General features: G+C 38.6%; 3 non-coding genes across 3 annotated transcripts; all 3 read right to left on the bottom strand.

Moving 5' to 3' along the window:
• Window positions 1–24,875: 24,875 nt before the first annotated feature.
• On the bottom strand, window positions 24,876–24,979 carry LOC112718663 (small nucleolar RNA R71). Its single transcript, XR_003160994.1, has one exon. It is a non-coding gene; the product is annotated as a small nucleolar RNA R71 (small nucleolar RNA).
• A 23,235-nt stretch (window positions 24,980–48,214) lies between these two features.
• On the bottom strand, window positions 48,215–48,318 carry LOC112718661 (small nucleolar RNA R71). The gene has a single exon (XR_003160992.1). It is a non-coding gene; the product is annotated as a small nucleolar RNA R71 (small nucleolar RNA).
• Window positions 48,319–57,063: 8,745 nt separating this feature from the next.
• LOC112718660 (small nucleolar RNA R71) lies at window positions 57,064–57,167 on the bottom strand. Its single transcript, XR_003160991.1, has one exon. It is a non-coding gene; the product is annotated as a small nucleolar RNA R71 (small nucleolar RNA).
• Between the last annotated feature and the right edge of the window lie 14,922 nt (window positions 57,168–72,089).

The raw sequence follows: 72,089 nt of genomic DNA, 5'->3' as shown, positions 1-72,089 counted from the left end.
CCCTTCCCTTTTTCACTTAGTGTGCGTACGCACACATGCTTGTGCGTACGCACAAGTGCTGTTTTGGGCAAAATTTTTATTGCACTTTTCTTTGAGCCCTAACACACTTCCACCCCCTTTCACCTCTCTCTTCTCTTACTTTTTTCATGTTTCTTTACTTGTTTTACTTAGTTTTCATTGCATCTCATTTTCATTTTAGTAGTTATGTTATTTTTGGTTTACTTGCCTGTTAATTGAATAAGTTGCAAGTGTTGCTTTACATTGATTGGGTTGCTTTTTATTTGAATATCATCAATGCACTTATGCTTTGCCTCAATTTACTAGTAACTAGTGGGTTTGATAACTCATGTTTTGACTTTACCACTAGGATAAATTCTTATAAGTGCATATTGAATTAAGGGAGTTGAGTTGAAATTACTTGTTCATCATGATTTTCCATATCAAATTCATCACATGTCTGGTACTTGTTCCTTGTTAATGCCTTGTATTTGTTTGAGTGATTCAACTTAGTTCTTATCAAGCTTGTCACTTTTTGTAACAAGTACCTTTACCATGTGACTTTTTCTTTATGTTTCATGATGAATAAGGGGTTTTCTTTTTATTAATGGATTGGTTGTTATTTATTGTGCTATTTTATATCAATTTTGTGCTTTCACTTTCACAATTTCAATATCCAATACCTCAAACACTCAATTCACTTTTGTGGTTACCTAGGTTTGTTTGTGTCTTATCTCTTGTTATTCTTTAATTGCAACCTAGGCCATCTAATTGAGGAACACATGCTATTACTTTTGATTATGTGGATGCCATTTTAACCGGCCATTGTGCGTGTTCCAACCGCGCGCATAATTGGAATAACACATGGCTAATTTTTTTTATCATACCACACCTCTATATAAACTTCCTCAATTAGATGCTTGTTAGTCTCCCCCTTTACCCTTTTGTGCTACTTGCCCTATGATTCCTAATTATACCTTATTCACTCTTTTTGAGGATGAGACATAACGGCAAGGAGTCGGGAGAGGAGGAGGACACCAAGGATGGAGATGTCGAGAATGCATTGAACTTAACAATTTCCATGCAACCCAAACCCCACATCCGCCAACTGAAGGTGGATCTCTTGAGAGACATTGCCCCCGGATTGTGTTCGTGCACGGAGGACCGTGCAACGCTTAAGTGTTGGGGGAGGATTCACCATTTTTGGGGTGTAAACTTTCTTTTCCCAAACACTTTGCATTTTCATTTTTTGTTTTCTTTTATTATGTTTCTTGTAGATATTTGTTAGTATTTTTTATTATTGTATCTTTACTCTAGTTAATATATATATATATATATATATATATATATATATATATATATATATATATTGCATTTTCTTGGTATATATAGTATAGATATTAGTTGTGATTGGATGTTGTGAATAGCATGTGCCTAGTTCAATTTTGTCCTAATTGTTCATGTTAATTTTTGGTTGTTGAAGATTTAGAATAGAACTAGGAATTTTTGAAAAAATTTGCATCCATCACATCATACATATAGGAAATAATCTTGGTTGAAAACAACAAGAATTTTTCAAGAATTTTGTTTCAAGGGCATTCTATTGATTTGATTTGGAAAATTGTTTTTAAAACTTTCTTGAATGACTTTTATGGAACATAGAAGAGAGATAGAACAAAGCAACCTTGTGAGTGTTGAGCCTTAATGAGTGATTACACATTATAACCACAAATTTTGTTCATTGTGTGCTATGCTCCTTCTATGATTGTAATCTTGGTTTTGCTTGATTCTTTATTTCCAATGTTTGATGTTATGGATGCATTTAGTATGATTGAGGCAATTTTTGAATTAAACTCACTCACCCATATGGACCTACCCTCGCATCTACATTTGTTAACCCGTTTTTTGCTTTTAATTCCTTTGTTCTAATGGTTAGCACATCACAACCCTAAGCGAAGAACCATAAATTACCTTGAATCGTATCTTTGATTAGTTTAGGTTGAAGAGTGTGTTTTATTTAAGTGTGGGGGGGGGACTTTTAGGAAATATTGGTAGTGAATGAAAAAAGTTTGTATTGGGTATGCATTGAAAAAGAAAAAAAAAATAATTTTTTTTGGGAAATGGGTGCACATTTATGTATCAATTTGCTTTAACCATATGCATTTTTCTAGAAAAAGAAAAAAAATAAAAAACAAAATGAAAAAATAATAATAGTAATAAAATGGGACAAAAGTCATCCTAAAGAAAAAAAATGATGAATAAGAAGTGCATATGTGGATTTGAATGAAAAAGATGCATGAATGTGTATAAAAAGTGTGATTATGGGAAGTTAGGTTGCATATTCTGTTATTTGGTTGAGTTGGACACTTGAGCTAGTCAAAGATCAAATTCCTTAGTCTACTTAGCCATATTTATCCCACCTTAACCCTAACCCCATTACAACCCTCTAAAGACCTCATGATACTTGCACTCACGCATAACATATTTGTTGATTGTTAGATGAAAAGCAAAACCTTAAAAGCATGATTAGGAGGAGACTTGAGTGATTAGACCCTAAAACACCAAGCGTTGAGAGTGTATACACACCTAGTGAGGGTTCGATCACTCAACTCTATGTTTCCATACTTCTTATCATGTATTCTTCTAAGTTGCTTCATTTTGACGAGTAAATCAATTCTTTAGATTTTGAGTGCATTGGATTATTTCCTCGCATAGCCCTATATGTCTATATACTTGCTTGGAAATTTGATTGTTTGTTTTCACAAATTTAATAGGATACTATAGTATATATAGTTATATATAATATATACATACTTGCATGCATATAGATAGTTGCATTCAATAAATTGTTTCCTTTTGATCATTCTCCTTGTTTGGTTTAGCATGAGAACATGCTATCATTTAAGTGTGGGGGAATTGATGAGTCCATATTTGACAATATATTTATCTTGAATTGGATGGATTTCATCACATAAACTCACACTTATTCACGAAAATAGCATACTTTTGTGTTTGATCCCTAAATTGAACCTAAATGTGAAAACATGCATTTTTGTGCTTAAATTGAGCAATTTAATTACACTTTTATTCCATTTGATGCTGTGATATGTTTATTGAGTGATTTCAGGTCCTAGAGACAAGAATGGTTTGGTAGAAGTGAAAGAAAGCAAGCAAAAAGGGAGAAAACATGAAGAAAACAAAGGAGAAAAGCATCTTAGCTTGTGCCCACACAACATCCGTGTCTACGCACAGAATGAAAAATCAGGACCTGTGCCTATGCACAGGGGTCAAAAGCAGCACCTGTGCCTATGGACAGGGGTCAAAATACATGAAACAAGTTGAATGGATATAGAAAAGAAGTGGAAGAAATGGCCAATTGTTTTGAAAGAAGAAGCGAAAAGGGAGAAAGAAGAAAAATTTGGGTATTTATAAGACACAAAGGGGAAAAAGGGTAAATCTATGCCCCTCATTAATGTCGTGTGCAATTTCCAAGAAAACTGTAAACATAACGTACGACGTGACATAAAGGGACACAACATTTTGAATTTTTTGAAAACACGTTGAGTATCCGACACAAAGTTGGTATACCGGATGTTGAAAACTGAACTTAGAAATGCTTGAGCCCAACCTCATAAAAGCTCGAGCTCAAGCAGGGCACTGTTCATATCCTGACCCAAAATAAAGCCAGACCTAAAAAGGTTAAAAGCCCACCCAATAAGGGTGGCCTCATCTACTTCTACCTAACCTTATAGAGATCGGACATGATGACGGTAGTTCATCTTTATTGAGCTAAATAAGTAACTAACTCGTAAGATATCTCCTACTTATCTAAAAGGGAGATCTCAACAATTTTCAAGAAAAAAAAAATAGTTATCCACTATCAAAGGTGGAACTACACTAAAAGGTAGTTACTTATTCTACTATAAATACACTATACATTCAGGTAAATTTAGAACTCAATCTACAAAAAACTTACTTAAAACCTTTACTAACTTAAGCATCAAAGTCTTTTGCAGGTACCAACCTCACCTCTTCACAATGAACTCAGAGGGCGGCAGCTCGGTTCCAATACAAGTCGGTCGCTGTCACAGAAGAAGCTTGAACCTCACGTTCAGGTCCACATACAACCCAGTTTTAAGTAACTCTCATAATACTAGTTATTTTTTTCATCTTTTTAAAAAAGAATTTTTTCGGTGGGCAAATTTTTTTTTACATTTGGATAGACTTTTTAAAAAGAATTTTTAAGTATTAAAAATATTTTTTACTTCTATTTTTTTTAAAAGCAAGATATTGTTAGGTTTAAAAAAAAAGCAAATAATTTATTTCATTAATAAAAATATTTTTTTTAAAGACGTATCCAAATAAATTTTAAATTAAATAAAAATACTTTATTTATAAAAAAAACTTTTTTACTAAAAAAAATCAATCCAAACCAACACTAAATCTAAATTTAAAAAGGGGACAATTAGAGGCTAATTTTTTTTGTTATGGAAGTAGAAGTGGTGATATACCTTAACATTGTCATTTTTGGTATTTTTTAAAATTCTGAAAAGTACACAAATCAGAGGATTCAATTTCTGTACTTCAAATTTTTTAATTTGTTTTTAACACAAATCAAACGGTCCTATTTGTGTACCTCTCACAAATCGGACGGTCTGATTTCTGTTTCACTAGTTAAACGATTCCACATTTAAGTATAACATTTCAACAATCCACATTTTAAAAAAATACAACTACCACTCCAATATTAAAAATAAAAAGTTACAATTAGAATACGTTTTGAAATAAAAATAAAAATAAAATAGGTAGAAATAACAGTAGAACAGTCAACAGTGTGAACATTTAGCACATTTATAACGTGTTTAAAATGAAGTACGGTAGTGTGAAGATTTACATTTTTGTGACATGCTATTTTAATGACCCAATTATTCAACATTCATATACAACCACGTTTTGTTAGTTCAAGTGTCCAACCAAACTTGGATATTTTTTTTCATAAATAAAATAAAAGAAATCCAAAATTACAAATATTTTTTAAAGTAAATTTGATTACATTTGTGTCCTGTTTTTCTTTTAATATATATGTAAATCTTAGTTGAGATATTTTTCATAAATAAAATAAAGAAGCATATATCGTGGTTGTTTAAATCATGGATGGTTAGCCAATATTTATGAGAAACAAACAAAGCTTAAAATCATGATTTTTATCCACGATTTCTAAACACAAACATCTACATAAATCATAGTTGTGACCCACGATTTAAGAATTTATTAAACCTGTACATCATGGTTTTGTTCGACGATTATATATATTTTTGAATATGAAAAATAGAGAAAAAATCGTAGTTTTGAAGAGATTTTTTATGATATACTTATTTGTATTAAGATATCGTTATTTATTATTTAAAGAGTAAATATCTTTTCTGTCTTTAATAATGTTTGAAATAAATTCTAAAATTGTTTTTAATATTTAATTATCTTATTTAAGTTTTTAATATTTTAAAATCATTTTAACATTGTCCTATCGTTAGTGATATGTTAATAGAATTAATGGTGGGACATAATTAAAACGATTTTAAAACGTTATGGACTTAAATAGGATAAAAATGTTAGAGATAAAAACGATACATTACTCTTAGAAAAATTACCAAAAATTAATTTATTTAGATTGAAAATAATGTGATTAAAAATAATTGATGTGATTAAAAATAAATAATTTTCTATCATAAAATTGATATTGTTGAAGGATAAAATTAAAATTTATTTTAAAATTAAAAATAAAATTTAATTAAATTAAACATTAAATTAAAGAAGTTCGGTAAATTAGAGACAATATATAATTTATACTTTATTGTATATGTACTATGTTATTTTTCTCTTTTTTCATAAGTTCATGTAGTAGCCATTCTACAAGTATTTGATGATGAGTAAAAATCTTAAAGAATAAAAGTGAAAAAAAATAAATTTACTTAAAATAAAAGTAATGTGATTAAGAGTAATTTACTTAGATATATTTTGTAACACCCTACCCTTCAAAGCCTTATACTTAAGTCATAAATCAATGGGGGTTTGGTACTACGACACAAAGTTGAGATATAAATACTTATGTATAGAAGAAGATATTAAGCTAGAAGCTTGTAAAGGAATTTAAACCCCGAATAAAAAGACAATGGCCAATCGTTCACACTCAATAATATACGTAAGCGCGTCGGAAAAGGTAGATAGTCAAAAGCTTAAAGGAATAATAAGAGTAAAGAGACATATATAAGTATATATAGATATCTACTAGTTCCGGCCCGTGAAGATTAAGCCGGCTAGAGTTACAACAGTAAAACAGTTAATATACATAACCTATCTCTCCACATATACATCATAAACCTTTATAGACAAGTATTTAAAATAAATAAATAAATACATCACATAAATTTTTCCAAATGGAGGAGAGATTCTAAAATCAAAACAAAAGCAAAAGGTCTTCTTTGTTATCTTTTAGATAGAACTTTCGCTCACTGAGGAGCACTGGAACCTGCATCTAAAAAAGAAAAATAAATATGGGTGAGAACTCAAACCACTATATTCTCAGTAGGCTAAAAGTGCCAAATTGATACAATATAAGGTAATAGGAATTCTCTAAGCAATCTTAATCTCTAACATGTCATTGATCCAAGCCTAGGATTCTCACTAAACCAGAAAATGGCAACTTGCTTAAAGGATTCTAATCTATCCATTTATTCTTAGTTTTTCACAAACCTGCAATCACCACAAGAAACAAGTATAACCCTCAGTGTTACCATATCATAAGGGATCTCTCAGTTGTTCAAACACATACAAAACAATACAAAGAATACACAAATAGAGAGAATAGATAAAGTAATTAGATCAAGTAGCAAATATATGTACAATTAATCAATAAGGCAAGCTAAAAACAAGATTCACACTCAATTAATACACACAAATACAAATGATGCATGTCTGCCCTACGGCCAATAAGCTCATTTGTCAGTTATACAATCAAAATCTGACATATCCGGTAGCGAATCTTGAACTGTCCCTCGGTGCGTGCATCCTCAAGAGGTATTCACTTTCCTTGGAGGAACCATATGAAAAGGTCTAAGTATCCGGCCACATCTTGCGATGGAGGGTCAATAAAGTCTCAAATCTCAACCCGGAACAAGTGGGGCGAACCACTACATCTACCGAGGGAGTTCCAATCTCAACCTGGAGCAAGTGTGAACCACATCCTTACATCCACCTAGGGAGGTATCATTCTCAACCCATAACAAGTGGGGTGAACTACACCCTTGCATCTATCCAGAGAGCTCAAATATCAATTCGGAGCAAGTGGGACAAAGTCACAACCCTTGCATATACTCAGGCAACTCAAATATGAATCAATCTCATTTCCCTCCTCCAATAATATCACTTTGGTGCACGAAATTGTGATCAATACTTTTCACAACTCAATTAATCCCCGGTGATGAACCCAAAAACTTGGTGTTCAATACCATGGCATAAACACAACTTCGCACAACTAACCAGCAAGTGTACTGGGTCGTCCAAGTAATAAACCTTACGCGAGTAAAGGTCGATCTCACAGAGATTGTTGGTATGAAGCAAGTTATGGTCACCTTGTAAGTCTTAGTCAGGCAAACTCAATTAGGTATGGGTGATATACGAATAAAACATAAAGATAAAGATAGAGATACTTATGTAATTCATTGGTAGGAATTTCAGATAAGCGTATGAAGATGCTGTGTCCCTTCCGTCTCTCTGCTTTCCTACTGTCTTCATCCAATCCTTCTTACTCCTTTCCATGGCAAGCTGTATGCAAGGGTTTCACTGTTGTCAGTGGCTACCTCCCATCCTCTCAGTGGAAATGTTCAACGCACCCTGTCACGGCACGGCTATCCATCTGTCGGTTCTCAATCAGGCCGGAATAGAATCCAGTGATTCTTTTGCATCTGTCACTAACGCCCCGCCCTCAGGAGTTTGAAGCTCGTCACAGTCATTCAATCATTGAATCCTACTCAGAATACCACAGACAAAGTTTAGACCTTCCGGATTCTCTTGAATGCCGCCATCAGTTCTAGCTTATACCACGAAGATTCCGGTTAAAGAATCCAAGAGATATCCACCCAATCTAAGGTAGAACGGAGGTGGTTGTCAGGCACACGTTCATAGGTGAGAATGATGATGAGTGTCACGGATCATCACATTCATCAAGTTGAAGAACAAGTGATATCTTAGAACAAGAACAAGCGGAATTGAATAGAAGAACAATAGTAATTGCATTAATACTCGAGGTACAGCAGAGCTCCACACCTTAATCTATGGTGTGTAGAAACTCCACTGTTGAGAATACATAAGAACAAGGTCTAGGCATGGCCGAATGGCCAGCCTCCCAATGATCAAAAGATCTAAAGATCAAAAGATTCCAAAGATCAGAAGATGAAAATACAATAGTAAAAGGTCCTATATATAGAAAACTAGTAGCCTAGGGTTTACAGAGATGAGTAAATGACATAAAAATCCACTTCCAGGCCCACTTGGTGTGTGCTTGGGCTGAGCATTGAAGCATTTTCGTGTAGAGACTCTTCTTGGAGTTAAACGCCAGCTTTGGTGCCAGTTTGGGCGTTTAACTCCCATTCTTGTGCCAGTTCCGGCGTTTAACGCTGGGAATTCTGAGGGTGACTTTGAACGCCGGTTTGGGCCATCAAATCTTGGGCAAAGTATGGACTATCATATATTGCTGGAAAGCCCAGGATGTCTACTTTCCAACGCCATTGAGAGCGCGCCAATTGGGCTTCTGTAGCTCTAGAAAATCCACTTCGAGTGCAGGGAGGTCAGAATCCAACAGCATCTGCAGTCCTTTTTAGTCTCTGAATCAGATTTTTGCTCAGGTCCCTCAATTTCAGCCAGAAAATACCTGAAATCACAGAAAAACACACAAACTCATAGTAAAGTCCAGAAAAGTGAATTTTAACTAAAAACTAATAAAAAATATACTAAAAACGACTAGATCATACTAAAAACATACTAAAAACAATGCCAAAAAGCGTACAAATTATCCGCTCATCACAACACCAAACTTAAATTGTTGCTTGTCCTCAAGCAACTGAAAATCAAATAAGATAAAAAGAAGAGAATATGCAATGAATTCCAAAAACATCTATGAAGATCAGTATTAATTAGATGAGCGGGGCTTTTAGCTTTTTGCCTCTGAATAGTTTTGGCATCTCACTCTATCCTTTGAAATTCAGAATGATTGGCTTCTTTAGGAACTCAGAATCCAGATAGTGTCATTGATTCTCCTAGTTAGGTATGATGATTCTTGAACACAGCTACTTATTGAGTCTTGGCCGTGGCCCAAAGCACTCTGTCTTCCAGTATTACCACCGGATACATACATGCCACAGACACATAATTGGGTGAACCTTTTCAGATTGTGATTCAGCTTTGCTAGAGTCCCCAATTAGAGGTGTCCAGGGTTCTTAAGCACACTCTTTTTTCCTTGGATCACAACTTTATTTCTTTCTTTTTTCTTTCTTTTTCTTTCTTTTTCTCTTTCTTTTTTTTTCTCTCTTTTTTTTCGAAATTCTCTTTTTTTTTTGTATTCACTGCTTTTTCTTGCTTCAAGAATCATTTGTATGATTTTTCAGATCCTCAGTAACATGTCTCCTTTTTCATCATTCTTTCAAGAGCCAACATTCATGAACCACAAATTCAAGATATATATGCACTGTTTAAGCATACATTCAGAAAACAAAAGTATTGCCACCACATCAAAATAATTAAACTGTTATAAAATTCAAAATTCATGCAATTCTTCTCTTTTTCAATTAAGAACATTTTTTCATTTAAGAAAGGTGATGGATTCATAGGACATTCATAACTTTAAGGCATAGACACTAAGATACTAATGATCACAAGACACAAACATAGATAAACATAAGCATGATTTTCGAAAAACAGAAAATAAAGAACAAGGAAATTAAAGAACGGGTCCACCTTAGTGATAGCGGCTTGTTCTTCCTCTTGAAGATCCTATGGAGTGCTTGAGCTCCTCAATGTCTCTTCCTTGTCTTTGTTGCTCCTCTCTCATGATTCTTTGATCTTCTCTAATTTCATGGAGGAGAATGGAATGTTCTTGGTGCTCCAGCCTTAGTTGTCCCATATTGGAACTCAATTCTCCTAGGGAGGTGTTTAGTTGCTCCCAATAGTTTTGTGGAGGAAAGTGCATCCCTTGAGGCATCTCAGGGATTTGATGATGAGAGGGGTCTCTTGTTTGCTCCATCCTCTTCTTAGTGATGGGCTTGTCCTCATCAATGGGGATGTCTCCCTCTATGTCAACTCCAACTGAATAACAGAGGTGACCAATGAGATGAGAAAAGGCTAACCTTGCCAAGGTAGAGGACTTGTCCGCCACCTTATAAAGTTCTTGGGATATAACCTCATGAACTTCTATTTCTTCTCCAATCATGATGCTATGAATCATGATAGCCCGGTCTATAGTAACTTCGGACCGGTTGCTAGTGGGAATGATTGAGCGTTGGATAAACTCCAACCATTCCCTAGCCACGGGTTTGAGGTCATGCCTTCTCAATTGAACCGGCTTTCCTCTTGAATCTCTCTTCTATTGGGCGCCCTCTTCACAGATGTCTAAGAGGACTTGGTCCAATCTTTGATCAAAGTTGACCCTTCTAGTGTAAGGATGTTCATCTCCTTGCATCATGGGCAAGTTGAATGCCAACCTTACATTCTCCGGACTAAAATCCAAGTATTTCCCCCGAACCATGGTAAGCCAATTCTTTGGGTCCGGGTTCACACTTTGATCATGGTTCTTGGTGATCCATGCATTGGCATAGAACTCTTGAACCATTAAGATTCCGACTTGTTGAATGGGGTTGGTTTGGGTGGGAAAGTGGTTTGAATTTGAATGGTGGGGTAGGTGGGGTTTTATGAAGGATGGATGTGAGTGGTGAAGAGAAAGATGGGATTTGATAGGGGAAGGGTTTTTTGGGGAAGAGGTGTTGAGGTGATTGGTGAATGGGTGAAGAAGAGAGAGAGTGGTGGGGTAGGTGGGGATCCTGTGGGGTCTACAGATCCTGAGGTGTCAAGAAAAAGTCATCCCTACACCAAGTGGTGAGCAAAATTGCTCTTTGTGCCATTTCTGGCGTTAAACGCCGGGCTGGTGCCCCTTTCTGGCATTTAACGCCAACTTCTTGCCCTTTACTGGCGTTTAACGCCAGTCTGGTGCCCCTTTCTGGCGTTAAACGCCCAGAATGGTGCCAGACTGGGCGTTAAACGCCCATCTGCTAGCCTTACTGGCGTTTAAACGCCAGCAGGATCTTCCTCCAGGGTGTGCTGTTTTTCTTTCTATTTTTCATTCTGTTTTTGCTTTTTCAATTGATTTTGTGACTTCTCATGATCATCAACCTACAGAAAACATAAAATAACAAAGGAAAATAGATAAAATATAACATTGGGTTGCCTCCCAACAAGCGCTTCTTTAATGTCAGTAGCTTGACAGAGGGCTCTCATGGAGCCTCAGAGATGCTCAGAGCAATGTTGGAACCTCCCAACACCAAACTTAGAGTTTGAATGTGGGGGTTCAACACCAAACTTAGAAGTTGGTTGTGGCCTCCCAACACCAAACTTAGAGTTTGACTGTGGGGGCTCTGTTTGGCTCTGTTTTGAGAGAAGCTCTTCATGCTTCCTCTCCATGGTGACAGAGGGATATCCTTGAGCCTTAAACACAAAGGATTCTTCATTCACTTGAATGATCAATTCTCCTCTATCAACATCAATCACAGCCTTTACTGTGGCTAGGAAGGGTCTGCCAAGGATGATGGATTCATCCATGCACTTCCCAGTCTCTAGGACTATAAAATCAGCAGGGATGTAATGGTCTTCAACTTTTACCAGAACATCCTCTACAAGTCCATAAGCTTGTTTTCTTGAGTTGTCTGCCATCTCTAGTGAGATTTTTGCAGCTTGCACCTCAAAGATCCCTAGCTTCTCCATTACAGAGAGAGGCATGAGGTTTACACTTGACCCTAAGTCACACAAGGCCTTCTTGAAGGTCATGGTGCCTATGGTACAAGGTATTGAAAACTTCCCAGGATCCTGTCTCTTTTGAGGTAATTTCTGCCTAGACAAGTCATCCAGTTCTTTGGTGAGCAAAGGGGGTTCATCCTCCCAAGTCTCATTTCCAAATAACTTGTCATTTAGCTTCATGATTGCTCCAAGGTATTTAGCAACTTGCTCTTCAGTGACATACTCATCCTCTTCAGAGGAAGAATACTCATCAGAGCTCATGAATGGCAGAAGTAAGTCCAATGGAATCTCTATGGTCTCATTTTGAGCCTCAGATTCCCATGGTTCCTCATTAGGGAACTCATTGGAGGTCAGTGGATGTCAATTGAGGTCTTCCTCAGTGGCGTTCACTGCCTCTCCCTCCTCTCCTAATTCGGCCATGTTGATGGCTTTGCACTCTCCTTTTGGATTTTCTTCTGTATTGCTTGGAAGAGTACTAAGAGGGAGTTCAGTAATTTTCTTGCTCAGCTGACCCACTTGTGCCTCCAAATTTCTAATGGAGGACCTTATTTCAGTCATGAAACTTTGAGTGGTTTTGATTAGATCAGAGACCATGGTTGCTAAGTCAGAGGTGTTCTACTTAGAACTCTCTGTCTGTTGCTGAGAAGATGATGGAAAAGGCTTGCCACTGCTAAACCTATTTCTTCCACCATTATTGTTGTTGAAACCTTGTTGAGGTCTCTGTTGATCCTTCCATGAGAAATTTGGATGATTTCTCCATGAAGGATTATAGGTGTTTCCATAGGGTTCTCCCATGTAATTCACCTCTTCCATTGAAGTGTTCTCAGGATCATAAGCTTCTTCTTCAGATGAAGCTTCCTTAGTACTGCTTGGTGCATTTTGCATTCCAGACAGACTTTGAGAAATCATATTGACTTGCTGGGTCAATATTTTGTTCTGAGCCAATATGGCATTCAGGGTATCAATCTCAAGAACTCCTTTCTTCTGATTAGCCCCATTATTCACAGGATTCCTTTCAGAAGTGTACATGAATTGGTTATTTGCAACCATTTCAATCAGCTCTTGAGCTTCTGTAGGCATCTTCTTCAGATGAAGAGATCCTCCAGCAGAGCTATCCAAAGACATCTTGGATAGTTCAGAGAGACCATCATAGAAAATACCTATGATGCTCCATTCAGAAAGCATGTCAGAGGGACACTTTCTGATTAATTGTTTGTATCTTTCCCAAGCTTCATAGAGGGATTCTCCTTCCTTCTGTCTAAAGGTTTGGACTTCCACTCTAAGCTTACTCAATTTTTGAGGTGGAAAGAACTTTGCCAAGAAGGCATTGACTAGCTTTTCCCAAGAGTTCAGGCTTTCTTTAGGTTGTGAGTCCAACCATGTCCTAGCTCTGTCTCTTACAGCAAAAGGGAATAGCATAAGTCTATAGACCTCAGGGTCAACCCCATTAGTCTTGACAGTGTCACAGATTTGCAAGAATTCAGCTAAAAACTGATGAGAATCTTCCAATGGAAGTCCATGGAACTTGCAATTCTGTTGCATTAGAGAAACCAATTGAGGCTTAAGCTCAAAGTTGTTTGCTCCAATGGCAGGGATAGAGATGCTTCTCCCATAGAAGTCGGGAGTAGGTGCAGTAAAGTCACCCAGCACCTTCCTTGCATTGTTGGCATTGTTGTTGTTTTCGGCTGCCATGGGTTCTTCTTCTTTGAAGATTTCTGTTAGGTCCTCTACAGAGAATTGTGCCTTAGCTTCTCTTAGCTTTCGCTTCAAGGTCCTTTCAGGTTCAGGATCAGCCTCAACAAGAATGCTTTTGTCTTTACTTCTGCTCATATGAAAGAGAAGAAAACAAGAAAATATAGAATCCTCTATGTCACAGTATAGAGATTCCTTGAGGTGTCAGAGGAAAAGAAAAATAGAAGGCAGAAGTAGAAAATTCGAACTTATCAAGAGAGATGGAGTTCGAATTGTGCATTAAAAAATAGTGTTAGTCCATAAATAGAAGGATGTGAGAAGAGGGGAAGTAATTTTCGAAAATATTAAAAAGATTTTAAAAACATTTTGAAAAACTTTAATTGATTTTCGAAAATAAGAGTGGAAAAGAAATCAAGTGATTTTTGAAAAGGATTTTGAAATTAGAAATCAAAAAGATTTGATTGAAAACTATTTTGAAAAAGATGTGGTTAAGAAGATATGATTGGTTTTAAAAAGATGTGATTGAGAAGATATGATTTGAAAAACATTTTAAAAAGATATGATTTTAAAAATTAATGACTTGGCTTACAAGAAAAGATATGATTCAAACATTAAACCTTCCTCAACAAAAAAGGCAACCTTCTTGAATTGTTGAATCAAATCATTAATTGATAGCAAGTATCCTTAAAAATAGAAAGAAATTGATTTTGAAAAAGATTTGATTGAAAAGATATGATTTGAAAAAGATTTGATTTTGAAAAATTTTGAAAACCTGAAAAAAAATCTGAATTAAAAACAGAATCATCCCTCCTGTGCCATCCTGGCGTTAAACACCCAGAATGGTGCACATTCTGGCGTTTAACGCCCAAAACTCTACCCTTTTGGGCGTTAAACGCCCAGCCAGGCACCTTGGCTGGCGTTTAAACGCCAGTTTGCCCTTCTTCACTGGGCGTTTTGAACGCCCAGCTTTTTCTGTGTAATTCCTCTGCAGTATGTTCTGAATCTTCAATTCTCTGTATTATTGACTTGATAAGACACAAATTAAAAATATTTTTGGATTTTTAATAATGAGGAATAATCAGAATGCAACTAAAATCAAATAACAATGCATGCAAGACACCAAACTTAGCAGTTTGTATACTACTCACACTAACAAAATGAGAATGCACATGAGAAACACAAAACATTCAAGTTAAGAGAAATTAAAGATCAGAGTAATGAAATCATCAAGAATTACTTGAAGATCCTTAAGACACATGCATGAATGCAAGAAGAACAAAAACATGCAATTGACACCAAACTTAACATGAGACTCTAGACTCAAACAAGAAATTTTTGGATTTTATGATTTTGTAATTTTTTTGGTTTTTTCGAAAATTAAGTGGAAAAGAAAATAAAGATATCAAAATTCTTAATAAGAATTCCAGGAATCATGCAATGTTAGTCTAAGACTCCGGTCCAGGAATTAGACATGGCTTCATAGCCAGCCAAGCTTTCAAAGAAAGCTCCGGTCCAAAATACTAGACATGGCCAATGGCCAGCCAAGCCTCAGCAGATCACTGCTCCAACAGCAAAATTGATAGAAATCAACAAGCTCTTGTGATGATAAGTTGAAACCTCGGTCCAATAAAATTAGACATGGCTTCACAGCCAGCCAGACTTCAATAGATAATCATGAAACTCTAGAATTCATTCTTAAGAATTCTGAAAAAAAATACCTAATCTAAGCAACAAGATGAACCGTCAGTTGTCCAAACTCAACAATCCCCGGCAACGGCGCCAAAAACTTGGTGCACGAAATTGTGATCAATACTTCTCACAACTCAATTAATCCCCGGTGATGAACCCAAAAACTTGGTGTTCAATACCATGGCATAAACACAACTTCGCACAACTAACCAGCAAGTGTACTGGGTCGTCCAAGTAATAAACCTTACGCGAGTAAGGGTCGATCCCACAGAGATTGTTGGTATGAAGCAAGCTATGGTCACCTTGTAAGTCTTAGTCAGGCAAACTCAATTAGGTATGGGTGATATATGAATAAAACATAAAGATAAAGATAGAGATACTTATGTAATTCATTGGTAGGAATTTCAGATAAGCGTATGAAGATGCTGTGTCCCTTCCGTCTCTCTGCTTTCCTACTGTCTTCATCCAATCCTTCTTACTCCTTTCCATGGCAAGCTGTATGCAAGGGTTTCACCGTTGTCAGTGGCTACCTCCCATCCTCTCAGTGGAAATGTTCAACGCACCCTGTCACGGCACGGCTATCCATCTGTCGGTTCTCAATTAGGCCGGAATAGAATCCAGTGATTCTTTTGCGTCTGTCACTAACGCCCCGCCCTCAGGAGTTTGAAGCTCGTCACAGTCATTCAATCATTGAATCCTACTCAGAATACCACAGACAAGGTTTAGACCTTCCGGATTCTCTTGAATACCGCCATCAGTTCTAGCTTATACCACGAAGATTCCGGATAAAGAATCCAAGAGATATCCACCCAATCTAAGGTAGAACGGGGGTGGTTGTCAGGCACACTGATGACAAGTCATCATATACCCATTTTTCAAGCTAATTTCATTTGTTTTGTTAGTCTTTATGCACTTTCTTGCATCTTAAGTAAGTGATTTGGAGTGAAAATGTACAACATCTTTAAATCAAGCAACCACCATGAAATTAATGTTAATTCATGAGGTTTAAGCTAATTTTAATTGAATTTTAATTGATTTATAAGCCTTATGAATTTAGTGATACTTGGAGTGGTTGTTTTGGTTTATTTTATGTGAAGAAAAGAATAAAAGAGAAAAGCGTGGCCTAAAGAAAGCGTGACCCAAGGAGAAGGAAGCGTGGTCAAAGGAAGTAAAAGTGTGCCGCATGCAATGGGGGAGGCAAGCATTGCCCTCCACAAGGGCACACTGCCCTCTAGGAGGGCAACATAAGGGAACAAGGCGAAGAAGGCAACTCTGCCCTGCCCACTACAAGGGCAGAGCACAAATTTGTGCCTTGGAATCAAGAAGAAGAAATGTTGCCCTGCCCTCCACAAGGGCAGTATCGGGCTCACCAAGGAAGAAAATCAAAGGAAAAATGCCTATGATGCTTGCCACAAGAGTTGAACACGGGACCATGAGGAAGCAAGGAACTAAGTTCCATTACCGTGCCAAGAAACCAAGGAAAATGAATGAGCGTGTGTTTCTGCCCGGATTCGAACGCGGGACTTCATTTTGGAAACACTGCCCTGCCCTCCGCGAGGGCAGGGCAGCATTTTGTTGGTGCATGAATCTGGTGCACCACGGGACATTTCTGGCGCACCAAATCACTATCCTGGCAGCACCAGCGCGCACCACAGCACGATCCTGGCAGCACCAATTTTTCCTGCCCTGCCCTCCGCGAGGGCAGGGCAGCATCCTGTGCACCAAGGCACCATTCTGGCGCACCATGGCATGATTCTGGCAGCATCAGCACGCACCGTGGCACATTTCTGTCGCACCAATTTTTCCTGCCCTGCCCTCCGCGAGGGCAGGGCAGCGTTCTGCGCACCAAGACCGCACCAGCCCGCACCAAGCCGCACCACACACCAAATCCTGCCCTGCCCTCCGCAAGGGCAGGGCAGCCTCCTGGGAGCTATTATTTTTCGGCCGAAAATTCAATTAAAATTCCAATTTAATTCATTTCTTCACCAAATCAAAAGCCCATCCAAATCCCAAAATCCAAGAATAGAAAGTGTATAAATAGGAGCTAGTTTGATGTAATTAGGACCTTTTGCTTTGCTTTTGAATTTTGCACTTTCTTTGAGCTTTGAATTTTATTTTTGCACTTTGGAACTTCTCTTGGTGTCTTCACTGAGATTTCAGAGAATTAGGGAGGAGAATTGATCTTTCTTCTTCCTCGTTCTTGCTTGGGTCTTTTTAATTTCCTTGTTTTGATTCTTGGGTGTTAAGAATTGAGGAAATTCTGTCTCAATCTCCACTCAAGAACTCTTTAGTTTCTTTTCTGCATGATTGAATCAATTTACATTCTCTTTACTGCGTCTTCTTCAATTCCTTGTCAATTGCTTTGTGAACTTGGATCTGGGAAGGCAAATAGAGATCTAGGCTCTGCTACCTAGTCTCTTGAGACCTGAGACCCCATTTTCCTTTGTGGTTCTTCTGTGAACCCTGCTGCAATTTACTTTCAATTTCTGTTTGAATTCTCATTGCTTCCAATTCAATTTCTGCTCTATTAATTGTGGTAATTCAATTTATCTTTGTTTAGATTCTGCAATCCCAATCCTCAAAGCCCTTTTACATTCAAGCACTTTACATTCCTTGCCATTTAAGTTACTGCAATTTACGTTTCTTGCACTTTAAGTTTCAGTCATTTAATTTCTTGTCCTTTAAGATTCAGTCTATTTTACTTTCCTGTTCTTTAATTTACTGCAATTTTCCCTCTCCCTTTACATTCCAAGCAATTTATCTTCTGTTAAATACAACCCACTCAACCAAAACTTGATTCGCTTGACTAAATCAACCACTAAACTAAAATTGCTCAATCCTTCAATCCCTGTGGGATCGACCTCACTCATGTGAGTTATTATTACTTGATGCGACCCGGTACACTTGCCGGTGAGTTTTGTGTTGGATCATTTTCCACACATCAAGTTCTTGGCGCCGTTGCCGGGGATTGAAATAGATTGACAATGATTAAGTGAAGTGGAGGTCTAGATCAAGCACTTTTTCTTTATTTTTTTTTACTAACATACTAACTGTTTGAGAAATTGCCTCTATTAACTCGCTAACAATTTATCTCAATTAACTGCAATCAATTCTCAAGCGTGCTGTTGTTTGGTCATCTTGATTGTTTGCGTACGAGTTTCTACAGACAAAGGGTATCATGACATGAAGCCACCACTCATTACACTCATCAAGAACAATTGTTCTTATGATGGAAATCCATCGGAGGATCCTCAGCAGCACATATCTACTTTCCTGAGAACTTGTAATGCGGTCAAAACTGATGGTCCAGATCATGACACTTACAAGATCCTGTTATTCCCTTTCTCATTAAAGGGTGAAGCTGCACAATGGTTTGAAACTTTTCCCCAAGGAAGTATCACTAGTTGGGATAATTTGGTCACCAAATTTCTGGCCAAATTCACCTCATCCAGACAGATCATCCAGCTGAAAGAGGAGGAACATCTATTCACACAAGGGGATGAAGAACCACTCTTCAAGGCTTGGGAAAGATACAAGAAAGCGACTGATAAAGTGGGCTTCCGAGCTTTCTATGAAGGATTGACCCTAGAAACAAGACAAGCAGTGGACTACTTCTCAGATGGCCTACTCAAAGCAACAACAACTGCCCAAGGAATTGCAGACTTCAATGACAAAGGATTCAACAACCAACATCCATTTGGAAAACCACAGAATGCAATCTCAGAAAAAGAAGTGACAAATATTGAAGGGGTGAATGTGTTCAAGGAACTAAACAGACAAATGCACCATCAACCACAGCAAAACATGGAGCTGTCTGCTACAGTGAATGCCAAATTTCCACCATGGAGACCTCATTCTTATCTGAGAATGAGGGAGTCTCAACATCAAGAACAAGGAAGTTTCCACTAGGGCAACTCCATGACCACAAACAATCAACATTCCCCACTCACTAATACCACTCAAAGCCAATACTCACAACACAGACACTCCCAGACTCATCTCAACTGGAGAAGGAACGAGTACCAAAATCACAGACCAAGGGACTTCAATTATAACAACCCCAACTTCACAAACCAACAAAAACACCATTACAGCAATAACAACCATTACATGCCACCATCACACCCGCTCTTCCAACCTTTAACACCTCATAACCAACCAATCTCACAAGACTCTCAGAGAATCACAGACTTGGAGATCCTAATAGAGAGAATGATGAAACACCAAAGGGAAACAACAAGGAACCAAACAATGTTAATCAAAGGAATTGAGGAGCAGATAGCTCAACTGGCGAAGTACTTTGCAGAAATGGGTGAGAAGAAACCAAGTACTTTCCTCAAAACTATTGAAGACAAACCAACCAACAACGAAGATGCTACAAAGAAGGAAGGATGGAAAAGGATCATAGAAGACAATGAGAAAATACTGGACAAAGGAAGTACCAGCCAAGAAAAACACAACAAGGAATTCTTTCAAGGAGAGACAGAGGATAGAACTAAAGAAGAGCAGAAAATCCTCACTGGAAAATTTTCACTAGGGGATCGAGTGATGATCAATATTCAAACCATGAAGGTATCCCCACAGTTGTCTAATCACTACATTGTGACTAAGATCCTTCCACAAGAATTTATAGAGGTCATCAAAGAGGAAACCGGAAGGAAGTTCTCAGTGAAGAAAGACAAGCTAAGGCACTGTGATTTTCAACCTCCATGATCAGCAAAAAAATAAAAGATGTCAAGCTAGTGACAATAAAAGAGCGCTTGTTGGGAGGCAACCCAACCTGAGGTAGTTTTCTTTCATAGCTTTTTCAATAAAAATGTTGAATAATTGGTATGGATTGCAAGGAGCTAAGTTTGGTGTTGCACACCAAAATAATTTAAGGGAGAATGAAAGATTCTAAGTTTGGTGTTCCACCAAAAATATCATTTAAAAAAAAAAACACATTCTCACCTCTTGCATGATGCTAGCTCTGAGCAACCAAACACATTATTCAACTGTTTAATTGCTTTCTAGCTTTAATTTCATTAACCTTTAGCAAGGACACAAGGTTTCAAATATGGGTAACTTGTTGCATGTGAGACAGTGGCAAACAATTAAGTTTGGTGTTCACACACCAAAACAGTTCCAGGAGCCACACTATGCATACTAACCAAGTAATTAAGGGCTTGAGAAGCAAGCAACTTTGAGAATTATGCAGGACATGAGTCAACAATTGAAGACATTATGCATCTTAACTCAAAGAGAACACAACAGAAGGAAGAATCAAAGGGCTGCAACTTCAAAGGTTGTATCTAAACTTGATCCTTGCTGCTGTGAAATGTTTTGAATCTGGAAACCATTGTATGTCTTGCTAAAGTGCTTATCTAGTTACAAGTGAAATGGTTTGTTAAAAATGCTAAATCTGCATAGTGCTTGTTATCCATCACTTAGCTTGAAATTTGTTTTGTTTCCCATATGCTTAAATAAAAGAGATTTGTTTGAATTGAAAAGTGAAATATCCAATGTTGCATAAGTAAGAATGGAAGTTAGTGGTGGTATACGTGTTTGATTAAATGCATAACTCATGAAATAATTGTTGCATAATATTGATGAGCGGATAATTTATACGCTTTTTGGCATTGTTTTCATATAGTTTTTAGTAAGTTTGAGCTATTTTTAGGGATGTTTTCATTAGTTTTTATGTTAAATTCACATTTCTGGACTTTACTATGAGTTTGTGTGTTTTTCTGTGATTTCAGGTAAATTCTGACTGAAATTGAGGGATTTGAGCAAAACTCTGAAGAAGGCTGACAAAAGGACTGCTGATGCTGTTGGAATCTGACCTCCCTGCACTCGAAATGGATTTTCTGGAGCTACAGAACTCCAATTGGCGCGCTCTCAACGGCGTTGGAAAGTAGACATCCAGGGCTTTCCAGCAATATATAATAGTCCATACTTTATTCGAAGAATGACGACGTAACTTGGCGTTGAACGCCAAGTACACGCTGCTGTCTGGAGTTAAACGCCAGAAAAACGTCATGATCCGGAGTTGAACGCCCAAAACACGTCATAACTCAGAGTTCAACGCCAAGATATGCCTTAGCTCGTGGATTGATCAAGCTCAGCCCAAGCACACACCAAGTGGGCCCCGGAAGTGGATTTATGCATCAATTACTTACTCATGTAAACCCTAAGAGCTAGTCTAGTATATATAGGACATTTATCTATTGTATTAGACATCTTTTGACCACTTTAAGTCTTTCATTATTCGGTCACTTGATCATGGAGAGGGCTGGCCATTCGGCCATGCCTGAACCTTTTGCTTATGTATTTTCAACGGTGGAGTTTCTGCACACCATAGATAAAGGGTGTGGAGCTCTGCTGTACCTCAAGTATTAATGAAATTCTATCTTCTTTTATTCAAATCTCTCTTATTCTTATTCCAAGATATTCATTCGTACCCAAGAACATGATGAATGTGATGAGTCAGATTACCCTCATCATCATTCTCACTTATGAATGCGCGTGATTGACAACCATGTCCGTTCTACATGCAACAGAGCTTGAATGTATATCTCTTAGATTCCCCAACAGAATCTTCGTGGTATAAGTTAGATAGTTGGCGGCATTCATCTGGATCCGGAAAGTCCAACCTTGTCTGTGGTGTTCCGAGTAGGATCCTGGGAGTCCGGAAAGTCCAACCTTGTCTGTGGTGTTCCGAGTAGGATTCCAATCATGAGTGACCGTGACGTGCTTCAAACTTTAACCTGCTGGGCGTTAGTGACAGACGCAAAAGAGGGATTCTATTCCAGTAGGAGCGGGAACCAACCGGTGATTAGCCGTACTGTGACAGAGTGCGTTGCATAGTTTTCACTGCGAGGATGGGATGTAGCCATCAGCCATGGGTGATGCCTCCAGACTGGTTAGCTGTGCGAGTGACAGCCGCACAGGTTATTTCCCCGTGAGGAATGAAAGTAGCCACAGTTGATGATGAACCCCTATACAAAGCTTGCCATGGAAAGGAGTAAGAAGGATTGAGTAGAAGGAGTAGGAGAGCAGGCGTCCAAGAGCTCTACAGCATCTCCATCCGCTTATCTGAAATTCCCACCAATGAATCTGCATAAGTATCTTTATCCCTTTCATTATTTCTATTTTCGAAAACCCATAAAACTATTTTAATCTGCCTAACTGAGATTTGCAAGGTGACCATAGCTTGCTTCATACCAACAATCTCTGTGGATTCGACCCTTACTCACGTAAGGTTATTACTTGGACGACCCAGTACACTTGCTGGTTAGTTGAACGAGATTGTGAAGACAATAAACAATGCCTTCAGAGTATACATCCTTTATAAATACATAACAAGTGATCACAATTTCGTCCACCAAGTTTTTGGCGCCGTTGCCGGGGATTGTTCGAGTATGGACAACTGACGGTTCATCTTGTTGCTCAGATTAGGTAATTTTCTTTTCAAAAATCTTTTTCAAAATTTTTTTTCTTTTTATTTTTCGTTTTTCTAAACTTTATTTTCGAAAAAAAATCAATAAAAATACAAAAAAATTAGAAAATCATAAAAATCAAAAATATTTTGTGTTTCTTGTTTGAGTCTTGTGTTAATTTTTAAGTTTGGTGTCAATTGCATGATTTTAAAAAAAATTTTCTTGCATTTTTTCGAAAATCCCATGCATTCATAGTGTTCTTCATGATCTTCAAGTTGTTCTTGATAAGTCCTCTTGTTTGATCTTGATGATTTCTTGTTTTGTGTCTTTTGTTGTTTTTCATGTGCATTTTTGCATTCATATTTTCCATGCATTCAAAATTTCTAAGTTTGGTGTCTTGCATGTTTTCTTTGCATCAAAATTTTTCAAAATTATGTTCTTGATGTTCATCATGATCTTCAAAGTGTTCTTGGTGTTCATCTTGACATTCATAGCATTCATGCATGCATCTTGTGTCTTGATCCAAAATTTTCATGTTTTGGGTCATTTTTGTGTTTTTCATTCAAAATTTGATTTCAAAAATATCTTTTCCTTAATTCCCTCCAAAATTTCGAAATTTTGGGTTGACTTGGTCAAAAATTTTTAAAATTAGTTGTTTCTTACAAGTCAAGTCAAAATTTCAATTTTAAAAATCTTATCTTTTCAAAATCTTTTTCAAAAATCATATCTTTTTCATTTTTTTTTCTATTTTCGAAAATTTCAAAATTATTTTTCAAAATATTTTCAAAAATCTTTTTCTTATCTTTATATCTAATTTTCGAAAATTAGCTAACAATTAATGTGATTGGTTCAAAAATTTTAAGTTTGTTACTTTCTTGTTAAGAAAGGTTCAATCTTTAAGTTCTAGAATCTTATCTTGTAGTTTCTTGTTAGTTAAGTCAAATTTAAAATTAAATCTTCTTCAAAATATCTTTTTCAAATTTAATCTTTTTATCTTTTATCTTATCTTTTTCAAAAATTTTATCTTTTTCAAAATTTAATTTCAAAATATCTTATCTAACTTCTTATCTTCTTATCTTTTTCAAAATTTGAGTTCAAATCTTTTTCAATCAACTAACTAACTTTTTGTTTGTTTCTTATCTTTTTCAAAACCACCTAACTACTTTTCCCTCTCTAATTTTCGAAAATTCTCCCTCTCTTTTTCAAAAATTCTTTTTGTTTTAAATTTTAATCTTAAACTTATTTCATCTTTAATTTTCGAAAATCACTAACCATTTTTTTAAAATTATTTTCGAAAATTTCTTTTTCTTTTCTTCTTCTATTTAATTATTTAATTACTAACACTTCTCTTCACCTCTCTTCATCCAAATCCGAACCTCCTTCTTCATTCTTCTACCCCCTTCTTCTTCTACTAACACAAAGGAATCTCTATACTGTGACATAGAGGATTCCTTTTTCTTTTCTTGTTTTCTTCTCTTTCTTATGAGCAGGAACAAGGATAAAGGCACTCTTGTTAAAGTTGATCCAGAACCTGAAAGGACTCTGAAGAGAAAATTAAGAGAAGCTAAATTACAACAATCCAGAAATAACCTTTCAGAAATTTTCGAACAAGAGAAGGAGATGGCAGCCGAAAATAATAATAATAATAATGCAAGGAGAATGCTTGGTGACTTCACAAAGCCAACATCCAAATTTGATGGAAGAAGCATCTCCATTCCTGCCATTGGAGCCAATAACTTTGAGCTTAAGCCTCAACTAGTTGCATTAATGCAACAAAACTGCAAGTTTTATGGACTTCCATCTGAAGATCCTTATCAGTTTTTAACTGAGTTCTTGCAGATCTGTGAGACTGTAAAGACCAATGGAGTTGATCCTGAAGTCTACAGACTCATGCTTTTCCCTTTTGCTGTAAGAGACAGAGCTAGAATATGGTTGGATTCACAACCTAAGGATAGCCTGGACTCCTGGGATAAGCTGGTCACTGCCTTCTTAGATAAATTCTTTCCTCCTCAAAAGCTGAGCAAGCTGAGAGTGGATGTTCAAACTTTCAAACAAAAAGATGGTGAATCCCTCTATGAAGCTTGGGAAAGATACAAGCAGCTGACCAAAAGATGTCCATCTGACATGTTTTCAGAATGGACCCTATTAGATATATTCTATTATGGTCTCTCTGAATTTTCGAAAATGTCACTGGATCATTCTGCAGGTGGATCTATTCACCTGAAGAAAATGCCTGAAGAGGCTCAAGAACTCATTGACATGGTTGCAAACAACCAGTTCATGTATACCTCTGAGAGGAATTCCGTGAACAATGGGATATCTCAGAAGAAAGGAGTTCTTGAAATTGATGCTCTGAATGCCATATTGGCTCAGAACAAAGTGTTGACTCAACAGGTCAACATGATCTCTCAAAATCTGAATGGACTGCAACATGCATCCAACAGCACTAGAGAGGTAGCTTCTGAAGAAGCTTATGATCCTGAGAACCCTGCCATGGCAGAGGTTAATTACATGGGTGAACCATATGGAAATACCTATAACCCATCATGGAGAAATCATCCAAATTTCTCCTGGAAGGATCAACAAAAACCTCAACAAGGTTTTAACAATGGTGGACGCAATAGGCTGAATAATAGTAAGCCATATCCATCATCTTCTCAGTAACAGACAGAGAACTCTGAACAAAATAATTCTAATTTAGCTAATATAGTCTCTGATCTGTCAAAGGCCACCTTCAGTTTCATGAATGAAACAAGATCCTCCATTAGAAATTTGGAGGCACAAGTAGGCCAGCTGAGTAAGAAAGTTATTGAAACTCCTCCCAGTATTCTCCCAAGTAATACAGAAGAGAATCCAAAAGGAGAGTGCAAAGCCATTGACTTAGTCAACATGGCCGAAAGCACAAAGGAGGAGGAGGACGAAAATCCTAGTAAGAAAGAACTCCTGGGACGTCCTCCAAGCAAGAAGGAGCTTCCTAATAAGGATCCTGAGGAATCTGAGGCTCACACAGAGACCATAGAGATTCCACTAAATCTCCTTCTGCCATTCATGAGCTCTGACTATTATTCATCCTCTGAAGAGGATAAAGATGTGACTGGAGAGCAAGTTGCTCAATATCTAGGAGCTATCATGAAGCTGAATGCCAAGTTATTTGGTAATGAGACTTGGGTAAGTGAACCTCCTTTGCTCATTAGTGATCTGGATACTTGGATTCAGGAAACTCTACCTCAAAAGAAACAAGATCCTGGCAAGTTCTTAATACCTTGCACCATTGGCACCATGAGCTTTGAAAAAGCTCTATGTGATCTTGGGTCAGGGATAAACCTTATGCCACTCTCTGTAATGGAGAAGCTAGGGATCATTGAGGTGCAACCTGCTTTGTTCTCACTGCAATTGGCAGATAAGTCAGTGAGACAAGCTCATGGGATAGTAGAGGACGTGCTTATAAAAGTTGAAGACTTTTACATCCCTGCTGATTTCCTAATCCTAGATACTAGGAAGGAAGATGATGAATGCATAATCCTGGGAAGACCTTTCCTAGCCACAGCAGAAGCTGTGATAGATGTCAACAGAGGAGAGCTAGTCCTTCAATTAAATGGGGAATACCTTGTGTTTCAAGCACATGGCCATCCCTCTGTGACAAAAGAGAGTAAGCATGAAGAGCTTCTCTCAGTTCAAGGTCAAGAAGAGCCCACACAGTCAAACTCTAAGTTTGGTGTTGTGAAGCCACAACCAAACTCTAAGTTTGGTGTTCAAGCCCCATATCCAAACTCTAAGTTTGGTGTTGGGACTAGACAACATTGACTTGATTGCTCTGTGGCTCCATGAGAGCCACTGTCAAGCTATTGACATTAAAGAAGCGCTTGTTGGGAGGCAACCCAATTTTATTTATCTAATTTTATTTTATTTTGTTTCTTTGTTATTTTTGTGTTTAATTAGGTACATGATCATGAGGAGTCACGAAAAAATCAAAAAAATTAAAAACAGAGTCAAAAACAGAAGAAAAAATTTTTCACCCTGGAGGACGCACGGGCCGGCGTTCAGCGCCCAGAAGATGCATCTGGCGGGCGTTCAACGCCAGAACAGAGCATCTTCCTGGCGCTGAACGCCCAAAACAAGCAACATCCTGGCGTTTAACGCCAGGATGCGCACGCAGAGAACAATCTGGCGCTGAACGCCAGAAACAAGCTTGAAACTGGCGTTCAACGCCAGAATCAAGCATCACATGGGCGTTTAATGCCCAGAACATGCACCAATGGGCGTTTGAACGCCAGAATGGTGCATGAAGGCAATTTACACGCCTATAGGGTGAAGGAATGGTATTTCTTTTCACCTCAGGACCTGTGGACCCCACAGGATCCCCACCTCAGGACCTGTGGACCCCACAGGATCCCCACCTACCTTTTCTTTTAATCCTATTCACACTCTCCTAATCCAAATCTCATTTTCAATGTCACCCTTCCCAAAAACCTTCACCAATCACATCAATTTCTCTTCCCAATTACCCCATGCACCATTCACATCAACCTCCTCTTCCCCATAAACCCCACCTACCCCCATTACATTCAAATTCAATTTCCCACCCATGAACGTGTGCCTGACAACCACCTCCGTTCTACATCAGATTGAATGAATATCTCTTAGATTCCCCAACAGAATCTTCGTGGTATAAGCCGGATTGATGGCAGCATTCATGAGAATCCGGAAAGTCTAAACCTTGTCTGTGGTATTCCGAGTAGGATTCCGGGATTGAATGACTGTGACATGCTTCAAACTTTAACCTGCTGGGCGTTGGTGACAGACGCAAAAGAGTGATTCTATTCCAGTAGGAGCGGGAACCAACCGGTGATTAGCCGTACTGTGACAGAGTGCGTGAGCATAGTTTTCACTGCGAGGATGGGAAGTAGCCACTGACAACGGTGACACCCTACATAGAGCTTGCCATGGAAGGAACCTGCGTGTGAGAAGAGGATTTCAAGGAAGAGTTGAAGTCAGAGGACAAAGCATCTCCAAAACTCCAACATATTCCCCAGTACTGAAAATCAAGTAACTCTATTATTTTAACTTACAATTTTATGAAATTTGTAGTTTGGCTTTTTACAAATAAATCCAAATAACTTCTTTAGCCTCCTGACTAAGATTAATAAAATAAGCATTGATTGCTTCAAACCAATAATCTCTGTGGATTCGACCCTTACTCACGTAAGGTATTACTTGGACGACCCAGTACACTTGCTGGTTAGTTGAACGGAATTGTGTCCACTCATGCCAATTTCTTAAATTCCATAATTTTACAATGATACCAAAAGGCACAAAATAGTGATCACAATTTCGTCCACCAAGTTTTTGGCGCCGTTGCCGGGGATTATTGAGTTTGAACAATTGAAGGTTTATTTTATTTCTTAGATTAGGAATAATTTATTTTTATTTTTTATTTTTATTTTTATTGTTATAGAGTCATTAAATTTTGATAGGATAGTTTCTTTTCAAGAACATCTGCATCAAGTGTCATATTTATTCCCAATTGGCTTATATTCTTGATAAGGGAGCACCAGTACTTTTGAAAATCTTTTTCAAAAATAATTTTTCTTGATTTAATCTTGTGCCAAACTCCAAGTTTGGTGTTTTATTGTTAATTTTTATAATTTTCGAAAATTTTCTTAAAAGTTTTCTAAAAATTTTAAGTTTGGTGTTCTTTCTTTTGTTCTTGGTGTTCTTGTGAATCTTCAAGGTGTTCTTGAGTTTTTCTTATATCTTGATCTTAAAATTTTTAAGTTTGGTGTTCCTTGGTGTTTTCCCTCCAAAAATTTTCGAAAAATAAGGAGCACTAGATCTAAAAATTTTAAATCTTGTGTCTTTTGTGTGTTTTTCTCTTTCATCAAAAAAATTTTCAAAATTCAAAAAAATTTTTGTTTTCTAACCAATTTTTTTTTTTAAAAAAAAAAAAACTACTTTTTCGAAATTTTTAATATAAAATCCAAATTTCAATTTCAAATTTTTTCGAAAATTTTCACAAAGTACTTTCAAAATATTTTTACAAATTCCATTTTTATTTATTCCATTATTATAACACAGATAATAGCAACATACATATCATCTCTTTTATTCCATTATGGAATTAAATGGGAGTGATCAGTCCAAGAGGACTCTGGGGTCATATGCTAACCCCACTACTGCTTTATATGGGAGTAGTATCTGTATACCTTCCATTGGAGTTAGTAGCTTTGAGCTGAATCCTCAGCTCATTATCATGGTGCAGCAAAACTGCCAGTATTCTGGTCTTCCACATGAAGAACCTACAGAGTTTCTGGCACAATTTCTGCAAATTGCTGATACAGTACATGATAAGGAAGTGGATCAGGATGTCTACAGATTACTACTGTTTCCATTTGCTGTAAAAGATCAAGCTAAGAGGTGGTTAAACAACCAACCTAAGAACAGCATAAAAACATGGAAACAGCTGTCAGAAAAATTCCTGAATCACTATTTCCCTCCCAAACGGATGACACTGCTAAGGCTAAGCATCCAAGGCTTCAAACAAGGAGATAATGAATCCCTTTATGATGCATGGGAGAGATACAGAGAGTTGCTAAGAAAATGCCCCTCTGAAATGTTTTCGGAATGGGTGCAATTAGACATCTTCTACTATGGGCTTACAGAAAAAGCTCAGATTTCTCTAGACCACTCAGCTGGTGGATCTATACATATGAGAAAAACAATTGAAGAGGCTCAAGAGCTTATTGATACAGTTGCCAGAAATCAACATCTGTACTTAAGCAATGAATCTTTCAGGAAAGAAGAAGCTAAAACAGTAACTGCAGAACTCAGTCCAGTGGATCAGGCTAATGAGTTTAATCAGCAATTAGACTTTCTAACTCAGCAGCTAGCCGAATTCAAGGAAATGTTACAGGAAACAAGAATGGCTAACAGGAACATGGAAGTACAATTAAAGCAGACAGAAAAACAACTGTCAAGACAAATAACAGAAGAATGTCAAGCAGTTCAATTAAGAAGTGGGAAAACATTAAATACCTCACTTCAAAGCAGCAGGAAACCAAGAAATAAACAAGTGGATACTCAAAATCCTCCTGAAGACAGTCCGAGCCCAGAAAGGGACAAAGCTGGTGCTGAACGCCCAAACCATGCTCATTCCTGGCATTCAACGCCAGAAACAAGCATGGATCTGGCGTTGAACGCCCAAAAGAAACATGGTTCTGGCGTTCAAACGCCAGAAACAAGCAGGGAGGTGGCGTTTAACGCCACTCCAGCTCCCACCACTGGCATTCAAATACCAGTGGGGAATCAGTCACATACAAGTGCTGATAACAACCCTTCTAAAAAGGCTTCCCAACCCACTTCTGTAGGTAATAAACCTGCAGCAACTAAGGTTGAGGAATACAAAGCCAAAATGCCTTATCCTCAAAAAATTCGCCAAGCGGAACAGGATAAGCAATTTGCCCGCTTTGCAAACTACCTCAGGACTCTTGAAATAAAGATTCCGTTTGCAGAAGCACTTGAGCAAATACCCTCTTATGCTAAGTTCATGAAAGAGATCTTAAGTCATAAGAAGGATTGGAGGGAAACTGAAAAAGTTTACCTCACTGAAGAATGCAGTGCAGTCATTCTGAAAAGCTTACCTGAGAAGCTTAAAGATCCTGGGAGCTTTATGATACCATGCACATTAGAGGGCACTTGCACCAAGCAAGCTTTATGTGATCTTGGAGCAAGTATCAACATAATGCCTGCATCTACTATCAAAAAGCTTGGTTTAACTGAAGAAATCAAACCAACCAGGATATGTCTTCAACTTGCTGATGGCTCCATTAAATACCCATCAGGCGTGATTGAGGACATGATAGTCAAGGTTGGGCCATTTGCCTTTCCTACTGACTTTGTGGTGCTGGAAATGGAGGAGCACAAGAGTGCAACTCTCATTCTAGGAAGACCTTTCCTAGCAACTGGCCGAACCCTCATTGATGTCCAAAAAGGGGAAGTAACCTTGAGAGTCAATGAGGAAGAGTTCAAGCTGAATGTTGTTAAAGCCATGCAACATCAAGACACCCCAAATGACTGCATGAGTGTTGATATAATTGACTCTCTGGTAAGAGAGGTCAATATGGCTGAGAGTCTCGAATCAGAGCTAGAGGAATTTAGACTCAATGCTTTCGAAAATGCAAAGATTTACAAAGAGAAAGCGAAAAGATGGCATGATAAGAAATTGTCATCCAGAGTCTTTGATCCGGGGCAGAAAGTTCTGCTATTCAATTCTAGGCTCAGATTATTCCCTGGGAAATTAAAATCCCGGTGGAGAAGTCCATATGTCATTACAAACGTATCACCATATGGATACATAGAGCTTCAGGATAATGACTCTAACAAAAAGTTCATTGTTAATGGACAAAGAGTCAAACATTATCTTGAGGGCAATTTTGAGCAAGAATGCTCAAAACTGAGACTTGATTAAAACTCAGTCCAGCTAATGACATTAAAGAAGCGCTTGCTGGGAGGCAACCCAGCCACTCACAAAATATAATTTTATTTGATCTAGTTTTACAGGTAGATGCTAGAGTATCTTCAAAAGGTGAAATAGCAATTGATTGAAGTCACAGAGTTACAAGGAAAATTGGAAGCTCACTGGCGTGAAAAAGCCAGTAAGAAACAATTTGGGCGTTGAACGCCCATGAGAAGCACCCACTGGGCGTTTAACGCCAGTAAGGGTAGCATCTGGGCGTTAAACGCCAGAAAGATGCATCAGCTGGGCGTTGAACGCCCAGAAGAAGCAGCATTTGGGCGTTAAACGCCCAAACCATGCAGCAGTTGGGCGTTTAACGCCAGGATGGTGGGGAGGAGGTAAAAATTTATTTTTCTCCATAATTTTTCTAAATTTTTATGTTTCAATTCATGATTTCTTGCATAAACATGTTTCAAAATGTCATCCTTCAATTCCAAAATTTTTAATCCTAATTTCTAAAAACACTAATTTCTAAAATCTCTTTTTTTCAAAAATATCAAATATATCTTAATTCATAAGCCCAAGTATTTTTCCAATCTAAATCTTTTTCAAATCTTTTTAAACTTATCTTATCTTTATTTGAAAATGCCTTTTCTTCTACTCCTCTCCTTTCCTTTCTTTTGCTTGAGGACAAGCAAACCTCTAAGTTTGGTGTGATTTGCCATGATCACTGAGCTAAAACTCATTAAGACCATGGCACCTAAGAGAACAGGAAGAGCAAGGATGTGAACTTAAGGGAGCTGAAGCGTCAGAAATTAATTCTTGAAGGCACCCCACAGACTAGAGGAACATCCACTTCCCAAAATACAGGTTGTTAAGTTCTAATTCCAGCTTTAACTTAGTGATAATTATTCCTTTTAGAAATTGACCTTAGAAGATATATAGCAGTAGTAGTAATTAGGATGTCCATTTTGATTTTATTCCCAATTAAGCTATAATTTATTTTTCTCATCATCATTAGGCATGAATAAAGTAGTAGATTTTTTTTTAGAATAAAGAAGTGATTTATATTTTTCGAGTTCTTAATAATAAAATTTATAATTAATTATATGTGGTGGCAATACTTTTTGTTCTCTGAATGAATGCTTGAACAGTGCATAATATGTACTTTGAATTTGATGAATATTGGCTCCTGAAAGAATGATGAACAAAGAGAAATGTTATTGATGATCTGAAAAAAATCATGAAATTGATTCTTGAAGCAAGAAAAAGCAGTGAAAAAAAAGAGGCGAAAAAAAAAAAAGAAAAGAAAGAAAAAGAAAAAGCAAGTAGAAAAAGCCAATAGCCCTTAAAACCAAAAGGCAAGGGTAGCAAGGATCCAAGGCTTTGAGCATCAATGGATAGGAGGGCCCAAGGAAGTTAAATCCAGGCCTAAGCGGCTAAATCAAGCTGTCCCTAACCATGTGCTTGTGTCATGAAAGTCCAAGTGAAAAGCTTGAGACTGAGTGGTTAAAGTCGTGATCCAAAAGAGTGTGCTTAAGAGCTATGGACACCACTAACTGGGGACTTTAGCAAAGCTGAGTCACAATCTGAAAAGGTTCACCCAGTTATGTGTCTGTGGCATTTGTGTATCTGGTGGTAATACTGGAAGACAAAGTGCTTAGGGCCACGGCCAAGACTCATAAGTAGCTGTGTTCAAGAATCAATATGCTTAACTAGGAGAGTCAATAACACTATCCGAAATTCTGAGTTCCTAAGGATGCCAATCATTCTGAAAATTTAAAGATACAGGGAGATGCCAAAACTGTTCAGAGACAAAAAGCTACAAGCCCCGCTCATCTAATAAGAATCTGAGCTTCATTTAAAATTCGAGAATATTATTACTTCTTTATTTCTGTTAAAACCTATTTTATTCATCTAGTTGCTTGAGGACAAGCAACAGTTTAAGTTTGGTGTTGTGATGAGCGGATATTTTATACGCTTTTTGGGGGTAATTTCATGTAGATTTTAGCATGTTTCAGTTAGTTTTTAGTAAAATAATATTAGTTTTTAGGCAAAAATCATATTTCTGGACTTTACTATGAGTTTGTGTGTTTTTCTGTGATTTCAGGTATTTTCTGACTGAAATTGAGGGAGCTGAGCAAAAATCTGACTTAGGCTGAAAAAGGACTGCTGATGCTGTTGGATCCTGACCTCCCTGCACTCGAAATGGATTTTCTGGAGCTACAGGAGTCCAAATGGCGCGCTCTCAACGGCGTTGGAAAGTAGACATCCAGGGCTTTCCAGCAATATATAATAGTCCATACTTTGCGCAAGGATAGACGACGTAACTTGGCGTTAAACGCCAAGTTCATGCTGCTGTCTGGAGTTAAACGCCAGAAAAACGTCATTATCCGGAGTTGAACGCCCAAAACATGTCATAACCTGAAGTTTGACGCCAAGAAAGGCCTCTGCACGTGGAAAGCTTTAGTCTCAGCCCCAGCACACACCAAGTGGGCCCCAGAAGTGGATTTCTGCACCAATTATCTTAGTTTATTCATTTTCTGTAACCCTAGGTTATTAGTTTACTATTTAAACAACTTTTACAGACATTTCTTGGACCTCATGACATTTTCAGATCTGAATTACATACTTTGTGACGGCATGAGTCTCTAAACTCCATTGTTGGGGGTGAGGAGCTCTGCAGCGTCTCGATGATTTAATACAATTCCTTTGTTTTCCATTCAAACACGCTTGTTCTTATCTAAGATGTTTATTCGCGCTTAACTGTGGAGAAGGTGATGATCCGTGACACTCATCACCTTTCTCAACCCATGAACGTGTGCCTGACAACCACCTCCGTTCTACATCAGATTGAATGAATATCTCTTAGATTCCCCAACAGAATCTTCGTGGTATAAGCCGGATTGATGGCAGCATTCATGAGAATCCGGAAAGTCTAAACCTTGTCTGTGGTATTCCGAGTAGGATTCCGGGATTGAATGACTGTGACGTGCTTCAAACTTTAACCTGCTGGGCGTTAGTGACAGACGCAAAAGAGTGATTCTATTCCAGTAGGAGCGGGAACCAACCGGTGATTAGCCGTACTGTGACAGAGTGCGTGAGCATAGTTTTCACTGCGAGGATGGGAAGTAGCCACTGACAACGGTGACACCCTACATAGAGCTTGCCATGGAAGGAACCTGCGTGTGAGAAGAGGATTTCAAGGAAGAGTTGAAGTCAGAGGACAAAGCATCTCCAAAACTCCAACATGTTTCCCATTACTGCAAATCAAAGTAACATTGTTCCCTCTTTTATCAAATTCCAGTAATTTCACTTTTAATCCAAATTAATCTTTGTTGACATCCTAACTAAGATCAATAAAGTAAATATTGATTGCTTCAAACCAATAATCTCTGTGGATTCGACCCTTACTCACGTAAGGTATTACTTGGACGACCCAGTACACTTGCTGGTTAGTTGAACGGAATTGTGCCCACTCATACCAAAAATCCTACAATAAATATATTGATGCTATATTGATGTGATCACAATTTCGTCCACCAAGTTTTTGGCGCCGTTGCCGGGGATTATTGAGTTTGAACAATTGAAGGTTTATTTTATTTCTTAGATTAGGAATAATTTATTTTTATTTTTTTATTTTTATTTTTATTGTTATAGAGTCATTAAATTTTGATAGGATAGTTTCTTTTCAAGAACATCTGCATCAAGTGTCATATTTATTCCCAATTGGCTTATATTCTTGATAAGGGAGCACCAGTACTTTTGAAAATCTTTTTCAAAAATAATTTTTCTTGATTTAATCTTGTGCCAAACTCCAAGTTTGGTGTTTTATTGTTAATTTTTATAATTTTCGAAAATTTTCTTAAAAGTTTTCTAAAAATTTTAAGTTTGGTGTTCTTTCTTTTGTTCTTGGTGTTCTTGTGAATCTTCAAGGTGTTCTTGAGTTTTTCTTATATCTTGATCTTAAAATTTTTAAGTTTGGTGTTCCTTGGTGTTTTCCCTCCAAAAATTTTCGAAAAATAAGGAGCACTAGATCTAAAAATTTTAAATCTTGTGTCTTTTGTGTGTTTTTCTCTTTCATCAAAAACATTTTCAAAATTCAAAAAAAATTTTGTTTTCTAACCAATTTTTTTTTTTAAAAAAAAAAAAAAACTACTTTTTCGAAATTTTTAATATAAAATTCAATTTTCAATTTCAAAATATTTTCACTTTCTTTTATTTATTTCGTTTTTATTTTATTAAAAAAAAAATATTTTTAACTTCTTTTTATTTATTCCATTTCTATTTATTCCATTATTATAACACAGATAATAGCAACATACATATCATCTCTTTTATTCCATTATGGAATTAATTGGGAGTGATCAGTCCAAGAGGACTCTGGGGTCATATGCTAACCCCACTACTGCTTCATATGGGAGTAGTATTTGTATACCCTCCATTGGAGTTAGTAGCTTTGAGCTGAATCCTCAGCTCATTATCATGGTGCAGCAAAACTGCCAGTATTCTGGTCTTCCACATGAAGAACCTACAGAATTTCTAGCACAATTTCTGCAAATTGCTGATACAGTACATGATAAAGAAGTGGATCAGGATGTCTACAGATTACTACTGTTTCCATTTGCTGTAAAAGATCAAGCTAAGAGGTGGTTAAATAACCAGCCTAAGAACAGCATAAAAACATGGAAACAGCTGTCAGAAAAATTCCTGAATCACTATTTCCCTCCCAAACGGATGACACAGCTAAGGCTAAGCATCCAAGGCTTCAAACAAGGAGATAATGAATCCCTTTATGATGCATGGGAGAGATACAGAGAGATGCTAAGAAAATGCCCCTCTGAAATGTTTTCAGAATGGGTGCAATTAGACATCTTTTACTATGGGCTTACAGAAAAAGCTCAGATTTCTCTAGACCACTCAGCTGGTGGATCTATACACATGAGAAAAACAATTGAAGAAGCTCAAGAGCTTATTGATACAGTTGCCAGAAATCAGCATCTGTATCTAAACAGTGAATCTTCCATGAAAGAAGAAGCTAAAACAGTAACTGCAGAACTCAATCCGATGGATCAGGCTAATGAATTCAATCAGCAATTAGATTTTCTAACTCAGCAGCTAGCCGAATTCAAGGAAATATTACAGGAAACAAGAATGGCTAACAGGAACATGGAAGTACAATTAAAGCAGACAGAAAAGCAACTGTCAAAGCAAATAACAGAAGAATGCCAAGCAGTTCAATTAAGAAGTGGGAAAACATTAAATACCTCACTTCAAAGTAGCAAGAAGACAGGAAATGAACAATTGGCTACTAAAAATCCCTCTGAGGACAAGCAGAGCCCAGAAAGGGATAAAGCTGGCGCTGAATGCCCAAACCATGCTTATTCCTGGCGTTCAACGCCAGAAACAAGCATGGATCTGGCGTTGAACGCCCAAAAGGAGCATAGTTCTGGCGTTCAAATGCCAGTAACAAACAAGGAAGTGGCGTTTGACGCCACTCCAGCTCCCACCACTAGCATTCAAATGCCAGTGGGGAATCAGTCACATACAAGTGCTGACCTTTCTAAAAAGGCTTCCCAACCCACTTCTGTAGGTAATAAAACTGCAGCAACTAAGGTTGAGGAATACAAAGCCAAAATGCCTTATCCTCAAAAACTCCGCCAAGCGAAACAGGATAAGCAATTTGCCCGCTTTGCAGACTATCTCAGGACTCTTGAAATAAAGATCCCGTTTGCAGAAGCACTTGAGCAAATACCATCTTATGCTAAGTTCATGAAAGAAATCTTAAGTCATAAGAAGGATTGGAGGGAAACTGAAAAAGTTTACCTCACTGAAGAATGCAGTGCAGTCATTCTGAAAAGCTTACCTGAGAAGCTTAAAGATCCTGGGAGCTTTATGATACCATGCACATTAGAAGGTGTTTGTACCAAGCAAGCTTTATGTGATCTTGGGGCAAGTATCAACCTAATACCTGCATCTACTATCAGGAAGCTTGGTTTAGCTGAAGAAATTAAACCAACCAGGATATGTCTTCAACTTGCTGATGGCTCCATTAAATATCCATCAGGCGTGATTGAAGACATGATTGTCAAGGTTGGGCCATTTGCCTTTCCTACTGACTTTGTGGTGCTGGAAATGGAAGAGCACAAGAGTGCAACTCTCATTCTAGGAAGACCTTTCCTAGCAACTGGCCGAACCCTCACTGATGTCCAAAAAGGGGAAGTAACCTTGAGAGTCAATGAGGAGGAGTTCAAGTTGAATGTTGTTAAAGCCATGCAACATCCAGACACCCCAAATGACTGCATGAGTGTTGATCTTATTGATTCTCTGGTAAGAGAGGTCAATATGGCTGAGAGTCTCGAATCAGAGCTAGAGGACATCTTTAAAGATGTTCAGCCTGATTTGGAGGAATCAGAGAAGATAATAGAACCTCTGAAAATCCCTCAAGAAGAGGAGAAACCTCCAAAACCCGAGCTCAAACCATTGCCACCATCCCTGAAATATGCATTTCTGGGAGAAGGTGAAACCTTTCCTGTAATTATAAGCTCTACCTTAGAGCCACAGGAAGAAGAAGCACTAATTCAAGTGCTAAGGACGCACAAGACAGCTCTTGGGTGGTCCATTAGTGATCTTAAGGGCATTAGCCCAGCCAGATGCATGCACAAAATCTTGTTGGAGGATGACGCCAAGCCAGTGGTTCAACCACAAAGGCGGCTGAACCCAGCTATGAAAGAAGTGGTGCAAAAAGAGGTCACTAAATTACTAGAGGCTGGGATTATTTATCCTATTTCTGACAGCCCCTGGGTGAGCCCTGTTCAAGTTGTCCCTAAGAAGGGTGGCATGACAGTGGTTCATAATGAAAAAAATGAACTGGTTCCTACAAGGACAGTTACAGGGTGGCGTATGTGCATTGATTACAGAAGACTCAATACAGCCACCAGAAAGGATCATTTTCCTTTACCATTCATAGACCAGATGCTAGAAAGACTAGCAGGTCATGAATACTACTGCTTCCTGGATGGATATTCAGGTTATAATCAAATTGCAGTAGATCCCCAGGATCAGGAGAAAACGGCCTTCACATGTCCATCTGGAGTATTTGCATACAGAAGGATGCCATTTGGCCTGTGTAATGCACCTGCAACCTTTCAAAGATGCATGCTCTCTATTTTCTCTGATATGGTGGAAAAATTTATGGAAGTCTTCATGGATGACTTTTCAGTATTTGGAGACTCATTCAGCTCCTGCCTTAACCATTTAGCACTTGTTCTGAAAAGATGCCAAGAGACTAACCTGGTTTTAAACTGGGAAAAATGTCACTTTATGGTGACTGAAGGAATTGTCCTTGGGCACAAAATTTCGAACAAGGGGATAGAGGTGGACCAAGCTAAGGTAGAAGTAATTGAAAAATTACCACCACCTGCTAATGTTAAGGCAATCAGAAGCTTTCTGGGACATGCAGGGTTCTATAGGAGGTTTATAAAGGATTTTTCAAAAATCGCCAAACCTCTGAGCAACCTGCTAGCTGCAGACACGACATTCATCTTTAATGAAGAGTGTCTGCAGGCATTTGAAACTCTGAAAGCTAAATTGGTTACAGCACCAATCATCTCTGCACCAGACTGGACATTACCATTTGAACTAATGTGTGATGCCAGTGACCATGCCATTGGTGCAGTGTTGGGACAAAGGCATGACAAGCTTCTGCATGTCATTTACTATGCCAGCCGTGTGCTAAATGATGCACAGAAGAATTACACAACCACAGAAAAAGAGCTACTTGCAGTGGTTTACGCCATTGACAAATTCAGATCCTACTTAGTAGGATCAAAAGTGATTGTGTACACTGATCATGCTGCTCTTAAATATCTACTCACAAAGCAAGATTCAAAACCCAGACTCATCAGATGGGTGCTGCTTCTGCAAGAGTTTGATATAGAAATAAGAGACAGAAAAGGGACAGAAAATCAAGTAGCAGATCACCTGTCCCGAATAGAACCAGTGGAAGGGGCGTCCCCCCTCTCACTGAAATTTCTGAAACCTTTCCGGATGAGCAATTACTAGCCGTCCAGGAAGTGCCATGGTTTGCAGACATTGCAAACTACAAAGCAGTAAGATTCATACCCAAAGAGTACAGTAAGATGCAATCAAAGAAATTAATCACAGATGCAAAGTACTATCTTTGGGATGAACCATATCTCTTTAAGAGATGTGCAGACGGAGTAATCCGTAGATGTGTGCCTAAAGAAGAAGCACAGAAGATCCTTTGGCACTGCCATGGATCACAGTATGGAGGACATTTTGGAAGTGAACGAACAGCCACAAGAGTCCTCCAAAGTGGCTTCTACTGGCCTACTCTCTATAAAGATTCCCGAGCATTTGTGCTTAACTGTGATAGTTGCCAAAGATCAGGCAACCTGCCTCACAGTTATGCCATGCCTCAACAAGGAATCTTGGAGATTGAGTTGTTTGATGTATGGGGCATTGACTTCATGGGACCTTTCCCACCATCATACTCAAACACCTATATTCTGGTGGCAGTGGATTATGTATCCAAATGGGTGGAGGCTATTGCAACACCCACTAATGACACTAAAACAGTGTTAAAGTTCCTACAGAAACATATCTTCAGCAGATTTGGTGTCCCTAGAGTGTTAATCAGTGATGGGGGCACTCATTTCTGTAATAAACAGCTTTATTCTGCTCTGGTACGTTATGGAGTCAACCACAGGGTGGCTACTCCATATCACCCACAAACTAATGGGCAGGCTGAAGTCTCAAATAGAGAACTTAAAAGAATCCTGGAACGGACTGTAATTAACCGTAGAAAGGATTGGGCAAGAAGCTTGGATGATGCTCTGTGGGCATACAGAACAGCATTCAAGACCCCCATAGGGACCTCTCCATACCAGCTTGTGTATGGAAAGGCATGTCACTTGCCAGTGGAACTGGAACACAAGGCCTACTGGGCAACCAGATTCCTAAACCTTGATGCCAAGTTAGCTGGAGAAAAACGATTGCTCCAACTAAATGAGCTAGAGGAATTTAGACTCAATGCTTTCGAGAATGCAAAAATTTACAAAGAGAAAGCAAAAAGATGGCATGATAAGAAATTGTCATCCAGAGTCTTTGAGCCAGGGCAGAAAGTTCTGTTATTCAATTCTAGGCTCAAATTATTCCCTGGGAAATTAAAATCCCGGTGGAAAGGTCCATATGTAATTACAAGTGTATCACCATATGGATACGTAGAGCTTCAGGATAATGAATCCAACAAAAAGTTCATTGTTAATGGACAGAGAGTTAAACATTATCTTGAAGGCAATTTTGAGCAAGAATGCTCAAAACTGAGACTTGATTAAAAGCTCAGTAATAGTCCAGCTAATGACATTAAAGAAGCGCTTGCTGGGAGGCAACCCAGCCATTCACAAAATTTTATTTTATTTTTGATCAAGTTTTACAGGTAGATGCTAGAGTCTCTTCAAAGGTGAAATAGCAATTGGTTGAAGTCACAGAGTTACAGAGAAATTTGGAAGCTCACTGGCGTGAAAAAGCCAGTAAGAAATACTTTGGGCGTTGAACGCCCAAAAGAAGCACCCACTGGGCGTTTAACGCCAGTAAGGGTAGCCTTCTGGGCGTTAAACGCCAGAAAGGAGCATCTTCTGGGCGTTAAACGCCAGAAAGATGCACCTTCTGGGCGTTTAACGCCAATCTGCTAGCATTCTGGGCGTTTAGAAAAACGCCCAGTAAAGAAGGACTTCCTGGCGTTCAACGCCAGAAAGAAGCATCAGCTGGGCGTTGAACGCCCAGGAGAAGCAGCATTTGGGCGTTAAACGCCCAAAACATGCATCGTTTGGGCGTTTAACGCCAGGATGGTGGGGAGGAGGTAAAATTCGTCTCTCTTTACAAATTTTCTAATTTTTTATGTTTCAATTCATGTTTTCTTGCATAAACATGTTTCAAATTATTATCCCTCAAATCAAATTAGTGTTCTAAAAATCCTAATTTCTAAAATCCCTTTTTCAAAAATTATCACATGTATCTTAATCCATAAAAACAAATTAATTTTCAATCCAATCAAACTCTTTTAAGTTTGTTTTAAAAACTCAATTATCTTTTTAAAATCTTTTTCAAATCTTTTTCAACTCATCTTATCTTTATTTGACAATGCCTTTCCTTCTACTTCTCTCCTTTCCTTTCTTTTGCTTGAGGACAAGCAAACCTCTAAGTTTGGTGTGATTTGCCATGATCACTGAGCTAAAACTCATTAAGACCATGGCACCTAAGAGAACAGGAAGAGCAAGGATGTGAACTTAAGGGAGCTGAAGCGTCAGAAATTAATTCTTGAAGGCACCCCACAGACTAGAGGAACATCCACTTCCCAAAATACAGGTTGTTAAGTTCTAATTCCAGCTTTAACTCTGTGATAGTATTATTTTAGAAATTGACCTTAGAAGATATTTAGTAGTAATTAGGATGTCTATTTTGATTTTATTTCCAATTAAGCTATAATTTATTTTTCTCATCATCATTAGGCATGAATAAAGTAGTAGATTTTCTTTTAGAATAAAGAAGTAATTTATGTTTTTCGAGTTCTTAATAAATAAAATTATAATTAATTATATGTGGTGGCAATACTTTTTGTTCTCTGAATGAATGCTTGAACAGTGCATAATATGTACTTTGAATTTGATGAATATTGGCTCCTGAAAGGATGAGGAACACGAAAAATATTGTTGATGATCTGAAAAATCATGAAATTGATTCTTGAAGCAAGAAAAAGCAGTTCAAAAAAAAAAAAAAAACACAATATTCACAAGCCATGGGCACTAGCCAAGAATAAAAAGGATCCAAGGCTTTGAGCATCAATGGATAGGAGGGCCCAAGGAAATAAAAAATCCAGGCCTAAGCGGCTAAACCAAGCTGTCCCTAACTATGTGCTTGTGTCATGAAGGTCCAAGTAAAAAGCTTGAGACTGAGTGGTTAAAGTCGTGATCCAAAGCAAAAGAGTGTGCTTAAGAGCTCTGGACACCACTGACTGGGGACTCTAGCAAAGCTGAGTCACAATCTGAAAAGGTTCACCCAGTTATGTGTCTGTGGCATTTATGTATCCGGTGGTAATACTGGAAGACAAAGTGCTTAGGGCCACAGCCAAGACTCAGAAAATAACTGTGTTCAAGAATCAACATACTACACTAGGAGAGTCAACAATACTATCTGAATTCTGAGTTCCTAAGGATGCCAATTATTCTGAAAATTTAAAGATACAGGGAGATGCCAAAACTGTTCAGAGACAAAAAGCTACAAGCCCCGCTCATCTAATAAGAATCTGAGCTTCATTTAAAACTTGAGAATATTATTACTTCTTTATTTCTGTTAGAACCTATTTTATTCATCTAGTTGCTTGAGGACAAGCAACAGTTTAAGTTTGGTGTTGTGATGAGCGGATATTTTATACGCTTTTTGGGGGTAATTTCATGTAGATTTTAGCATGTTTTAGTTAATTTTTAGTAAAATAATATTAGTTTTTAGGCAAAAATCATATTTCTGGACTTTACTATGAGTTTGTGTGTTTTTCTGTGATTTCAGGTATTTTCTGACTGAAATTGAGGAAGCTGAGCAAAAATCTGACTTAGGCTGAAAAAGGACTGCTGATGCTGTTGGATCCTGACCTCCCTGCACTCGAAATGGATTTTCTGGAGCGAGGATAGACATCCAGGGCTCCCAATTGGCGCGCTCTCAACGGCGTTGGAAAGTAGACATCCAGGGCTTTCCAGCAATATATAATAGTCCATACTTTGAGCGAGGATAGACGACGTAACTTGGCGTTAAATGCCAAGTTCATGCTGCTGTCTGGAGTTAAACGCCAGAAAAACGTCATTATCCGGAGTTGAACGCCCAAAACACGTCATAACCTGAAGTTTGACGCCAAGAAAGGCCTCTGCACGTGGAAAGCTTTAGTCTCAGCCCCAGCACACACCAAGTGGGCCCCAGAAGTGGATTTCTGCACCAATTATCTTAGTTTATTCATTTTCTGTAACCCTAGGTTATTAGTTTACTATTTAAACAACTTTTACAGACATTTCTTGGACCTCATGACATTTTCAGATCTGAATTACATACTTTGTGATGGCATGAGTCTCTAAACTCCATTGTTGGGGGTGAGGAGCTCTGCAGCGTCTCGATGATTTAATACAATTCCTTTGTTTTCCATTCAAACACGCTTGTTCTTATCTAAGATGTTTATTCGTGCTTAACTGTGGAGAAGGTGATGATCCGTGACACTCATCACCTTCCTCAACCCATGAACGTGTGCCTGACAACCACCTCCGTTCTACATCAGATTGAATGAATATCTCTTAGATTCCCCAACAGAATCTTCGTGGTATAAGCCGGATTGATGGCAGCATTCATGAGAATCCGGAAAGTCTAAACCTTGTCTGTGGTATTCCGAGTAGGATTCCGGGATTGAATGACTGTGACGTGCTTCAAACTTTAACCTGCTGGGCGTTAGTGACAGACGCAAAAGAGTGATTCTATTCCAGTAGGAGCGGGAACCAACCGGTGATTAGCCGTACTGTGACAGAGTGCGTGAGCATAGTTTTCACTGCGAGGATGGGAAGTAGCCACTGACAACGGTGACACCCTACATAGAGCTTGCCATGGAAGGAACCTGCGTGTGAGAAGAGGATTTCAAGGAAGAGTTGAAGTCAGAGGACAAAGCATCTCCAAAACTCCAACATGTTTCCCATTACTGCAAATCAAAGTAACATTGTTCCCTCTTTTATCAAATTCCAGTAATTTCACTTTTAATCCAAATTAATCTTTGTTGACATCCTAACTAAGATCAATAAAGTAAATATTGATTGCTTCAAACCAATAATCTCTGTGGATTCGACCCTTACTCACGTAAGGTATTACTTGGACGACCCAGTACACTTGCTGGTTAGTTGAACGGAATTGTGCCCACTCATACCAAAAATCCTACAATAAATATATTGATGCTATATTGATGTGATCACAATTTCGTCCACCAAGTTTTTGTGTGATGAGCGGATAATTTATACGCTTTTTGGCATTGTTTTCATATAGTTTTTAGTAAGTTTGAGCTATTTTTAGGGATGTTTTCATTAGTTTTTATGTTAAATTCACATTTCTGGACTTTACTATGAGTTTGTGTGTTTTTCTGTGATTTCAGGTAAATTCTGACTGAAATTGAGGGATTTGAGCAAAACTCTGAAGAAGGCTGACAAAAGGACTGCTGATGCTGTTGGAATCTGACCTCCCTGCACTCGAAATGGATTTTCTGGAGCTACAGAACTCCAATTGGCGTGCTCTCAACGGCGTTGGAAAGTAGACATCCAGGGCTTTCCAGCAATATATAATAGTCCATACTTTATTCGAAGAATGACGACTTAACTTGGCGTTGAACGCCAAGTACACGCTGCTGTCTGGAGTTAAACGCCAGAAAAACGTCATGATCCGGAGTTGAACGCCCAAAACACGTCATAACTCAGAGTTCAACGCCAAGATATGCCTTAGCTCGTGGATTGATCAAGCTCAGCCCAAGCACACACCAAGTGGGCCCCGGAAGTGGATTTATGCATCAATTACTTACTCATGTAAACCCTAAGAGCTAGTCTAGTATATATAGGACATTTATCTATTGTATTAGACATCTTTTGACCACTTTAAGTCTTTCATTATTCGGTCACTTGATCATGGAGAGGGCTGGCCATTCGGCCATGCCTGAACCTTTTGCTTATGTATTTTCAACGGTGGAGTTTCTGCACACCATAGATTAAGGGTGTGGAGCTCTGCTGTACCTCAAGTATTAATGAAATTCTATCTTCTTTTATTCAAATCTCTCTTATTCTTATTCCAAGATATTCATTCGTACCCAAGAACATGATGAATGTGATGAGTCAGATTACCCTCATCATCATTCTCACTTATGAATGCGCGTGATTGACAACCATGTCCGTTCTACATGCAACAGAGCTTGAATGTATATCTCTTAGATTCCCCAACAGAATCTTCGTGGTATAAGTTAGATAGTTGGCGGCATTCATCTGGATCCGGAAAGTCCAACCTTGTCTGTGGTGTTCCGAGTAGGATCCTGGGAGTCCGGAAAGTCCAACCTTGTCTGTGGTGTTCCGAGTAGGATTCCGATCATGAGTGACCGTGACGTGCTTCAAACTTTAACCTGCTGGGCGTTAGTGACAGACGCAAAAGAGGGATTCTATTCCAGTAGGAGCGGGAACCAACCGGTGATTAGCCGTACTGTGACAGAGTGCGTTGCATAGTTTTCACTGCGAGGATGGGATGTAGCCATCAGCCATGGGTGATGCCTCCAGACTGGTTAGCTGTGCGAGTGACAGCCGCACAGGTTATTTCCCCGTGAGGAATGAAAGTAGCCACAGTTGATGATGAACCCCTATACAAAGCTTGCCATGGAAAGGAGTAAGAAGGATTGAGTAGAAGAAGTAGGAGAGCAGGCGTCCAAGAGCTCTACAGCATCTCCATCCGCTTATCTGAAATTCCCACCAATGAATCTGCATAAGTATCTTTATCCCTTTCATTATTTCTATTTTCGAAAACCCATAAAACTATTTTAATCTGCCTAACTGAGATTTGCAAGGTGACCATAGCTTGCTTCATACCAACAATCTCTGTGGATTCGACCCTTACTCACGTAAGGTTATTACTTGGACGACCCAGTACACTTGCTGGTTAGTTGAACGAGATTGTGAAGACAATAAACAATGCCTTCAGAGTATACATCCTTTATAAATACATAACAAGTGATCACAATTTCGTCCACCAAGTTTTTGGCGCCGTTGCCGGGGATTGTTCGAGTATGGACAACTGACGGTTCATCTTGTTGCTCAGATTAGGTAATTTTCTTTTCAAAAATCTTTTTCAAAATTTTTCTTTTATTTTTCGTTTTTCCAAAAATGTTTTTCGAAAAAAATCAATAAAAATACAAAAAAATTAGAAAATCATAAAAATCAAAAATATTTTGTGTTTCTTGTTTGAGTCTTGTGTTAATTTTTAAGTTTGGTGTCAAGTGCATGCTTTTAAAATTTTCTTGCATTGTTTTCGAAAATTCATGCATTCATAGTGTTCTTCATGATCTTCAAGTTGTTCTTGACAAGTCCTCTTGTTTGATCTTGATGATTTTTTGTTTTATGTCTTTTGTTGTTTTTCATGTGCATTTATGCATTCATAATTTTCATGCATTAAAGATTTCTAAGTTTGGTGTCTTGCATGTTTTCTTTGCATCAAAAATTTTTCAAAATTATGTTCTTGATGTTCATCATGATCTTCAAAGTGTTCTTGGTGTTCATCTTGACATTCATAGCATTCTTGCATGCATCTTGTGTCTTGATCCAAAATTTTCATGTTTTGGGTCATTTTTGTGTTTTTCATTCAATATTCAAAAATAAAAAAAAATATCTTTCCCTTATTTTCCTCCAAAATCTCGAAATTTTGGGTTGACTTGGTCAAAAATTTTTAAAATTAGTTGTTTCTTACAAGTCAAGTCAAAATTTCAATTTTAAAAATCTTATCTTTTCAAAATCTTTTTCAAAAATCATATCTTTTTCATTTTTTTTAGCATTTTCGAAAATTTCAAAAATATTTTTCAAAATATTTTCAAAATCTTTTTCTTATCTTTTTATCAAATTATTGAAAATTAGCTAACAATTAATGTGATTGGTTCAAAAATTTGAAGTTTGTTACTTTCTTGTTAAGAAAGGTTCAATCTTTAAGTTCTAGAATCTTATCTTGTAGTTTCTTGTTAGTTAAGTCAATTTTAAAATTAAATCTTTTTCAAAATATCTTTTTCAAACATATCTTTTTATCTTTTATCTTATCTTTTTCAAAAATGTTTAACTTTTTCAAAATTTGATTTCAAAATATCTTATCTAACTTCTTATCTTCTTATCTTTTTTCAAAATTTGATTTCAAATCTTTTTCAATCAACCAACTAACTTTTTGTTTGTTTCTTATCTTTTTCAAAACCACTTAACTACTTTTCCCTCTTCCATTTTCGAAAATTCTCCCTCTCTTTTTCAAAAATTCTTTTTAATTGTTTTACATTTTAATTTTAAACTTATTTTATTTTTAATTTTCGAAATTACTAACTTCTTTTTCAAAAATTATTTTCGAAAATTTCTCTCCTCTTCTCTCTCTTCTCTTCTTATATTTAATTATTTAATTACTAACACTTTTCTTCACCTATCGTCATCCAAAAATCCGAACCTCCTTCTTCTTTCTTCTACCCCTTTCTTCTTCTACTAACATAAAGGAATCTCTATACTGTGACATAGAGTATTCCTCTTTCTTTTCTTGTTTTCTTCTCTTTCTTATGAGCAGGAACAAGGATAAAGGCACTCTTGTTGAAGCTGATCCAGAACCTGAAAGGACTCTGAAGAGAAAATTAAGAGAAGCTAAATTACAACAATCCAGAAATAACCTTTCAGAAATTTTCGAACAAGAGAAGGAGATGGCAGCCGAAAATAATAATAATAATAATGCAAGGAGAATGCTTGGTGACTTCACAAAGCCAACATCCAAATTTGATGGAAGAAGCATCTCCATTCCTGCCATTGGAGCCAATAACTTTGAGCTTAAGCCTCAACTAGTTGCATTAATGCAACAAAACTGCAAGTTTTATGGACTTCCATCTGAAGATCCTTATCAGTTTTTAACTGAGTTCTTGCAGATCTGTGAGACTGTAAAGACCAATGGAGTTGATCCTGAAGTCTACAGACTCATGCTTTTCCCTTTTGCTGTAAGAGACAGAGCTAGAATATGGTTGGATTCACAACCTAAGGATAGCCTGGACTCCTGGGATAAGCTGGTCACTGCCTTCTTAGATAAATTCTTTCCTCCTCAAAAGCTGAGCAAGCTGAGAGTGGATGTTCAAACTTTCAAACAAAAAGATGGTGAATCCCTCTATGAAGCTTGGGAAAGATACAAGCAGCTGACCAAAAGATGTCCATCTGACATGTTTTCAGAATGGACCTTATTAGATATATTCTATTATGGTCTCTCTGAATTTTCGAAAATGTCACTGGATCATTCTGCAGGTGGATCTATTCACCTGAAGAAAACGCCTGAAGAGGCTCAAGAACTCATTGACATGGTTGCAAACAACCAGTTCATGTATACCTCTGAGAGGAATTCCGTGAACAATGGGATATCTCAGAAGAAAGGAGTTCTTGAAATTGATGCTCTGAATGCCATATTGGCTCAGAACAAAGTGTTGACTCAACAGGTCAACATGATCTCTCAAAATCTGAATGGACTGCAACATGCATCCAACAGCACTAGAGAGGTAGCTTCTGAAGAAGCTTATGATCCTGAGAACCCTGCCATGGCAGAGGTTAATTACATGGGTGAACCATATGGAAATACCTATAACCCATCATGGAGAAATCATCCAAATTTCTCCTGGAAGGATCAACAAAAACCTCAACAAGGTTTTAACAATGGTGGACGCAATAGGCTGAATAATAGTAAGCCATATCCATCATCTTCTCAGCAACAGACAGAGAACTCTGAACAAAATAATTCTAATTTAGCTAATATAGTCTCTGATCTGTCAAAGGCCACCTTCAGTTTCATGAATGAAACAAGATCCTCCATTAGAAATTTGGAGGCACAAGTAGGCCAGCTGAGTAAGAAAGTTATTGAAACTCCTCCCAGTATTCTCCCAAGTAATACAGAAGAGAATCCAAAAGGAGAGTGCAAAGCCATTGACTTAGTCAACATGGCCGAAAGCACAAAGGAGGAGGAGGACGAAAATCCTAGTGAGAAAGAACTCCTGGGACGTCCTCCAAGCAAGAAGGAGCTTCCTAATAAGGATCCTGAGGAATCTGAGGCTCACACAGAGACCATAGAGATTCCACTAAATCTCCTTCTGCCATTCATGAGCTCTGACTATTATTCATCCTCTGAAGAGGATAAAGATGTGACTGGAGAGCAAGTTGCTCAATATCTAGGAGCTATCATGAAGCTGAATGCCAAGTTATTTGGTAATGAGACTTGGGTAAGTGAACCTCCTTTGCTCATTAGTGATCTGGATACTTGGATTCAGGAAACTCTACCTCAAAAGAGACAAGATCCTGGCAAGTTCTTGATACCTTGCACCATTGGCACCATGAGCTTTGAGAAAGCTCTATGTGATCTTGGGTCAGGGATAAACCTTATGCCACTCTCTGTAATGGAGAAGCTAGGGATCATTGAGGTACAACCTGCTTTGTTCTCACTGCAATTGGCAGATAAGTCAGTGAGACAAGCTCATGGGATAGTAGAGGACGTGCTTATAAAAGTTGAAGACTTTTACATCCCTGCTGATTTCCTAATCCTAGATACTAGGAAGGAAGATGATGAATGCATAATCCTAGGAAGACCTTTCCTAGCCACAGCAGAAGCTGTGATAGATGTCAACAGAGGAGAGCTAGTCCTTCAATTAAATGGGGAATACCTTGTGTTTCAAGCACATGGCCATCCCTCTGTGACAAAAGAGAGTAAGCATGAAGAGCTTCTCTCAGTTCAAGGTCAAGAAGAGCCCACACAGTCAAACTCTAAGTTTGGTGTTGTGAAGCCACAACCAAACTCTAAGTTTGGTGTTCAAGCCCCATATCCAAACTCTAAGTTTGGTGTTGGGACTAGACAACATTGACTTGATTGCTCTGTGGCTCCATGAGAGCCACTGTCAAGCTATTGACATTAAAGAAGCGCTTGTTGGGAGGCAACCCAATTTTATTTATCTAATTTTATTTTATTTTGTTTCTTTGTTATTTTTGTGTTTAATTAGGTACATGATCATGAGGAGTCACGAAAAAATCAAAAAATTAAAAACAGAGTCAAAAACAGAAGAAAAAATTTTTCACCCTGGAGGACGCACGGGCCGGCGTTCAGCGCCCAGAAGATGCATCTGGCGGGCGTTCAACGCCAGAACAGAGCATCTTCCTGGCGCTGAACGCCCAAAACAAGCAACATCCTGGCGTTTAACGCCAGGATGCGCACGCAGAGGACAATCTGGCGCTGAACGCCAGAAACAAGCTTGAAACTGGCGTTCAACGCCAGAATCAAGCATCACATGGGCGTTTAACGCCCAGAACATGCACCAATGGGCGTTTGAACGCCAGAATGGTGCATGAAGGCAATTTACACGCCTATAGGGTGAAGGAATGGTATTTCTTTTCACCTCAGGACCTGTGGACCCCACAGGATCCCCACCTCAGGACCTGTGGACCCCACAGGATCCCCACCTACCTTTTCTTTTAATCCTATTCACACTCTCCTAATCCAAATCTCATTCTCAATGTCACCCTTCCCAATTACCCCATGCACCATTCACATCAACCTCCTCTTCCCCATAAACCCCACCTACCCCCATTACATTCAAATTCAATTTCCCACCCATTCCCACCCAAAATGGCCGAAACCTAACCCTCCCCCCTACCTATAAATACCTCCCTTTTCTTCTTCATTTTCACACAACATAACCCCTTCTTCTCTACATAGCCGAACCCCCCTTCTCCCTCTCTACTCAAATTTTCTTCTTCTTCTTCTACTCTTCTTTTCTTTTTGCTCGAGGACGAGCAAATTTTAAGTTTGGTGTGGTAAAAAGCCTAGCTTTTTATTTTTCATTCACCATCAATGGCACCCAAGACCGGAGTTTCCTCAAGAAAAGGAAAAGGGAAGGCAAAAGCTTCCACTTCCGAATCATGGGAAAAGGAGCGATTCATCTCCAAGAGCCACCAAGACCACTTCTATGATGTTGTGGCAAAGAAGAGGGTGATCCCTGAGGTCCCCTTCAAGCTCAAAAAGAATGAGTATCCGGAAATCCGACATGAGATTCAAAGAAGAGGGTGGGAAGTCATAACCAACCCCATGCAACAAGTCGGATTACTGATGGTTCAAGAGTTCTATGCTAATGCATGGATCACAAGGAACCATGATCAAAGTATGAACCCGAATCCAAAGAACTATCTCACAATGGTTCGGGGGAAATACTTAGATTTCAGTCCGGAAAATGTGAGGTTGGCGTTTCATCTACCCATGATGCAAGGTGATGAACGCCCCTACACAAGGAGGGTCAACTTCAATCAAAGGTTGGACCAAGTCCTAATGGACATTTGTGTGGAAGGCGCCCAATGGAGAGTAGACTCCAAAGGCAAACCAGTCCAACTAAGAAGACTGGACCTCAAGCCTGTAGCTAGAGGATGGCTGGAGTTCATCCAAAGATCCATCATCCCTACAAGCAACCGATCTGAAGTTACTGTGGATCGGGCAATCATGATCCATAGCATCATGATTGGAGAGGAGGTAGAGGTTCATGAAGTCATAGCCAATGAACTCTACAAAATAGCTGACAAGCCTTCATACATGGCACGGCTAGCCTTCCCCCACCTCATATGCCATTTATGCTACTCAGCTGGAGTTATCATAGATGGAGATGTCTCCATTGAAGAAGACAAGCCCATCACCAAGAAAAGGATGGAGCAAACAAGGGAAGTCCCTCACGGCCCCCAAGGAGAACATGAGGAAGTTCATCAACAAATGCCTCATGGAATGCACTTTCCTCCCAACAACTATTGGGAGCAACTCAGTACCTCCTTAGAAGACTTGAGCCATAACGTGGAACAACTAAGGGTGGAACACCATGAACACGCCCTCACTCTCCAAGAAATAAGAGAAGATCAAAGAGCTATGAGAGAGGAGCAACAAAGGCAAGGAAGGGACATAGAAGAGTTGAAGAACATCATTGGTCCTTCAAGAAGAAGACGCCACTAGAGGTGGATTTATTCCTTGTTCTTTATTTTCTTTCTGTTTTCGGTTTTTAAGTGTTATGTTTATCTATGTTTTTGTGTCTCTACTTCATGATCATTAGTGTGTAAACCATGCCTTAAAGTTATGAATAAAATCCATTAGTCCTTCACCTCTCTTAAAAGAAAAATGTTTTAATTCAAAAGAACAAGAAGTACATAATTTTCAAAATTATTAGTGAATTTAATTTAATTATATTGATGTGGTGGCAATAATTTTTGTTTTCTGAATGAATGCTTGAACAGTGCATATTTTTGATCTTGTTGTCTATGAGTGTTAAAATTGTTGGCTCTTGAAAGAATGATGAACAAAGAGAAATGTTATTGATGAACTGAAAAATTCATGAATTGATTCTTGAAGCAAGAAAAAGCAGTGAAAAAAAAAAGTGGCGAAAAAGAAAAATAGAAAGAAAAAGCAAGCAGAAAAAGCCAATAGCCCTTAAAACCAAAAGGCAAGGGTAGCAAGGATCCAAGGCTTTGAGCATCAATGGATAGGAGGGCCCAAGGAAATAAAATCCAGGCCTAAGCGGCTAAATCAAGCTGTCCCTAACCATGTGCTTGTGTCATGAAGGTCCAAGTGAAAAGCTTGAGACTGAGTGGTTAAAGTCGTGATCCAAAGCAAAAGAGTGTGCTTAAGAGCTCTGGACACCACTAACTGGGGACTTTAGCAAAGCTGAGTCACAATCTGAAAAGGTTCACCCAGTTATGTGTCTGTGGCATTTGTGTATCCGGTGGTAATACTGGAAGACAAAGTGCTTAGGGCCACAGCCAAGACTCATAAAGTAGCTGTGTTCAAGAATCAACATGCCTAACTAGGAAAGTCAATAACACTATCTGAAATTCTAAGTTCCTAGAGAAGCCAATCACTCTAAACTTCAAAGGAAAAAGTGAGATGCCAAAACTGTTCAGAAGCAAAAAGCTACAAGTCCCGCTCATCTAATTAAATTAATATTCATTGATATTTTGGACTTTATAGTATATTCTCTTCTTTTATCCTATTTGATTTTCAGTTGCTTGGGGACAAGCAACAATTTAAGTTTGGTGTTGTGATGAGCGGATAATTTATACGCTTTTTGGCATTGTTTTCATATAGTTTTTAGTAAGTTTGAGCTATTTTTAGGGATGTTTTCATTAGTTTTTATGTTAAATTCACATTTCTGGACTTTACTATGAGTTTGTGTGTTTTTCTGTGATTTCAGGTAAATTCTGACTGAAATTGAGGGATTTGAGCAAAACTCTGAAGAAGGCTGACAAAAGGACTGCTGATGCTGTTGGAATCTGACCTCTCTGCACTCGAAATGGATTTTCTGGAGCTACAGAACTCCAATTGGCGCGCTCTCAACGGCGTTGGAAAGTAGACATCCAGGGCTTTCCAGCAATATATATTCGAAGAATGACGACGTAACTTGGCGTTGAACGCCAAGTACACGCTGCTGTCTGGAGTTAAACGCCAGAAAAACGTCATGATCCGGAGTTGAACGCCCAAAACACGTCATAACTCAGAGTTCAACGCCAAGATATGCCTTAGCTCGTGGATTGATCAAGCTCAGCCCAAGCACACACCAAGTGGGCCCCGGAAGTGGATTTATGCATCAATTACTTACTCATGTAAACCCTAAGAGCTAGTCTAGTATATATAGGACATTTATCTATTGTATTAGACATCTTTTGACCACTTTAAGTCTTTCATTATTCGGTCACTTGATCATGGAGAGGGCTGGCCATTCGGCCATGCCTGAACCTTTTGCTTATGTATTTTCAACGGTGGAGTTTCTGCACACCATAGATTAAGGGTGTGGAGCTCTGCTGTACCTCAAGTATTAATGAAATTCTATCTTCTTTTATTCAAATCTCTCTTATTCTTATTCCACGATATTCATTCGTACCCAAGAACATGATGAATGTGATGAGTCAGATTACCCTCATCATCATTCTCACTTATGAATGCGCGTGATTGACAACCATGTCCGTTCTACATGCAACAGAGCTTGAATGTATATCTCTTAGATTCCCCAACAGAATCTTCGTAGTATAAGTTAGATAGTTGGCGGCATTCATCTGGATCCGGAAAGTCCAACCTTGTCTGTGGTGTTCCGAGTAGGATCCTGGGAGTCCGGAAAGTCCAACCTTGTCTGTGGTGTTCCGAGTAGGATTCCGATCATGAGTGACCGTGACGTGCTTCAAACTTTAACCTGCTGGGCGTTAGTGACAGACGCAAAAGAGGGATTCTATTCCAGTAGGAGCGAGAACCAACCGGTGATTAGCCGTACTGTGACAGAGTGCGTTGCATAGGTTTCACTGCGAGGATGGGATGTAGCCATCAGCCATGGGTGATGCCTCCAGACTGGTTAGCTGTGCGAGTGACAGCCGCACAGGTTATTTCCCCGTGAGGAATGAAAGTAGCGACAGTTGATGATGAACCCCTATACAAAGCTTGCCATGGAAAGGAGTAAGAAGGATTGAGTAGAAGAAGTAGGAGAGCAGGCGTCCAAGAGCTCTACAGCATCTCCATCCGCTTATCTGAAATTCCCACCAATGAATCTGCATAAGTATCTTTATCCCTTTCATTATTTCTATTTTCGAAAACCCATAAAACTATTTTAATCTGCCTAACTGAGATTTGCAAGGTGACCATAGCTTGCTTCATACCAACAATCTCTGTGGATTCGACCCTTACTCACGTAAGGTTATTACTTGGACGACCCAGTACACTTGCTGGTTAGTTGAACGAGATTGTGAAGACAATAAACAATGCCTTCAGAGTATACATCCTTTATAAATACATAACAAGTGATCACAATTTCGTCCACCAAGTTTTTGGCGCCGTTGCCGGGGATTGTTGAGTTTGAGCAACTGACGGTTCATCTTGTTGCTCAGATTAGGTAATTTTCTTTTCAAAAAACTTTTCAAAAATCTTTTTCAAAATTTTTCTTTTCTTTTTCGTTTTTTCCAAAAATATTTTCGAAAAAAATTAATAAAAATCTAAAAAAAAATTAATAAAATCATAAAAATCAAAAATATTTTGTGTTTCTTGTTTTAATCTTGAGTCAATTTTTAAGTTTGGTGTCAATTGCATGTTTTAAAAAAAAATTTCTTGCATTTTTCGAAAATTCTATGCATTCATAGTGTTCTTCATGATCTTGAAGTTGTTCTTGACAAGTCTTCTTGTTTGATCTTGATGATTTCTTGTTTTGTGTTGTTTGTTATTTTTCATATGCATTTTTCATTTGTTAGAGTCCATGCATTAAAGATTTCTAAGTTTGGTGTCTTGCATGTTTTCTTTGCATCAAAAATTTTTCAAAAATATGTTCTTGATGTTCATCATGATCTTCAAAGTGTTCTTGGTGTTCATCTTGACATTCATAGTGTTCTTGCATGCATCTTGTGTTTTGATCCAAAATTTTCATGTTTTGGGTCATTTTTGTGTTTTTCTCTCTCATCATTAAAAATTCAAAAATCAAAAAAATATATTTTCCTTATTTTTCTCCAAATTTTTGAAAATTTGAGTTGACTTAGTCAAAAAAATTTTAAAATTAGTTGTTTCTTACAAGTCAAGTCAAATTTTCAATTTTAAAAATCTTATCTTTTCAAAATCTTTTTCAAAAATCATATCTTTTTCATTTTTTTTAGCATTTTCGAAAATTTCAAAAATATTTTTCAAAATATTTTCAAAATCTTTTTCTTATCTTTTTATCAAATTTTCGAAAATTAGCTAACAATTAATGTGATTGGTTCAAAAATTTGAAGTTTGTTACTTTCTTGTTAAGAAAGGTTCAATCTTTAAATTCTAGAATCTTATCTTGTAGTTTCTTGTTAGTTAAGTAATTTTTAAAATTGAATCTTTTTTTTTTCAAATATCTTTTTCAAATATATCATTTTATCTTTTATCTTATCTTTTTCAAAAATTTTATCTTTTTCAAAATTTGATTTCAAAATATCTTATCTTTTTCTTATCTTCTTATCTTTTTCAAATTTTGATTTCAATTCTTTTTCAATCAAACTAACTAACTCTTTGTTTGTTTCTTATCTTTTTCAAAACCACCTAACTACTTTTCCCTCTTCTATTTTCGAAAATTCTCCCTCTCTTTTTCAAAAATTCTTTTTTTAAATTTTTAATTTTAATTATGTTTTATCTTTAATTTTCGAAAATTACTAACTTCTTTTTCAAAAATTATTTTCGAATTCTTCTCTCTCTTCTCTTATCTTCTTCTATTTAATTATTTAATTACTAACACTTCTCTTCACCTCTCCTCATCCAAAAATCCGAATCTCCTTCTTCATTCTTCTACCTCTTTCTTCTTCTACTAACATAAGGGAATCTCTATACTGTGACATAGAGTATTCCTCTTTCTTTTCCTGTTTTCTTCTCTTTCTTATGAGCAGGAACAAGGATAAAGGCACTCTTGTTGAAGCTGATCCAGAACCTGAAAGGACTCTGAAGAGAAAATTAAGAGAAGCTAAATTACAACAATCCAGAAATAACCTTTCAGAAATTTTCGAACAGGAGAAGGACATGGCAGCCGAAAATAATAATGATAATAATGCAAGGAGAATGCTTGGTGACTTCACAAAGCCAACATCCAAGTTTGATGGAAGAAGCATCTCCATTCCTGCCATTGGAGCCAATAACTTTGAGCTTAAGCCTCAACTAGTTGCATTAATGCAACAAAACTGCAAGTTTTATGGACTTCCATCTGAAGATCCTTATCAGTTCTTAACTGAGTTCTTGCAGATCTGTGAGACTGTAAAGACGAATGGAGTTGATCCTGAAGTCTACAGACTCATGCTTTTCCCTTTTGCTGTAAGAGACAGAGCTAGAATATGGTTGGATTCACAACCTAAGGATAGCCTGGACTCCTGGGATAAGCTGGTCACTGCCTTCTTAGATAAATTCTTTCCTCCTCAAAAGCTGAGCAAGCTGAGAGTGGATGTTCAAACTTTCAAACAAAAAGATGGTGAATCCCTCTATGAAGCTTGGGAAAGATACAAGCAGCTGACCAAAAGATGTCCATCTGACATGTTTTCAGAATGGACCCTATTAGATATATTCTATTATGGTCTCTCTGAATTTTCGAAAATGTCACTGGATCATTCTGCAGGTGGATCTATTCACCTGAAGAAAACGCCTGAAGAGGCTCAAGAACTCATTGACATGGTTGCAAACAACCAGTTCATGTATACCTCTGAGAGGAATTCCGTGAACAATGGGATATCTCAGAAGAAAGGAGTTCTTGAAATTGATGCTCTGAATGCCATATTGGCTCAGAACAAAGTGTTGACTCAACAGGTCAACATGATCTCTCAAAATCTGAATGGACTGCAACATGCATCCAACAGCACTAGAGAGGTAGCTTCTGAAGAAGCTTATGATCCTGAGAACCCTGCCATGGCAGAGGTTAATTACATGGGTGAACCATATGGAAATACCTATAACCCATCATGGAGAAATCATCCAAATTTCTCCTGGAAGGATCAACAAAAACCTCAACAAGGTTTTAACAATGGTGGACGCAATAGGCTGAATAATAGTAAGCCATATCCATCATCTTCTCAGCAACAGACAGAGAACTCTGAACAAAATAATTCTAATTTAGCTAATATAGTCTCTGATCTGTCAAAGGCCACCTTCAGTTTCATGAATGAAACAAGATCCTCCATTAGAAATTTGGAGGCACAAGTAGGCCAGCTGAGTAAGAAAGTTATTGAAACTCCTCCCAGTATTCTCCCAAGTAATACAGAAGAGAATCCAAAAGGAGAGTGCAACGCCATTGACTTAGTCAACATGGCCGAAAGCACAAAGGAGGAGGAGGACGAAAATCCTAGTGAGAAAGAACTCCTGGGACGTCCTCCAAGCAAGAAGGAGCTTCCTAATAAGGATCCTGAGGAATCTGAGGCTCACACAGAGACCATAGAGATTCCACTAAATCTCCTTCTGCCATTCATGAGCTCTGACTATTATTCATCCTCTGAAGAGGATAAAGATGTGACTGGAGAGCAAGTTGCTCAATATCTAGGAGCTATCATGAAGCTGAATGCCAAGTTATTTGGTAATGAGACTTGGGTAAGTGAACCTCCTTTGCTCATTAGTGATCTGGATACTTGGATTCAGGAAACTCTACCTCAAAAGAGACAAGATCCTGGCAAGTTCTTGATACCTTGCACCATTGGCACCATGAGCTTTGAGAAAGCTCTATGTGATCTTGGGTCAGGGATAAACCTTATGCCACTCTCTGTAATGGAGAAGCTAGGGATCATTGAGGTACAACCTGCTTTGTTCTCACTGCAATTGGCAGATAAGTCAGTGAGACAAGCTCATGGGATAGTAGAGGACGTGCTTATAAAAGTTGAAGACTTTTACATCCCTGCTGATTTCCTAATCCTAGATACTAGGAAGGAAGATGATGAATGCATAATCCTAGGAAGACCTTTCCTAGCCACAGCAGAAGCTGTGATAGATGTCAACAGAGGAGAGCTAGTCCTTCAATTAAATGGGGAATACCTTGTGTTTCAAGCACATGGCCATCCCTCTGTGACAAAGGAGAGTAAGCATGAAGAGCTTCTCTCAGTTCAAGGTCAAGAAGAGCCCACACAGTCAAACTCTAAGTTTGGTGTTGTGAAGCCACAACCAAACTCTAAGTTTGGTGTTCAAGCCCCATATCCAAACTCTAAGTTTGGTGTTGGGACTAGACAACATTGACTTGATTGCTCTGTGGCTCCATGAGAGCCACTGTCAAGCTATTGACATTAAAGAAGCGCTTGTTGGGAGGCAACCCAATTTTATTTATCTAATTTTATTTTATTTTGTTTCTTTGTTATTTTTGTGTTTAATTAGGTACATGATCATGAGGAGTCACGAAAAAATCAAAAAATTAAAAACAGAGTCAAAAACAGAAGAAAAAAATTTTTCACCCTGGAGGACGCACGGGCCGGCGTTCAGCGCCCAGAAGATGCATCTGGCGGGCGTTCAACGCCAGAACAGAGCATCTTCCTGGCGCTGAACGCCCAAAACAAGCAACATCCTGGCGTTTAACGCCAGGATGCGCACGCAGAGGACAATCTGGCGCTGAACGCCAGAAACAAGCTTGAAACTGGCGTTCAACGCCAGAATCAAGCATCACATGGGCGTTTAACGCCCAGAACATGCACCAATGGGCGTTTGAACGCCAGAATGGTGCATGAAGGCAATTTACACGCCTATAGGGTGAAGGAATGGTATTTCTTTTCACCTCAGGACCTGTGGACCCCACAGGATCCCCACCTCAGGACCTGTGGACCCCACAGGATCCCCACCTACCTTTTCTTTTAATCCTATTCACACTCTCCTAATCCAAATCTCATTCTCAATGTCACCCTTCCCAAAAACCTTCACCAATCACATCAATTTCTCTTCCCAATTACCCCATGCACCATTCACATCAACCTCCTCTTCCCCATAAACCCCACCTACCCCCATTACATTCAAATTCAATTTCCCACCCATTCCCACCCAAAATGGCCGAAACCTAACCCTCCCCCTACCTATAAATACCTCCCTTTTCTTCTTCATTTTCACACAACATAACCCCTTCTTCTCTACATAGCCGAACCCCCCTTCTCCCTCTCTACTCAAATTTTCTTCTTCTTCTTCTACTCTTCTTTTCTTTTTGCTCGAGGACGAGCAAATTTTAAGTTTGGTGTGGTAAAAAGCCTAGCTTTTTATTTTTCATTCACCATCAATGGCACCCAAGACCGGAGTTTCCTCAAGAAAAGGAAAAGGGAAGGCAAAAGCTTCCACTTCCGAATCATGGGAAAAGGAGAGATTCATCTCCAAGAGCCACCAAGACCACTTCTATGATGTTGTGGCAAAGAAGAGGGTGATCCCTGAGGTCCCCTTCAAGCTCAAAAAGAATGAGTATCCGGAAATCCGACATGAGATTCAAAGAAGAGGGTGGGAAGTCATAACCAACCCCATGCAACAAGTCGGATTACTGATGGTTCAAGCGTTCTATGCTAATGCATGGATCACAAGGAACCATGATCAAAGTATGAACCCGAATCCAAAGAACTATCTCACAATGGTTCGGGGGAAATACTTAGATTTCAGTCCGGAAAATGTGAGGTTGGCGTTTCATCTACCCATGATGCAAGGTGATGAACGCCCCTACACAAGGAGGGTCAACTTCAATCAAAGGTTGGACCAAGTCCTAATGGACATTTGTGTGGAAGGCGCCCAATGGAGAGTAGACTCCAAAAGCAAACCAGTCCAACTAAGAAGACTGGACCTCAAGCCTGTAGCTAGAGGATGGCTGGCGTTCATCCAAAGATCCATCATCCCTACAAGCAACCGATCTGAAGTTACTGTGGATCGGGCAATCATGATCCATAGCATCATGATTGGAGAGGAGGTAGAGGTTCATGAAGTCATAGCCAATGAACTCTACAAAATAGCTGACAAGCCTTCATACATGGCACGGCTAGCCTTCCCCCACCTCATATGCCATTTATGCTACTCAGCTGGAGTTATCATAGATGGAGATGTCTCCATTGAAGAAGACAAGCCCATCACCAAGAAAAGGATGGAGCAAACAAGGGAAGTCCCTCACGGCCCCCAAGGAGAACATGAGGAAGTTCATCAACAAATGCCTCATGGAATGCACTTTCCTCCCAACAACTATTGGGAGCAACTCAGTACCTCCTTAGAAGACTTGAGCCATAACGTGGAACAACTAAGGGTGGAACACCATGAACACGCCCTCACTCTCCAAGAAATAAGAGAAGATCAAAGAGCTATGAGAGAGGAGCAACAAAGGCAAGGAAGGGACATAGAAGAGTTGAAGAACATCATTGGTCCTTCAAGAAGAAGACGCCACTAGAGGTGGATTTATTCCTTGTTCTTTATTTTCTTTCTGTTTTCGGTTTTTAAGTGTTATGTTTATCTATGTTTTTGTGTCTCTACTTCATGATCATTAGTGTGTAAACCATGCCTTAAAGTTATGAATAAAATCCATTAGTCCTTCACCTCTCTTAAAAGAAAAATGTTTTAATTCAAAAGAACAAGAAGTACATAATTTTCGAAATTATTAGTGAATTTAATTTAATTATATTGATGTGGTGGCAATAATTTTTGTTTTCTGAATGAATGCTTGAACAGTGCATATTTTTGATCTTGTTGTCTATGAGTGTTAAAATTGTTGGCTCTTGAAAGAATGATGAACAAAGAGAAATGTTATTGATGAACTGAAAAATTCATGAATTGATTCTTGAAGCAAGAAAAAGCAGTGAAAAAAAAAACGTGGCGAAAAAAAAAAAATAGAAAGAAAAAGCAAGCAGAAAAAGCCAATAGCCCTTAAAACCAAAAGGCAAGGGTAGCAAGGATCCAAGGCTTTGAGCATCAATGGATAGGAGGGCCCAAGGAAATAAAATCCAGGCCTAAGCGGCTAAATCAAGCTGTCCCTAACCATGTGCTTGTGTCATGAAGGTCCAAGTGAAAAGCTTGAGACTGAGTGGTTAAAGTCGTGATCCAAAGCAAAAGAGTGTGCTTAAGAGCTCTGGACACCACTAACTGGGGACTTTAGCAAAGCTGAGTCACAATCTGAAAAGGTTCACCCAGTTATGTGTCTGTGGCATTTGTGTATCCGGTGGTAATACTGGAAGACAAAGTGCTTAGGGCCACAGCCAAGACTCATAAAGTAGCTGTGTTCAAGAATCAACATGCCTAACTAGGAAAGTCAATAACACTATCTGAAATTCTAAGTTCCTAGAGAAGCCAATCACTCTAAACTTCAAAGGAAAAAGTGAGATGCCAAAACTGTTCAGAAGCAAAAAGCTACAAGTCCCGCTCATCTAATTAAATTAATATTCATTGATATTTTGGACTTTATAGTATATTCTCTTCTTTTATCCTATTTGATTTTCAGTTGCTTGGGGACAAGCAACAATTTAAGTTTGGTGTTGTGATGAGCGGATAATTTATACGCTTTTTGGCATTGTTTTCATATAGTTTTTAGTAAGTTTGAGCTATTTTTAGGGATGTTTTCATTAGTTTTTATGTTAAATTCACATTTCTGGACTTTACTATGAGTTTGTGTGTTTTTCTGTGATTTCAGGTAAATTCTGACTGAAATTGAGGGATTTGAGCAAAACTCTGAAGAAGGCTGACAAAAGGACTGCTGATGCTGTTGGAATCTGACCTCCCTGCACTCGAAATGTATTTTCTGGAGCTACAGAACTCCAATTGGCGCGCTCTCAACGGCGTTGGAAAGTAGACATCCAGGGCTTTCCAGCAATATATAATAGTCCATACTTTATTCGAAGAATGACGACGTAACTTGGCGTTGAACGCCAAGTACACGCTGCTGTCTGGAGTTAAACGCCAGAAAAACGTCATGATCCGGAGTTGAACGCCCAAAACACGTCATAACTCAGAGTTCAACGCCAAGATATGCCTTAGCTCGTGGATTGATCAAGCTCAGCCCAAGCACACACCAAGTGGGCCCCGGAAGTGGATTTATGCATCAATTACTTACTCATGTAAACCCTAAGAGCTAGTCTAGTATATATAGGACATTTATCTATTGTATTAGACATCGTTTGACCATCTTTTGACCATCTTTTGACCACTTTAAGTCTTTCATTATTCGGTCACTTGATCATGGAGAGGGCTGGCCATTCGGCCATGCCTGAACCTTTTGCTTATGTATTTTCAACGGTGGAGTTTCTGCACACCATAGATTAAGGGTGTGGAGCTCTGCTGTACCTCAAGTATTAATGAAATTCTATCTTCTTTTATTCAATTCTCTCTTATTCTTATTCCAAGATATTCATTCGTACCCAAGAACATGATGAATGTGATGAGTCAGATTACCCTCATCATCATTCTCACTTATGAATGCGCGTGATTGACAACCATGTCCGTTCTACATGCAACAGAGCTTGAATGTATATCTCTTAGATTCCCCAACAGAATCTTCGTGGTATAAGTTAGATAGTTGGCGGCATTCATCTGGATCCGGAAAGTCCAACCTTGTCTGTGGTGTTCCGAGTAGGATTCCGATCATGAGTGACCGTGACGTGCTTCAAACTTTAACCTGCTGGGCGTTAGTGACAGACGCAAAAGAGGGATTCTATTCCAGTAGGAGCGGGAACCAACCGGTGATTAGCCGTACTGTGATAGAGTGCGTTGCATAGTTTTCACTGCGAGGATGGGATGTAGCCATCAGCCATGGGTAATGCCTCCAGACTGGTTAGCTGTGCGAGTGACAGCCGCACAGGTTATTTCCCCGTGAGGAATGAAAGTAGCCACAGTTGATGATGAACCCCTATACAAAGCTTGCCATGGAAAGGAGTAAGAAGGATTGAGTAGAAGCAGTAGGAGAGCAGGCGTCCTTGGGCTCTACAGCAACTCCATCCGCTTATCTGAAATTCTTACCAATGAATCTGCATAAGTCTTCTATCCCTTTTATTATTCCTTTTTATTTATTATAATTACAATTCCTCTTTTTTCTGCCTGACTGAGATTTGCAAGGTGACCATAGCTTGCTTCATACCAACAATCTCTGTGGATTCGACCCTTACTCACGTAAGGTTATTACTTGGACGACCCAGTACACTTGCTGGTTAGTTGAACGAGATTGTGAAGACAATAAACAATGCCTTCAGAGTATACATCCTTTATAAATACATAACAAGTGATCACAATTTCGTCCACCAAATATCATTCTCATTCAAGTGTGAGTTAGCTTGCTGTTGTAAAGACTCTTATCAATAATGAAAAAGCCCTTGGTAATGAAAACAGAAAGAAAAGGAAGAAGAAAAAGCCAAAATGGCAAGAAAAACAAAGAATAAAGGTTGGACACCAATAGCTTGGACCCTAGGACATATGCATGTGGTGTTCTTGTACTAAGATATGCTTGGATGAGTAAATTCGAAGGGGTATTTCAAAACCCGGTCACTTAGATCAACTGATTTGGGATGGCCAATTGAAAATCCACAATAAAGAGCAACTTAGATACAGAACATTTAGTTATCCAAAGAGATGCTGGGCATCAATGATCCTAGGAAGAATTAGTGAGCAATGTATCTGTGGTGGAAAGATGTTGAGCAAAAGAAAAAAAAATAAAGCCAAAGGCTACTACTGCAACATTTGACACCAAACCTCCAAAAGAATAATAAGCTTGTTAAGCATTGTAAGCCAAGAAAAGTTAGCAAGGGAGTAATTAAAAAGTGAGTCTTATAACAGCAAGTTTAGCAAGCCTTTGAGGAAAGATGTGTATTATGTAGCAGCAACAATAATTGAGTTATCATTGTCTGCATAAAGACTCCATAAATTAAATTCTGCTATATGCCTAATAAGGATATGTGTTCTTTTCTTATTCATATCATCTACTCTTAGCTTTGATGCTTGCTTGGGGACAAGCAAGATTTAAGTTTGGTGTTGTGATGACAAGTCAACATATACCCATTTTTCAAGCTAATTTCATTTGTTTTGTTAGTCTTTATGCACTTTCTTGCATCTTAAGTAAGTGATTTTGAGTGAAAATGTACAACTTCTTTAAATCAAGCAACCACCATGAAATTAATGTTAATTCATGAGGTTTAAGCTAATTTTAATTGAATTTTAATTGATTTATAAGCCTTATGAATTTAGTGATACTTGGAGTGGTTGTTTTGGTTTATTTTATGTGAAGAAAAGAATAAAAGAGAAAAGCGTGGCCTAAAGAAAGCGTGACCCAAGGAGAAGGAAGCGTGGTCAAAGGAAGTAAAAGTGTGCCGCATGCAATGGGGGAGGCAAGCATTGCCCTCCACAAGGGCACACTGCCCTCTAGGAGGGCAACATAAGGGAACAAGGCTAAGAAGGCAACTCTGCCCTGCCCACTACAAGGGCAGAGCACAAATTTGTGCCTTAGAATCAAGAAGAAGAAATGTTGCCCTGCCCTCCACAAGGGTAGTATCGGGCTCACCAAGGAAGAAAATCAAAGGAAAAATGCCTATGATGCTTGCCACAAGAGTTGAACACGGGACCATGAGGAAGCAAGGAACTAAGTTCCATTACCGTGCCAAGAAACCAAGGAAAATGAATGAGCGTGTGTTTCTGCCCGGATTCGAACGCGGGACTTCATTTTGGAAACACTGCCCTGACCTCCGCGAGGACAGGGCAACATTTTGTTGGTGCATGAATCTGGTGCACCAAGGGACATTTCTGGCGCACCAAATCACTATCCTGGCAGCACCAGCGCGCACCACAGCACGATCCTGGCAGCACCAATTTTTCCTGCCCTGCCCTCGGCGAGGGCAGGGTAGCATCCTGTGCACCAAGGCACCATTCTGGCGCACCATGGCATGATTCTGGCAGCATCAGCACGCACCGTGGCACATTTCTGGCGCACCAATTTTTCCTGCCCTGCCCTCCGCGAGGGCAGGGCAGCGTTCTGCGCACCAAGACCGCACCAGCCCGCACCAAGCCGCACCACACACCAAATCCTGCCCTGCCCTCCGCATGGGCAGGGCAGCCTCCTGGGAGCTATTATTTTTGGGCCGAAAATTCAATTAAAATTCCAATTTAATTCATTTCTTCACCAAATCAAAAGCCCATCCAAATCCCAAAATCCAAGAATAGAAAGTGTATAAATAGGAGCTAGTTTGATGTAATTAGGACCTTTTGCTTTGCTTTTGAATTTTGCACTTTCTTTGAGCTTTGAATTTTATTTTTGCACTTTGGAACTTCTCTTAGTGTCTTCACTAAGATTTCAGAGAATTAGGGAGGAGAATTGATCTTTCTTCTTCCTCGTTCTTGCTTGGGTCTTTTTAATTTCCTTGTTTTGATTCTTGGGTGTTAAGAATTGAGGAAATTCTGTCTCAATCTCCACTCAAGAACTCTTTAGTTTCTTTTCTGCATGATTGAATCAATTTACATTCTCTTTACTGCTTCTTCTTCAATTCCTTGTCAATTGCTTTGTGAACTTGGATCTGGGAAGGCAAATAGAGATCTAGGCTCTGCTACCTAGTCTCTTGAGACCTGAGACCCCATTTTCCTTTGTGGTTCTTCTGTGAACCCTGCTGCAATTTACTTTCAATTTCTGTTTGAATTCTCATTGCTTCCAATTCAATTTCTGCTCTATTAATTGTGGTAATTCAATTTATCTTTGTTTAGATTCTGCAATCCCAGTCCTCAAAGCCCTTTTACATTCAAGCACTTTACATTCCTTGCCATTTAAGTTACTGCAATTTACGTTTCTTGCACTTTAAGTTTCAGTCATTTAATTTCTTGTCCTTTAAGATTCAGTCTATTTTACTTTCCTGTTCTTTAATTTACTGCAATTTCCCCTCTCCCTTTACATTCCAAGCAATTTATCTTCTGTTAAATACAACCCACTCAACCAAAACTTGATTCGCTTGACTAAATCAACCACTAAACTAAAATTGCTCAATCCTTCAATCCCTATGGGATCGACCTCACTCATGTGAGTTATTATTACTTGATGCGACCCGGTACACTTGCCGGTGAGTTTTGTGTTGGATCGTTTTCCACACATCACACACGTTCATAGGTGAGAATGATGATGAGTGTCACGGATCATCACATTCATCAAGTTGAAGAACAAGTGATATCTTAGAACAAGAACAAGCGGAATTGAATAGAAGAACAATAGTAATTGCATTAATACTCGAGGTACAACAGAGCTCCACACCTTAATCTATGGTGTGTAGAAACTCCACCGTTGAGAATACATAAGAACAAGGTCTAGGCATGGACGAATGGCCAGCCTCCCAATGATCAAAAGATCTAAAGATCAAAAGATTCCAAAGATCAGAAGATGAAAATACAATAGTAAAAGGTCCTATATATAGAAAACTAGTAGCCTAGGGTTTATAGAGATGAGTAAATGACATAAAAATCCACTTCCGGGCCCACTTGGTGTGTGCTTGGGCTGAGCATTGAAGCATTTTCGTGTAGAGACTCTTCTTGGAGTTAAACGCCAGCTTTGGTGCCAGTTTGGGCGTTTAACTCCCATTCTGGTGCCAGTTCCGGCGTTTAACGCTGGGAATTCTGAGGGTGACTTTGAATGCTGGTTTGGGCCATCAAATCATGGGCAAAGTATGGACTATCATATATTGCTGGAAAGCCCTGGATGTCTACTTTCCAACGCCGTTGAGAGCGCGCCAATTGGGCTTCTGTAGCTCCAGAAAATCTACTTCGAGTGCAGGGAGGTCAGAATCCAACAGCATCTGCAGTTCTTTTTAGTCTCTGAATCAGATTTTTGCTCAGGTCCCTCAATTTCAGCCAGAAAATATCTGAAATCACAGAAAAATACACAAACTCATAGTAAAGTCCAGAAAAGTGAATTTTAACTAAAAACTAATAAAAAATATACTAAAAACTAACTAGATCATACTAAAAACATACTAAAAACAATGCCAAAAAGCGTACAAATTATCCGCTCATCACACTTCATCCCTTCAATCACTTCCAACTCATTTTGATTGCATAATTTCCTTCCCAACGCTTTCTATCATCTAATCCACCGTCTCTAAACTCATTATAGGGGTTACAGAAGTGAAAAAGCTGGTTGGATAGGTTAAAACAGTAAAAAACAACATTTTCTTAAAAATAACATAGTCGTGCGTATGCATTCCTCATGGGTACACACGAGCTCCCTTATTTAGCGTACGCGCGAAACGCGCAAAAAAAAATAATTAAAACATGGCTTGTGCGGGCGCATGACCCCAATTTTTTGCAACATTTGCAGACTTTAGTTTTTATCCCCCAAATTCAAACCTCTATAACCTTTTATGAAATTATCCATTTTCCTTCATTCTTAAATTTTGAAGATATTTTTACCAGCTGTTCCGAGGGTTACCTGAAACGATGAGGTCGATCTCAGACGAGATCTTCCGGCTTGATCAGAGCTGCTGCGTCCGACTTGTTGGAGCTTGAGGTGCTGCTAGTCCTTGATCACCAGAGAGTGGTGGTACCTGCAAGAGATTCAAAAGCTTAAGTCAGCACGGGCTTTAAGCAGGTTTTTTGTAGAATTGGAGTATGAGTTATACCTGGATGCTCCTGTGTATTTATAGTAGTGTGGAGTGACCTTTCTTGAGATAAGTTAGTTATCTTATCTTATCTTTTGAGGGTGAGATCACCTATCTTTTAGCCAGCCACCTTTAGAGGGGCTGTAATCCTTAGCTTTGGGCCTGCTTGGGCCTCTATGGCAATTGGGCCGAGCCCTTTAAGAAGAGGTCAGTGACGACCACCTTTAGCAGAGGTCGGTTGCTTTTTGTCTTCGTCCAACCCGGACCATATAGCTCGGTCCAGGGTATGAACAGTGCCCCTGCTTAAGCTTCAATCTTTCCCTTGAGGTCATGTTTTTAAAACTTTGACTCTTTTGAGGAAGTCGTGCTCAAGCATCTTTGTCTGATCTGTTCCTGAGTTTTGCATTTGTTTTTAAATACGGAGCATTTTTTGCCTTTGCTTTTACTGCGTTTGTTCCTCGAAGGGGTTACCTCCTTGGGAATGCGCACGTGCTTTTAATGCCTATTGATTAGGCCTTTATTCTATTTTTCCGTTCCATTCCCTCGCTTCATTTTGAAATTGAAAAGCCTTAGACTTTGGTTTTTAGTTTCTTGCTTTCATCCGTTTCATTTGCTCAGTGAAGAGTGGCTTTCTTTTGTTCATCCTTTGCTTTTTCGTTCATCTGGATCCTTGCAAAGAACACCCTCTTTCTCTATAAAAACTTTGTCCCAAGCTTTTCTTCTTTCTTTGGTGTTTCGAGGCTTTCATTGGTTCGTTCTTGCTTTCGCTACGCACCTATCGTCGATTCTCGTTCTCCTTTGCAGGTTGGTGCTTTGCTTCATACCTTTTCTTATTTTACATGCTTTGATCATTGTCCTTCTCTGTACTTTACTGTTGCATGCTTTGTTTTTGTAGAAAGTTTTCATCTTGCTGAACTTCTTTTGAAGAGGTTGAAACTTTCCTGGCGATTATTGTATGCCTTTGTTTCTTGAAAGTTATAATCTTTTTATCTTGTTGTTTATGTGAAGAAATATTGGTATCTAGGTTTCTGTTTGCCTCCTTGAGTTTTCTTTTGTTTGAAAGGGTTAGGGCTTTGTCTTTTGAGTTGTTTTGCTCTGTTGTTGCCTCCAAAGGGTGCCCCTGGGCTTTCGGTATTGCTTCGTTGCTCTTTGTGAGTCCTGGGGTTCCCTTTTATTGCCATACCTGATGTTTGTTGGTTGTTTCTTCCTATTCTGTTGCTGTTTGAGTTGTTTGGTAGTGACCCTCTTTTTGTTTTTCTTGCCGTAGGTGTAGTTTCTATATGTCTTCCCGTAAGAATATTGTCGAGATGTCCACCAAAGTCCCTGCTGGTATGGCCGATTGGTTAGATTAGATAGTCCTGATGTGTGTTACTGTGACTGATCTGGAGTACTGTGAGAGACTTAGGAGGTTCCATAGTGTTCCGAGGGTTACCTGAAACTGAAGGTCGATCTCGGATAAGATCTGCTGTTGTAACTGGAGCTGTCGTGTCTGAGTTGTTGGATCTGGTAGAGCTGCTGATCCTTGATCACTGGAGGGTGATGGTACTTGCAAGAGACTCCTATGCTTAAGTTAGCACGTGCTTTAGGCAGGTCTATTGTGTAGAATCAGAGTGTGAGTTATACCTGGGTGCTCTAGTGTATTTATAATAGTGTAAATTGACCTTTCTGGAGATAAGTTAGTTACTGGTGCACGAAATTGTGATCACTAGTTTTCACAAATCAATTAATCCCCGGTGATGAACCCAAAAACTTGGTGTTCAATACCATGGCATAAACACAACTTCGCACAACTAACCAGCAAGTGTACTGGGTCGTCCAAATAATAAACCTTACGCGAGTAAGGGTCGATCCCACAGAGATTGTTGGTATGAAGCAAGCTATGGTCACCTTGTAAATCTTAGTCAGGCAAACTCAAATGGATATGGGTGATATACGAATAAAACATAAAGATAAAGATAGAGATACTTATGTAATTTATTGGTGGGAGTTTCAGATAAGCGTATGAAGATGCTTGGTCCCTTCCGTCTATCTGCTTTCCTATTATCTTCATCCAATCCTTCTTACTCCTTTCCATGGCAAGCTTAAGCAAGGGTTTCACCGTTGTTAGTGGCTACCTCCCATCCTCTCAGTGGAAATGTTCAACGCACCCTGTCACGGCACAGCTATCCATCTGTCGGTTCTCAATCAGGCCGGAATAGAATCCAGTGATTCTTTTGCGTCTGTCACTAACGCCCCGCCCTCAGGAGTTTGAAGCTCGTCACAGTCATTCAATCATTGAATCCTACTCAGAATACCACAGACAAGGTTAGACCTTCTGGATTCTCTTGAATGCCGCCATCAGTTCTAGCCTATACCACGAAGACTCTGATCTCACGGAATGGCTGGCTCGTTTGTCAGGCGAGCGCTCGGTTGTCAGGCGATCAACCATGCATCGTGTATCAGGAATCCAAGAGATATCCACCCAATCTAAGGTAGAACGGAGGTGGTTGTCAGGCACACGTTCATAGGTGAGAATGATGATGAGTGTCACGGATCATCACATTCATCAAGTTGAAGAACAAGTGGTATCTTAGAACAAGAACAAGCGGAATTGAATAGAAGAACAATAGTAATTGCATTAATACTCGAGGTACAGCAGAGCTCCACACCTTAATCTATGGTGTGTAGAAACTCCACCGTTGAAAATACATAAGAACAAGGTCTAGGCATGGCCGAATGGCCAGCCTCCCAAAGAGGGTTCAATCATAAAAACATGATCAAAAAGCTCTAAATACAATAGTAAAAGGTCCTATATATAGAGAACTAGTAGCCTAGGGTTTACAGAGATGAGTAAATGACATAAAAATCCACTTCCGGGCCCACTTGGTGTGTGCTTGGGCTGAGCAATGAAGCATTTTCGTGTAGAGACTCTTCTTGGAGTTAAACGCCAGCTTTGGTGCCAGTTTGGGCGTTTAACTCCCATTCTTGTTCCAGTTCCGGCGTTTAACGCTGGAAATTCTGAGGGTGAATTTGAACGCCAGTTTGGGCCATCAAATCTTGGACAAAGTATGAACTATCATATATTGCTGGAAAGCCCAGGATGTCTACTTTCCAACGCCGTTGAGAGCGCGCCAATTAGGCTTCTGTAGCTCCAGAAAATCCACTTCGAGTGCAGGGAGGTCAGAATCCAACAGCATCTGCAGTCCTTTTGAGTCTCTGAATCAGATTTTTGCTCAGGTCCCTCAATTTCAGCCAGAAAATACCTGAAATCACAGAAAAACACACAAACTCATAGTAAAGTCCAGAAAAGTGAATTTTAACTAAAAACTAATAAAAATATACTAAAAACTAACTAGATCATACTAAAAACAATGCCAAAAAGCGTACAAATTATCCGCTCATCACAACACCAAACTTAAATTGTTGCTTGTCCTCAAGCAACTGAAAATCAAATAAGATAAAAAGAAGAGAATATGCAATGAATTCCAAAAACATCTATGAAGATCAGTATTAATTAGATGAGCGGGGCTTTTAGCTTTTTGCCTCTGAACAGTTTTGGCATCTCACTCTATCCTTTGAAATTCAGAATGGTTGGCTTCTTTAGGAACTCAGAATCCAGATAGTGTCATTGATTCTCCTAGTTAAGTATGATGATTCTTGAACACAGCTACTTATTGAGTCTTGGCCGTGGCCCAAAGCACTTTGTCTTCCAGTATTACCACCGGATACATACATGCCACAGACACATAATTGGGTGAACCTTTTCAGATTGTGACTCAGCTTTGCTAAAGTCCCCAATTAGAGGTGTCAAGGGTTCTTAAGCACACTCTTTTTGCCTTGGATCACAAATTTATTTCTTTCTTTTTCTCTTTTTTTTTCGAAATTTTTTTTGAACATTACTTTTTCTTGCTTCAACAATCATTTTAATGATTTTTCAGATCCTCAGTAACATGTCTC

Source organism: Arachis hypogaea, chromosome 10, assembly GCF_003086295.3.
Source record: "Arachis hypogaea cultivar Tifrunner chromosome 10, arahy.Tifrunner.gnm2.J5K5, whole genome shotgun sequence".
Taxonomy (NCBI): domain Eukaryota; kingdom Viridiplantae; phylum Streptophyta; class Magnoliopsida; order Fabales; family Fabaceae; genus Arachis; species Arachis hypogaea.
This window is presented reverse-complemented; position numbering and strand designations above follow the sequence as displayed.